This window comes from Dasypus novemcinctus, chromosome 5 (assembly GCF_030445035.2).
Source record: "Dasypus novemcinctus isolate mDasNov1 chromosome 5, mDasNov1.1.hap2, whole genome shotgun sequence".
Taxonomy (NCBI): Eukaryota; Metazoa; Chordata; class Mammalia; order Cingulata; family Dasypodidae; genus Dasypus; species Dasypus novemcinctus.
The window spans coordinates 88,513,456-88,582,327 of record NC_080677.1 but is presented as its reverse complement, the minus strand read 5'-3'; the positions used below and the strand labels follow the sequence as shown (position 1 = coordinate 88,582,327).

The 68,872-nt window shown below is 36.5% G+C and overlaps 1 protein-coding gene across 4 annotated transcripts; it reads left to right on the top strand.

Annotated features, from left to right (window-relative positions):
• The first annotated feature begins 8,201 nt into the window (after positions 1 to 8,201).
• Positions 8,202 to 60,061, top strand: TMEM168 (transmembrane protein 168). Of its 4 annotated transcripts, none has more exons than XM_071215235.1 (6): positions 8,202 to 8,316; positions 8,694 to 8,749; positions 10,392 to 11,647; positions 42,656 to 42,798; positions 45,068 to 45,342; positions 56,373 to 60,061. In XM_071215235.1, the coding sequence occupies exons 3-6, from the start codon at positions 10,520 to 10,522 to the stop codon at positions 56,918 to 56,920; spliced, it is 2,094 nt and encodes a 697-aa protein (XP_071071336.1). In that variant the 5' UTR covers positions 8,202 to 8,316; positions 8,694 to 8,749; positions 10,392 to 10,519; the 3' UTR covers positions 56,921 to 60,061. The 4 variants fall into 4 exon arrangements, with proteins under 4 accessions (XP_071071336.1, XP_071071337.1, XP_071071334.1 ...); XM_071215236.1 differs by having other exon boundaries at positions 8,202 to 8,461; XM_071215234.1 differs by lacking the exon at positions 8,202 to 8,316 and adding an exon at positions 8,511 to 8,604.
• The last annotated feature ends 8,811 nt before the right edge of the window (positions 60,062 to 68,872 follow it).

Below are 68,872 nucleotides of genomic sequence, written 5' to 3'. Positions count from 1 at the left end.
TTTCCCTGAACCAGAAAGGCAGAAGCTGTTATGAAATAACCATAAGCAAAGGCAAGGGGTGAGGCTAGGCTTGAACAAAAGTAAGGTCAGTTTAGAATTTAACCTTACAATAGTAGGTTTAGGCTAAATCTACCCAATTACAATTTCAGTTATTATCCTTCTGTTTCATTATATAAAGGCATCTATAAATTATCTTAGCTCTTAGTTACAGTTTCTAGGAAATATTTACTTTAAGGTGAATTGGGTACCTTTAATAACTAAACCATAAGAATTTTAATAGTAAAAACTGAGTGAAATTTTTCTGCTTTTCTAGCAATTAAATAAATTCCACTTGTGATTTATGCATTAAATTCACTAGCAAGACAGTATTGACATTTAAAGACTCATCTTTAGGTTACCTTTCACTGTTATCCAATTTTTAACAGGTGAACCCCAAATCTGATTTTCTAGGCACAAACAAACTGACAAAGTTAAACACAGATTTCAAAGTTGAACACAAAGTTAAGCACAGATTAAAACAGAAGAGAGAATTTTATACGTTTAGCATTTCTAGGAAGTGCTAATTGATGGCACATGGGGTTTCTTTATCTTGATCACTGTTCACAATGCAACTGAGTTTAAACTAACAGAATTTTGAGGTTTATTTCCTTATTTCTTTAAGGAGACATGACATGAGGTTTCTGGGCCTCAGATCTATCTGTTCTCTTTCTTACACTGGTTTAACTGGCATTCAGGGTTCTATACAGAGGCTGCTCTCAGTTATACTGTGGCCATGTGGACCAATAGGAGGCAGAATGTCCTGATTCCTAAGAGACTCCTATGCAGAGTTTGCTGGTATGCTAGAAACTGTACCCATTGCTTTAGGAAGATAGAAGAAGCACCTTTTAGTCAATTGTTCTGGTGTCCCAGAGTCCTGGTCTGTCTAAAACACTCATGGCTCCACAGTATTGGAGCTGAAGCTCTGTTTTAGCATCCTGAGAATTTCAATTTTCAGAATCTGGCCCACAAGCATCCTTGTGGGTGGCCTAGGTCCTGAGTGATATTTGATTCCAGATATCAAATCAATGCACACAAGCCGAATTGGTGGGAGACTGGGAAGTGGTTCCAAATCAAAGCACCTGAGATGTCCATCCCAGGGGATATTTGGCTGCTGTCTGAATCAATGGGCCCAAGGAATGGGGGCCATTCAGTTTACTGCTCTGGTTCTTGACACACCTATATTCCAGGGTCCAAGACCAACTGAATTGAAGAGCCTAAGCCTTCAAAAGTCTTGGGGGACATTCAGAGTTATTTCTCTGGTTCCTGCCATCCTGGGAATCAGAGACCCTGGCATCGGGCATTTCCAGGGCTGCCTGAACTTGAAAGACAGATCAAATAGATCAGATGCCCTCCAAGACAAAAAAAAGTTTCTTCCTCCTATCCTTCCAGAAGTCTTAGACCCAGTCCTAGTTTTATGACTTTACTGTCTGATAATTTCCCAGTTAAACCAGCCATCAAAAGGCCATTAAATGATTAGAGATTAATTGCTCTAGCTAACAGGCTTTGGGGACCTGAGGCAATAGCTTCCTTTCAAGACAAAGGCACTTTCCATTTTCACAGTTTTTAAAACATTCCAAAGCATTCTAACACAAATCTGTAAAGAGAATTTCAGTAGCAAGAAGTAGAAAGGTAAAACAGGGGTAAAGGTTAAATCAAGGGTATCCTGGTCTGTGACCCCCCTGGGAAAGGGAACTTCCATGGCATCCATTTTGGCTCTTCCTGCCACCACCTTCCTACTTCATCCCCCTGGTAGCTGGTGTGGTCAGATAGGAATGCGGCTTGCAAAACTGTGGACTCTCTGTGAGGGGCAAGCCCTTGGCTTGCCATGCAACTCTAGGGGAGAGGGCAGGAGAAGGCAATGGTAGGCAGGCCTGAGGACAAAGACTCTGGCTGCTAAAAGGGCTTGAAAAAGAAGCTTCACATGGCCTGGCACTCTGCCAGAGAACCTCTTTCTTGGCAGGGCCATGATTTAAGCCACTGCCCTACAACCCAGCAGTCTGGCTGGTGGCAGAGCTTACAAGCCTGGGCATGCAGTGTGGATGCATAGAATTCCCATGCCCCGGTCCCTTCCCTCCTGTGATTACATCCTGTGGGGGCTTGTAGGCAAACCCATTTAAAATATAGAACAAAAGGAAGGCATTAAACAAGCTGTAGGCCATAGTCTCACCAATAAACTCCTGACTGGCTCACCAAATATGCTACCAGATTTTTTTTAGGTTCTTGGCTATGCTGCAGAAATGAATTTCAAGAGAACACAGGTGAGTTAGGCCAGTAATTTATTCAGGCAGGGAGGGACAAGAAATGGGAGAGATTATAAATGCCCAGGTTTACTTGTGTGGCCACATGGCAGAGGAAAAACGGCGAGAGCAGTGTGCAGAGGGCAGGAACGGGTCCAGAGATGAGAGAGTGGGGAGACCGAGAGAGTTCAGGCCTCGCCATCTGCTTTTTGAACCATTATTTATTCCACCTTTTTGCTAATGGCAGGGGAGGGGTTTCAACTGTTTGCTGTTTTGATTGATTATCCCACCCATCAATCTTTCATGAGGGCCCAATGATAAAGTTCTTGGGGAATATCCAGGGCTTCTCTTTAGCTTCCAGAAGAAGTCTTTGTTCTGAATGGCAGGATCTTGGAGTGGAGTCTTTTAGCAACCATTTTGGAGGTTATTGATGTCCACATGGACTTTTTTTTTTTTAAGATTTATTTTTTACTTATTTCTCTTCCCTTCCCGTTCCCCCCCCCCCCACCCCCAGTTGTCTGCTCTTTGTGTCCATTCATTGTGTGTTCTTCTGTGATCACTTCCATCCTTATCAGCAGCACTGGGAATCTGTGTTTCTTTTGGTTGGATCATCTTGCTGTGTCAGCTCTCTGTGTATGTGGCACCATTCTTGGGCAGGCTGCACTTTCTTTCACGCTGTGTAGCTCTCCTTACAGGGCACACTCCTTGTGTGTGGGGCTCCCCTACACAGGGGACACCCGTGTGGCACAGCACTCCTTGCACGCATCAGCACTGCACATGGGCGAGCTCCAAGCAGGTCAAGGAGGCCCAGGGTTTGAACCGCGGACCTCCCATGTGGTAGGTGGACATTGGGCCAAGTCCGCTTCTCCACATGGGCTTCTTACCAGGTTCCAGATCCATCTATTAATTCCCCATCTTACTAGCCTGCTTCATTAGTACTCAAACTAGAGTTGTAGCTATGGAAGTTGAAAGGAAACGATAAATGCAAGAACTGTGGATGAAAATGAACACTTGGTCTTTCATAATTGTCAGCTTCTTTTGGTAAATAGTGGTAGTCTTCAACAACTAAAGATTGATGAGATATATGTCTCCTCCCTGGCTACTACCTGGGGTCCTATAATGAAAAAAGATGAAAGTCTCAGATGGAATGCTACTATACAAATATTTATCAGCAAGTAGGCACAAAAACAGTTACACAATTGTACCATAGATTTGTTACAGTCCCTGTGTTCTGCTGTTTTAGTCATCTGGAGTTAAAAGTTTACTATGAGACAAATGTGACAGTTGAATTATGTGGTAATCTTTTTTTTTTTTTTTTGCAGTGAAGGACTAGAGAGCAGCCTACAACAGGGAACCATTCTCAAGGTTCAGCTATACTCACCAGATACTTATACCAAATTTACCCAAGTACAGAGGTGCCTGGACAATGTTTCTAGCTAGCCATTTATTTCCATGCCTCTCAACTCCACAATGAAACATTATTTCTAATCCATTATGCTAAAGAACCTCTTGTGTAGATTTACACAGTGATATTTGAAGCAATTGTGCATCCAACTCTGTAGTAAAGATTCCTGATTAGTGTCTTTCATATGCTAATTAACCCCATGAAGTGTACAGATTAAAGTTAAGTTTCAAACACCTTCATATTTCACTGAAATATTCTAAAGTATACCAAGAGAAGAAGCATCAAAAATGGTTTCAAGGTCACCAGGCAGAGAAACATATTTGAAGAAGATGAAAAAGCACTGTTTCAATGTGGGGTCTTAGTAGTAAGCAAGAGAAAACAATTTTGGATGATTTAAGTGGAAAATAAATTTATTAAAGGATATTGTATAGCTCGGAGGATTGCTGGAAATTGAGGCTTAGACCCACATGGCCAGAGAATACATCCAATAACAGGCCATAGAACAGATCTCAAGAGGGCCCCAAGGTTGCCAAGACATCTTGCACCAGACACTGTTGAACCCAGGAAAGTGTTGGATTCCTCTAGGTTCTTGGCTATGTTGCACAAAAGAATTTAAGAACACACCAGTTTAGTGAGGCCAGTAAAATGAATTTATTGAGAAATGTGGGAAAAGTACAGAGCTTGCTGAGAAATGGGAGAGTAGGACAGAAATAAGCACCAAGATGGGATGTGGACTCCTCTAGGCAGAGAGAGCAATTTGGCTTGTGTGTTACCTTTATTAAACTACTGAATACTCCCCCTTGCTAATGCTAAGGGCAGGGGCCCCAGCTGTTATTGGTTACCCCACCAGTGGTGGGGACCAATGTGAGACTTTTTGTGTGGAGTTATCCGGGACCAATGGGAAGGCCTGTTTGCAATTATCCGGGGTCTCCCCTTGGCCACTCAAAGAGTCGCAAGTGGGACATCAAGGTCAAGGTCTCGAGGCGGGGTCTCGTGGCCATGTTGTCTGTTGGTCATGTCTGTTGGCCATTTTGTGGCTCATCTTCTTCTCATTTCTCTGTACTAACTTGCCTCATTTTTGCCCCAGAAATGTATTTTGCAACTTTTCTGCAGTTGTCCAGGAAGCATGGCTTTCTGTGCCTATTTGATTGAGTCACTAGTTTCCAGCTGGTGCACATGATTTGTTGAACAAATATTTGGCATTTCAGCTTCAGACACCAGTCTCTTAAAGGTAGAAAATTCCCCAGACACAGAATGGGAGTTCAGGGGGCAGAAATTCAAAAATTAAAATGTTAAATGCCCATTAAAGGCAAGTTAAATTGGAATTGATGGCAATATTGCTGAGTGTTGCTATTCCAAGTTAGCAACCCCTGCTGTGGGCTGCTACTCTAAGTTAGCAACCTACGAGGACCGGGCGGGCTTCCACGGCTCGGCGGTGAGCCCCTAGGCCAACGCGTAGGCCTAGGTTCTCCAGGCGTGGGGGACGCGCGGTAAAAACCACGGAGAGAGCCTGTGAGAATGAGCTAGTCCAATTTATTGCGGAAATACACTTGATTACATAAGGTCGGGTCAAGGGAGGGGTAGGAATTGGGGTGGGTAAAGTACGGGGCGGTAGTGGATAGGCGGAACTGTGCAGGCAGCTATGAAGTAGGCGGTGATTAAGAAAGGGGGCAGATTATGAGTTGGCTAAGTGGACGGGACTGGCGGGAAGGATAGCAACGGCTGGAAAAGGGAGATAACAAAGGCTAGGAGGAGGGGTGAAGGGAGGCAGCAACACAATATGTTCAAGTAGATATGTCTAGCAGGTAGTTGGAAATGTGATGCTGGTGTTCCCCAGAAAGCTAGAGTTAGATTTGGGAGGTGGGTAGTGAAATGTAAGGATCTTTATATGGATAATCTGGTTTTGCAAGGATGAGTGACACCAGATATGTAGGAAAGAAAAGTTTATTTCTACTCAGGTCCTAGAAGAGAGTGGAACAGCATGCCTTCTGGGGTCACATGGGAATTATGTCAGGAACATGGGATCAACCTGGAAGGTGGGGAGAAAAAAATTATAGTGGACCTGGGGACTATGCCTTTAAAGACTTATAACGGTAGTGGTTGGTTAGGCAAGAGTGGGGATTGGGGAGTTTGTATTTGATTTTCCCAGGGGCAAGAACCTGGGTAGGATGCAGGGAGGAGAGGAGAAGGTATTTACCTATATAAGCAGGTATCAGGGGTAGTCACTGAGGGACCTAAGTGTACTGGATTTTATATAGGCTTTTGACTATGCTGGAGAAATGAATTTCAAGAGCATGTCCGGTTAATTAGGCCAGTAATTTATTCAGGCAGGGAGGGAAGAGAAATGGGAGAAAAATAACAAATAAGGGAACCCAGGTAGAGAGGAAGGGGCTGAAAAATTATTAAAGAGGGCTGCTTTGCAGGCTACAATTTCCCATTATAGGTTATAAATACCCAGGTTTACTTGCATGGCCACATGGCGGAGGAAAATCGGCAAGAGTGGTGCACAGAGGGCAGGCACAGTTCCATAGGTGAGAGCGCATGAGAGACCTTAGGCCTGGTGCCTGCCTTTTTGAACTGCTGCTTATCCCACCCCTTTGCTAATAGCAGGGGAGGAGTTCCAGCTGTTTACCATTTTGATTGCTTATTTCTCTCTTCAATCTCCTATGAGGGTCCAATGATAAAATCCTTGGGGAATATCCAGGGCTTCTCCTGGCTTCTGGAGGAAGTCTTCTTCTGAGTGGCAGAATCTTGGGGAGGGTCTTCCAGCAGCCATCTTGGTGTTATTGATGTCCACGTGGACTTCTTGCCAGGTTCCAGATTCATTTATTGATTCTCTATTTTGCTAGCCTGCTTCATAAGGACAGGGTCTGAGATGCTGAGACATTTTGCTGGTTTGAGTTTTTTGTGGACACTAGAAAATTATGTTCTTAAATTGAACCTGTTGTGGACCTTTGATTAGATCAGTTAAGGGCCATTTGATTAGTTTGCTCCAGTAGGGTGTAGTTCAGGGTGGGTCTTAATCCTCTTACTGGAATTCTTTATAAACAGAGAAATAAATAGCTGTAGACACAGAAAAAAAGCTGCAGAGACAGAAAGGTGGCACCCACCAAGCAGAGAGAACACCAGAACAAGAAGCTGAAAGCAACGCCGATTGAAGAAGATAGAGACCAGCGAAACCCCTGTGTCTTACCACATGGCAGGAGTGCAGGATAACCATCAGTCAACTTTTGGGGACAGAGCTTCTCCTGATGCCTTGATATGGACATTTTTCTCAGCCTTGAACTACAAACTTTTAACCTAATAAATTCCTATTATAAAAGCTAGCATTTCTGGTATATTGCTCCCAGCAGCATTTAGCAAGTTAAACAGGCATCATGACAGGGAAAAAAAGCCCGTATTTTATTTTTAATTCACTACAGATAGTGATCACATTTAAACAGGAGTCTGGAGAGAATATAACTCAAACTATTCATCTACATTTGAGCAATCTGTGTCTGAGAGTGGTTCATCCCTATAGAATGTGCTAGCCACTCAATCCCCCAACATCTAAGTGGAAAGGAAGAAATTTACACTCTATTTGGGGGAGACATGAAATTATGTAGATAACTCTAATACAAGACAGGTAGGAGGAGAAAAGAGAACTAGTAATTGTTGAGGGCCTATTGTGTACTTCACAAATATTTAAGGTCCCATTAAGTATCGGGTGCCAAGATAGGCTAATTAAATGTGAGCAAAACCAGACAATGTTTTTGCATTTGAAAAAATCAAAGCAGGGTGGGGCGCAGAGAACCGGTGAAGGGTGATGGAAGGTCAAACTGGAGATAAAGCAGTGCCAGGCTATATAATTTGTCTACCTAGGTTAAGGATTTTGAGCATTATGCAAAGGTCAATGGAAAACCATCTCAGGGTTTTAAAGTGTTTTTGTTTTTCCATACAAATTTAATTCCTACAACCTCCCTGTAATTGCTAGGCTCCATTTCCACAAGGTAACTGGGGCTCTCAGAGGTTAACTGCCTTAAAAACTACAAGCAGTGGAGAAAATGATGGTGGGCATAGAAGGCAGACAGGAAGTAAGGGCACCGTGGAGAGGGAAAAGGAACTCATACTTGTTACCTGTCAGAAAAAAAAATACTGTTTCACTGAATATTCACTGCTTTGCAAGGAAGGTTTCAAGAGGCGGCACTCAGGAAAGGAAGGAGTCAGGATGCAAACTGCAAGATTATCTGTCTCCACAGTCGCGGTGAAATGCTGCCTCCTAATAGTACCTCCTTATGTGTACTGAGTGCATTAAGAGCACAAACGAGCTTGAGCCCTGGAGTTTGAAGGACCCTTGGCACAAGAAGATGATGTAAGAAAGAGGGTGGAGGGAACCTGTCCTCAGTGGAGTTAAGGCCCGAGTGGTAGATTAAAGGGAAACTTAGACAAGCAGGCCCCGGCTGGCTCTGAAGGCGAACCTGAGGTGCTTGGGCATTAGCTAGTCAGTGAACACAAAGCCATCTATTAAAGAGCTGCACTGCCTCTCGCATATTTACAGTCCACGTGTGACGGTCCCTCCTGTCTTGCCCCAGTTTCGACCCAGCCTGAGGAGACGCCCTAGGTGTTTGATGAACACCATCAGCCTGATTCTTGCAGGTCTTTTAGCCCCACGACTGACTCCAGGTCCCCGGAACTCAAGTAGACCAGGGTCACCCCACGCTGAGGGCGGGGCTGCTGGTGCCCGCAGAAGGCCGAGCGCACCTGGCTTCTCCTCCACGCGGCGGACGTGGGAGGGGGAGGGGTAAGAAGGACGGGCCTCCGAAGGGAAGAGCGCCGCGCGGTTTGGCCCCGGCGGCGATCCGTACCGCCGTGGAGTCGGCAGCGAAAATATGGCGGCCGTGGCCGGGCCGGTAACTGAGAAAGTTTCCGCTGAGACTGGTTTATGTTAGTGCTCGCGGCCCCGGCCCCCGACCCTCCTGGCGTGCCGCCTTTCTACCCTGAGCCGCAGGCTTAACCAAGATCTTCCTTTACAGGGCTGGCACCGAGGCAGACTCCGAGGGTTGGGAAAGGATTGGTGGCGGCGGCCAAGGTAGGGAGACCATGCGTTGAACGGCGGGGCGGCGGGAGTCAGGCACCGATACCGCGTCGCGTCGCGTCGCCCGTACACCAGGCTCCGCCCAGCAGATCCCGGGGCGGGTGTAGGGTCACCTGCCCCGAGAGGAGTTGACAGTGGAGCGTGGAATGGAAGGCTCTTCACTCATCTGGGCTCCTTGTTGTTGTCCCCTAAGTGCAGGGGTGGCCAGCCAAGTTCCAGCTCCGGCCTCCCGCCTCTCGCTAGAAGAAGGCAAAATGGGCGAAAAATTGCTATTGCTCCCTATTTTGCCCAGAGAATTATTATTCGAGGTGCTATACGCGTATGAAATGGGCCCAAAGAATAATCATGAACCCAAAGAGAACTGAAGTACCGGAATTCCCCTGGCTTCTCAGTATGGTTCTTTCAGCTCATGCCCCCTCCCCTAGATGGGACAGAAATAGTTTCTGAGTTGAAAGTTCATGCAAGTGAGAACACATTTTGAACTGCATAATGAGTCAGTCCCTGGAGGTGGGGCATGAAAAGAGAATTTACAGGTTTGGAGAAATTTGGGTGAAGCTTTAACTGTGAAAGCTGAATTAAGGCCGAGAGAGAAACAGAAACCTAATATTCACGGACTCTCTCCTAACTCTACTACTTATTAGCTGTGGGATACTAGACGAATTATTTATCCTCTTTGTGCGTTAATAAGTGTTCAATAACTGATTACCATTATTACTTAAATGTAGGTATTTACATATTAGCCTTTAGTCAACAAGTATTTGTTGACTGCTTTCTTGGAGCCAGATTTTCTGCTGGACACAGCATAAAGTATTGAAGACAAAACCCTCGACCTGGTGATCTTGTGGGGGAATGCAGACATTAAATAAGTAATGATGAATATTTTGCTATTATAGAGGAAGTATAGGGATCATAAAATAGGTCAGGGGAGACTTTTCTAAGAAAATGATTTAAGCAGAGATCTGAAGAGTAGAATAGGCCAAGTAAAAGGACTAGGGTGGGGCCAGGAGAAAGGAAAGGAGTGTAACTGGAGAAGGAATATTTTGTGTAGTTCTGAATTGAAATATCATTGTGGCTGGAGAACAGAGGATGAGAGGAAGAGTGGAAAGAGATAAAGCATGAGAGTTATTCAGGTCCTTATAAGACATAATAAAGAGTTGAGACTTTATTGCTTACAGTGATGGGAATCCATTGGAAAGTTTTACATAACAGTGTGATGGGACAAATTTTGGTTTTAAAAAAAATATACTTCTTAGAGAAAGCACAAGTGGCTACAAGGAGACATTCAAGTGTGAGACAGTGGTGGCCAAAACTGGATGGTGACCTTGGGATGGGGAGAAGCAGAAACATTTAAGAATTGTTCAGGAAATAGATGGACTGGACTTGATGAGGATCAAATGTAGATGGTGAAGGAGAGGAGTGTTAGAGTGTAGAGGGGATTTTATAAAACAGTTAGACTTTGACAATTGTTAGTTAACTTTTTCAATATGCAAATATATGCATATATAGATTTTAAAGTGTGTTTCAAAAGAAACTTTATTTTCCACTTATTCATTATTTTGTGTAAGAAAGAAGCATATGAGAGATAAATTATATAAAATTAACACAAGTATTTTTTCTGTGTTGTTTTTTTTTGTAGATTATTATAAACAAAAATTTCACCTGAGAAAATGTTGAACTAAGATTACGGATGCATTGGATTTGCTGGATGAAATACAAGCAGTTAATTTTCATAAAGTGGGGTAAAAGCCCAAATTGCCAGATTTCATGTGTAAATCACTGCGTTATTGCTTTAGTCATTGTCTCTATTTAGCAATGACAAGACTGGAAGAAGTAAATAGAGAAGTGAACATGCATTCTTCAGTGCGGTATCTTGGCTATTTAGCCCGGATCAACTTACTGGTTGCTATCTGCTTAGGTCTTTATGTAAGATGGGAAAAAACAGCAAATTCCTTAATTTTGGTAATTTTTATTCTTGGTCTTTTTGTTCTTGGAATTGCCAGCATACTCTATTATTATTTTTCAATGGAAGCAGCAAGTTTAAGTCTCTCCAATCTTTGGTTTGGATTCTTGCTTGGCCTCCTATGTTTTCTTGACAACTCATCATTTAAAAATGATGTGAAAGAAGAATCAACCAAATATTTGCTTCTGACTTCCATAGTATTAAGGATATTATGCTCTTTGGTAGAGAGAATTTCTGGTTATGTCCGTCATCGACCCACTTTATTAAACACAGTTGAATTTCTGGAACTTGTTGGATTTGCCATTGCCAGCACAACTATGTTGGTGGAGAAATCTCTGAGTGTCATTTTACTTGTTGTAGCTTTGGCCATGCTGATTATTGACCTGAGAATGAAGTCTTTTCTAGCTCTTCTAAACTTAGTTATTTTTGCAGTCTTGTTGTTTTTCTCATCTTTGGAAACTCCCCAAAATCCAGTTGCTTTTGCGTGTTTTTTTATTTGTTTGATAACTGATCCTTTCCTTGACATATATTTTAGTGGACTTTCAGTAACTGAAAGGTGGAAACCCTTTTTGTGTCGTGGAAGAATTTGCAGAAGACTATCAGTTGTTTCCACTGGATTGATTGAGCTTATATTTTTTATTCTTTCAGCATTTAAACTTAGAGATACTCATCTCTGGTATTTTGTAATACCAGGCTTTTCTGTTTTTGGAATTTTCTGGATGATTTGCCATATTATTTTTCTTTTAACTCTTTGGGGATTCCATACCAAATTAAATGACTGCCACAAAGTATATGCTACCCACAGGGCAGATAACAATAGCCTTGATAGAATCATGGCATCTAAAGGGATGCGTCATTTTTGCTTAATTTCAGAGCAGCTAGTTTTTTTTAGTCTTCTTGCAACAGCGATTTTGGGAGCAGTTTCCTGGCAGGTAAGTTCTCATGTTTATCTGTTATGTCATCTCCTGTGATGTGTGATAAAGTTCTGGCTTCAAGAGTTGAATTATTAGAATTTTAAGGTCAAGGTCCTGAATTCAAAAGGAGATTATTTTTTGGCACTTAAATTTAATTTTGGTAATGGAATAGAATACTGAGTAAATCTTGACAGGATAATATAGTTCAATCTTTAGCAAAGCAGAACCAAAATACTAGGAATGCTCAGTGTGTGAAGTGACCCCCACCTCCTGATTGTTCCTTAGTGAATCACTCATATATTAAAGATACTTAGAACATTGGCATTTGAAGGGCGCTTAGAGATTGCGCTCTGATCCTTTCATTTTATGGATAAGGAAACTGAAATCTAGAGAAAACATCTCCAGAATCAGTAGTTTAGCCAGAACCAGGTTACCCAGCTCCTATCTAGTCCACTGGTCTCCCTACTACACATTTCTTTTATGCAGCCATTTCCATGAAGGCTTTATTTTAAAGGTGATTATATATACAGGTTCTTAATTATAGATTAGGGACTCTCCTAAGGGGGGGAAACATTTTTTTTTTTAACACTAAATTTGCTTCCCACAATATGGAAGAAAGATATAATATAGATGAAGACATACAAATCATACAGTTGGAGTTTATATCTATAGTAATAAACTCAGTCTTCCATTCTTTGGACTGATTGACTATGTAGTATATGTCAGTTACTGTACTGGTGCTAAAGTTCTAAAGACGAATAAGTAATATCTCCATCCTTAAAGTACATTTCTCCAGTGGGAGGGGTAAGGGGTAGACATGTAAACAAAAAATTGTGATTATAGTGTGAGGAGTGCTATAATTTAAGCACATCAGGCTGGGATGTGTGGCAGTAAAGGAAGGCCAACTTCCCTTGATGCAGTTCTCTGCAGCAGAGTAATTTCTAGAAGTGTTTGAAGGAAGATGTGGGAGTTGCCTGGACATGGTGCTTTCCAGTCCATTTGAGTTGGGACAGGGAGCTTGTGTGATGATGAAAACCAAATGATGAAAACAGTGTGAGTGTTGACTAAGGGTATCTTAATAACTTTGTTCTTACAATTCACCAAATTCTTCTTTGTTTTTTCTACTAGTGGTCTTCAAATAGGGTCCCCGTATCACTGGAGGTATACAAATTTTCCAAGGAGGAATATCAGGAAAGATAGTTTAAAGTGATTCAACTTCCAGAGTCTTACCTTACAGTCTACTCTTTCCTGAAATTGATTTAGTTGATAATGTCCCTTACTTTAGATGGGAATAGAATTTCCCTGTGATTTTAATTTGTTTATCTCTAATGACTAATGATGTTGAGCATATTTTAATATGCATATTAGTCATTTACTTATCTTTGTTGTTAAAGTGTCTATTCAAATATTTTACCCATTAAAAATTTTGTGTTATTTGTTTTAGGATTGAGGTGTTTTATTAAAAAAGATTTATTTATATTTTCCCATCCCTCCTCCCTTTGTTTGTGCTTGCTGTCTGCTCTCTGTGCCCATTGGTCCTGTTCTCTCTTTGTCTGCTAGTCTTCTCTTTGGGAGGCACTGGGAACTGCACCTGGACCTCCCATGTGGGAGAGAGGTGCTCTATTGCTTGGGCCATCTCAGCTCCCTGCTTTTGTTGTGTCTCTCATTGTCTTTCCTCTTTGTGTCTCTGTTGTATCATCTTATTGTGTCAGCTCGCCATGCCTAGCTTTTGTACCACCTCACTGTCTTGCTTGTCTTCTCCAAGAGGCACTGGGAATCAAACCCAGGACCTCCCATGTGGTAGGCGGGAGCTCAGTCACTTGAGCCACATCCACTTCCCAGGATTGAGTTTTAAGAGTTTTTATATATTCTGGATACAAACTATCAGATACATGATTTAGAAATATTTTCCCCTGTGCATGGCTTATCTTTTATTTTCTTAATGATGCCTTTTAAAGAGTAAAAGTTTTTAATTTTATTAAGACCACTTTGTATGTTTTTCTTTCATGGAGCACGCTTTTAGCATTTCACTTAAAAAATCTTTGCTTAACCTTAGGTTTTCATCTAGAAGTTTTATCATTTTAAGGTCATATATTAAGGTATATGACCCATTTTCAGTTAATTTTTATGTATGATTTGAGGTAAGGGTCTGTTTTTGTTTTTGTTTTTTTAGCATATGTTCGTGCAAGTTTTCAGCATCATTTATTGAAAAGATTATCCTTTCCCCCATTGAACTACCTTGACATATTTGTCCAAAACAATTAAATAGCTCTTTATTCTGTACCACTGATCTTATATCTGTTTTTATGCCAATACCATGCTGTCTTGTTTACTGTAACATTATAGTAAGTCTTTTGTATAAAATTTTATTGATGCATATCATTCATACATGAACAGACATAAACAATAAGTATGTAATAAAAGTTGTGAACTTGTAAAACAAACCTGCATATCATCATACAGGTCTCCCATACATCACCCAACCACTAATACCTTACATTGTTGTGAAACACTTGTTAAAAACTATGAAAGAGGATGGTCAAAATACTACTAACTATAGTCCATATCTTACATTTGATGTATTTCCCCCCAACCCCCGTGATGATTAACACCCTATATTAGTATTATATATTTGTTAAAGTTCATGAGAGAATGTTTTTATATTTGTTCAGTATCAAAGGCCATCTTCTACCACTGGATTCCCTGTATTATACAGTCTGATACTTTGTACAGTCCATTCAGTGTGTACACTCAGAGGCTTTCGTTTTCCTCACAGAGTTGTGCTGTCATCACCTCAGTCAATTTTAGAACATTTTCATTACTCTAACAGGACAAATCCCGTACCCCCTTTTACCCCCCAATTATTATCCCTTAGAATTGATACAATGTTATATCTTCTTTGCCACTGCGGCAAAAATATTATTATATTACTGTTAACTGTCATTCATAAGTTACATTAGTTGTAATTTTCCCATGTACCACCGTTTTCTTGACACTTTGTAAAGTAAGAACATTTTAAAATTTGTACTATTAACCAGTCTTCACCACCAAAATCACTGTTTACAGTTCCTAGACTATTCTCTAGCTTCCTTTCAATAGATAGTTTTCTAGATAGAATAGATAGAAATAGATATCTATCTATCTATTGACTATGGTAGTCCATAGACTACCCCTTTTCAGCCACAATCACATTTATAATTTAGCAGTGTTAGGTATACTCACTGTAATGTGTTGTTATCACCTCTAGTCATTTCCACACTTTAAAAATAAATCTTATTAAAAATACTACATACTTTAAGCATCAGCTCCCATTCTCAACCCATATTCTATCTCCTAGTAACCTATACTCTATAGAGTTTACCTCCGTGAGTTTACTCATCATATTTAGTTCATTTTAGCAAGATCATACAATATTTGTCCTTTGTGTCTGGCTTATTTCACTCAACATAATATGCTCAAGGCTCATACATGTTGTCCTGTGCATCCCAATTTCATTTTTTCTTATTCCTGAATAGTATTCCACTGTGTGTAAATGCCACATTTTGCTTATCTATTCATCTGTTGATGGATACATGGGCTGGTTCCATATTTTAGCAATAGTGAATAATTCTGCTATGAACATTGGTATGCGAATGTTAGTTCACGTCCTTGCTTTAAGTTCTTCTGAATATATTCCTAGTAATGGGATTATTGGATCATATGGCAGTTGTATGCTCAATTTCTTGAGGTACCGTCAAACTGTCTTCCACAGAGGCTGTAACAGTCTACATTCCCATCAGCAGTGAAGGAGTGTTCCTATTTCTCCACATCCTTTCCAGCCTTGTAGTTTTCAGTTTTTTAATAATGGCCATTCTATAAGTTATGAGTAGTTTTATTTTTTTTTTGCTAGTTAATTTTTCCAAGTGTACAATCAATGGTATTTTGTATAATCACATAGTTATGCACTCATCACTTCAATCATCATTAGAGCATTTTCATTATTCTAATAATGATCAAACAATAAAAATTCATGACCTTTCAACCTCTTTATGCTTCCCCTGCTATACACATAGCTGCTATTCTCTTCTGTCTCTCTAGTTTATTTGTATTATATTTTGTAAAATCAGACTTATATATGCAATATTACCCATATTCATGTTTCACATGGGATCTCTATTATATTAATACAATCCCATGTTACATCTTTTAACTTTCCTTCTAGTAATATACATGTCCTTAGACTCCCTTTCAACCACTGTTATATCCATATAATAGCACTGCTAGTTGAGAACTCTATGCTATGCTTTGACCTATTCTGTTAATTTCCAAAGACTTACAAACAACCTTTTTACCAATTCTGCATAGATTAATCCTCAGCTTTCCATTCTCTACCCTCATTCTATTTTCTGGTGACCTCTATTCTAGTTATTAACCCCATGAGTTTACACAATATATTTAGTTCATAATAGCACAATCATACAGTATTTGTCCTTTTATGTCTGTCTTGCTTCACTCAGCGTAATGTCCTCCAGGTCGATCCATGTTGTCATATCCTTCATGATCTCATTTCTTCTTACTGCTGCATAATATTCCACTATGTGTATATACTGCACTTTGTTTATCCATTTATCAGTTGATGGACACCGGGGCTGTTTCTTTTTCTATCTTTGGGCAATTGTGAATAATGCTGCTGTGCAGATGTCTATTCAGTTCTTCTGGGTATATACCTAGTAGTGGAATTGCCTGGTCAGAGATGGCAGATCTGTGTAATTTCCTTAGGAACCGCTAAATAGACCTCCACAGTGGCTGTACCATTCTACATTCCCACCAGCAGTGAATAAGTGTTCCTTTCTCTCCACGTCCTCTCCAACACTTGTAGTTTTCTGATTTTTGAATAATGACTATTTTAATAGGTATGAAGCGTTATCTTGTAGTTTTGGTCTGCAGTTCCCTCATAGGTAAGGATGTTGAGCATATTTTTCATGTACATTTGGGACATTTTTATTTCTTCTTTGGTAAAATGTCTATTCAAGTCTTTTGCCCATTTTTAAATTGGGTTGCTTGTTGAGTTGTATGATCTCTTTATATAACATGGATATCAAATCCATAGGAATAGGAGGTTTCCAAATATTTTCTCCCATGATGTAGGCTTTCTTGCTAAACTGCTTTGAAGAACAAATTTGATGACATCACGTTTATGTATTTTTTCTCTCATTGCTTGTGCTTTGGGTATCAGGTTTAAGAAACTACCACCTAGCACAAGATCATGAAGATGTTTCCCTACATTTTCTCCCAGGAGTTTTGTGGTTGTAGCTTTTATATACAGTTCCTTGATCCATTTTGAGTTAATTTTTGTATGAGGTGTGAGATGGGGTCCTCTTTTCTTTCTTTTGGATATGGATATCCAGTTCTCCCAGCACCATTTTATGAATAGACTATTTTGTCCCAGCTGGGTGGGCTTGAAAGCCTTGTCCAAAATCATTTGACTGTAGATGTGAGGGTCTGTTTCTGAGTTCTAAATTCAGTTCATTCGATCAGTCTGTCTATCTTATGCCAGTACCATGCTGTTTTTACCAATGTAGCTAAGTAATATGCTGTAAAGTCAGAATGTGAGAGTCCTCTAACTTTGTTCTTTTTTTTGAAGACATTTTTGAATATTTGGGGTCCGTTGTGTTTCCAAATAAATTAGATAATTGGCTTTTCCATTTCCGCAAAAAAAGTCTTTTGGGATTTTGATTGGGATTCTGTTGAACCTATAAATCAGTTTGAATAGAATTTACATCTTAACAATATTTAGTCTTCCAATCCATGAACATGGAATGTCCTTCCGTTTATTTAAGTTGTCTTTGGTTTATTTTTACAATGTTTTGTAGTTTTCTGAATACAGGTCCTTTATGGTTAAGTTTATTCCTAAATAGTTGATTCTATTAGTGGCTATTCTAAATGAAAATTTTTTTCTGACTCTCTTCTCAGATGGTTTATTAGTAGTATAAGAAACACTACTTATTTTTGCATATTAATTTTGTATCCCACCACTTCGTTGAACTTGTCTTTTTTTCCCTCTCATTCTATTAATGTGTCATATTGCATCGATTGGTTTTGATAAGTTGAACCACCCTGCATTACTGGAATATGTTCCCCTTTCCTGTGGTGTGTAATCCTTTTAATACACTGTCAGAACTGTTTGGCAGTATTGATTGAGGATTTTTATGTCTTTATTTGTAAGGGATATTATTCTGTCATTTTCCTTTCTTGTGCTGTCTTTTTTTTTACTTGGTATCAGGGTAATGTGGTCTGAAATGTAAGTTAGGAAGTGTTCCCTCCTTTTCTCAATTTTGAAAGTATTTGAGAAGGATTGGTGTTAATTCTTCTTTAACTGGTAAAAATTCAGCACTGAAGAACCAGCAAGATGGTGGCGGAGTAAGATACTTCTAGAGTCAGCTCCTGCTTACAGAGCAGTTAGCAAACACCCAGAGCTCTCTGGAGCTATGTGAAGCACCTGTTTGGGGCCTCCAGGAGACCAGAAGAACGTTCTGCAATGTCCTTGAAGAAGTCGAAGGAGGAGACTGCCCATCTGCAGAGAAGACTCATAAGTACAGTGCTCCACATCCCAGAGGCCAGTGTCCATCCTCCACTGGAGGCACAAGCCGCCTCAGGAGCTGTTCTGTGGATGGAATTGAAAGTTCCACTTCCCAAAAATGGGGGAGGAAGAGACGGTTGGGCACCAATTTCAGCTACTGATGAGTAAATTCAGCAGGCTACAGTATAACCCTGAGAGCAGCTAAAGTTTGAGCCTGTCCAAGTCAGAAAGAGGCTGGAGGCTGTCATCTTAACTCGGCGCCTGGCACGAGGGGAAGCGGGGTGAACTGAGAATCCCAGTGCTGGTGGGGACCAGTTTCTTTCCATGCAAATCATATTGCAGGTCTAGCCTAGGCCCCAGTGCCACCTCCAGCAGGGAAGAAGCTGCGGGGACCTGCACCAGCCTCTCCGGGAAATTACCGGCCAAGCCACGGAGGCTGGTGATTGTCCTACGCGAGCTGCCCCAGGGGTTTTTCTGTGGCTGGAGATGGAGGTTCTAATTCCCAGAAATGGGGGAGGAGGAGAAAGTTGGCTGCCAATTTCAGCTGCTGATTGGTAGACTTGGCTGGCTGGGGTATAACCTTGGTAACAGCTGGGGTGTGAACCAGCCCAAGTCAGAAAGAGGCCAGTAGCCGCCATTCTGACTCCGCCCCCAGCCTTAGGGGAAGCCGGGCTGACTGAAACTTTCAGTGTCAGCAGGAACCAGTTTCTTTCACGCAGATCAGCCTGTATCCCTAGCCTAGGCTTCAGCCCCATCTCTGGTGGGGAGGAGCCCTGCACCAGCCTATACAGGTAACTGCAGGTAACTTTGGCTGGAATAGACTGAAAATCAGAAGTCTACCAGGGCAACCGTGATCATTTTGGACGTGTACTGCATAGATTGCTGCCCACACCTGCAGCTCCATCTCTGCCCCAGGCAGAGGAGAAAGGAATGTGAAGCTTCATCAGTCTCTCTGGGAAACTACAGTCTAGGCCTGCACTTGGATTATTTTACATAGCTGTGACTCTCTCCCTACCCTTGGCAAAGGAGAGAGTTGGAAGAAGCTTCAAGGTGCAATGAGGGCAGCTTGAGCCTTATAGTGCCAAACACATGCTTGGCTCCTACTGCACAACCAGCAAGGGAGAAACAATAGGAAGCCCTAAACTAAAGAGAAAAACTGCACCCAGAAAAAATACTCTAGGAAGCCAGATGCGAAGACACCAACAAAAAATTACAATCCACACCAAGAAACAGGAAGCTATGGCCCAGTTAAAGGAACAAGATAAGCCTCCAGATGACATAAAGGAGTTGAGACAACTAATTATAGATGTTCAAACAAATCTCCTTAATAAATGCAATGAGATGGCTAAAGAGATTAAGGATATTAAGAAGATATTGGATGAGCACAAAGAGGAATTTGAAAGCATACATAGAAAAATAGCAGATTTTGTGGGAATGAAAGGCGCAATAAATTAAAAAAACATTGGAATCATGATAGCAGATTTGAGGAGGCAGAAGAAAGGATTGGTAAGCTTGAGGAAATAGCCTCTGAAAATGAGCATACAAAAGAACATATGAAGAAAAGAATGAAAAAAATTGAATAAGGTCTCAGGGAACTCAATGACAGCAAAAGGCATGTAAACATACATGAAGGAGAAGAGAAGGGAAAGGGGCAGAAGGAATATTTGAAGAAGTAATGTTAGAAAATTTCCCAAGCCTATTGAAGGACATAGATATCCATGTCCAAGAAACACAACTTACTCCTATCCAAAAAAATCCAAATAGACCAACTCCAAGACACATACTCATCAGGATGTCAAAGGCCAAAGATAGAGAATTCTGAGAGCAGCAAGAGAAAAACAATGCATAACATAGAAGGGATAGCCAATAAGATAAAGTGCTGATTTCTCACCAGAAACCATGGAGGCAAGAAGACAGTGGTCTGATATATTTAATAAACTATAAGAGAAAAACTTCCAGCCAAGAATCTTATATCCAGCAAGCCTGTCTTTCAAAAATGAGGGTGAAATTAGAATACTCACAGATAAACAGAAACTAAGAGAATTTCTAAGCAAGAGACCAGATTTTCAGGAAATACTAAAGGGTGTGCTAGAGCCTGAAAAGAAAAGACAGGAGAGAGGGACCTGGAAGAGAGTCTAAAAAGGAAGATTATATCAATAAAAGTAACTAAAAGTGTCAAAAGAGTGGTGAAAATAAAATATGACAGATAAAACTCAAATAGTTAGGAATAAACTTAACCAATGATGTAAAGCACTTATATTCAGAAAACTGCAACTCAATGTTAAAACAAATAAAAAAAGTCCTAAATAATTGGAAGAACATTCCATGCTCATGGATTGGAAGACTAAATATCATCAAGATGTCAATTCTACTCAAACTGATGTACAGATTTAATGCAATCCTGATAAAAATCCACCAGCATTAAAGAAAAAATTGAAAACATGATCATTAAATTTATTTGGAAGGGTAAAGAGTCCTGAGTAGCCAGAAACATCATAAAAAGGAAAAGTGAACCCTCATCTCCAGACTTTAAATCATAATACCTACCTATAGTGGTAAAAACAAAATGGTGCTGGCCTAAATACAGACCCAATAGACCAATGGAACCAAATTCATGGTTCAGAAACAAACCCTCACGGGTATGGTCAAGTAATTTTTGACTAGCCTGTCAAACTCACACAGCTCAGGCAGAACAATCCATTCAACAAATGGTGCTGAAAGAATTGCACATTCATGGCTGAAAGAAGGAAAGAGAACCCCTATCGCACACCTTATCCAAAAATTAACTCAAAATGAGTAAAAAACAAAAACAAATATAAAAGCAAGAACCATAAACCTTCTAGAAGAAATTGTAGGAAAATACCCTCAAGACCTGGTGATAGATGGTAGATTCTTAAAGGAGATAAGAGGAGGAGTGAGTGGACTACTGATGTTTAATGTATGTAGAAGTTTTAATTGGGTTTACAGTGGAGGTGTGGAAATGTATAGAGTGGATGGTAACACACTGAGTAACAGCTAGTTTATAAAAATGGGTATGTGACTGAAAATGGTAGTCTAGTTATGTAAATGCCAATTGACAGAATGCTAGAAAATAATCCAGGAAGTGGATAGCACAGTAAACAAAGAGGTGGATGAGAATTGTGGTTGATGGTACAGATGCAAGAGTGTCTTTTGTTAGCTAGAGCAAATGTATATCACTACTGCAGGGTATTGGGAATGTGGAGAAGCATGGGAAAAATACAGCCGGAGTGACCTATGGACTGTGATTGGTAGTAATAATATTCTTGCATTTATGCAAAAGATGTACTATGTTGATATTGAGGCAGTATGGAAAATGTGAGCCAAATATACACTATGGACATGGTAACAATCAGATGATATTATTTTATCTGTAGCAAATGGCACACCACATTGTGGTGTGTTGATGGAGGGGTGTTGTTTGGGAATTCTGCACATATGTATGATTGTTTTATAAGTTTACAACTTCGGTCATAAGAAAATATGTATTTAAAAAATAATAATAGGGTTGGTTGGGGGAAAAACACACCAAATGTAAGATAAGGACTATGATTAGTAGTAAGATTTTGACAATATTCTTTCATAATTTATAACAAACATCTCATGACAATGCGAGGTGTTGGTGGAGGGTTGGTGGATGGGACCCCTGTATGGTGTTATGCATGTTTGCTTTGTAAGTTCACAACTTTTACTGTACACTTGTTTATGTATGTTCATATATAAGTGATATAAAGAAAATAATAGGATTGGTTAGGGGAAAATACTTTGTTTAGCAGTAATATTTTGACAGTGCTCTTTAATTATTAAAAAGGTTTAAAAACAGTGCAAGTTATTGGTGGTAGGGTGAGATGTTATGTATGTTTGTTTGATGTTATATATGTTTGTTTTGTAAGTTCACAACTATTATATACTTATTGTTTATGTATGTTCATGTATGAATGATATATTTAAATAAATTTTTTAAAAAATGCTTATCACCGCAAAAGAAAAAGAATATTCAGCAATGAAGCCATCCAGTTCCACTTCTTTTGTTCTTTGGGAGGTTTTTATTTACTGACACAATCTCTACTTGTTCTGTTGAGATTTTTTGCTTTTTGTGTTAGATTAGGTAATTTGTATGTTTTTAGGAATTTTCCATTTCATCTTGTTTTCTAATTTGTTGACAATTAATTATTCATAGAATCATCTCCTAATCCCTTTTTTCTGTAAGATTGATAGTAATGTCCCCACTTTTGTTCCTGACTTGATCTTATTTTTGTATTCTCTCTTTTATTCCTTGTCAGTCTGGCTAATGGCATATTGATTTTATTGGTCTTTTCTAAAAACAATCCTTTGGTTTCATTCATTCTCTCTTTTTCTTCTATTTTAATTATCTCTGCTGTAATCTTTCTTCTAACTTTGGGTTTAGCTTTTCTTTTTCAGTTTGTTTTGGTTATAAAGTTAGGTTATTGATTTTTCATTTTTTTTCTTTTTAATGTAGGTATTACAGCTATAAATTTCCCTCTGAATACTGCCTTTGCTGTATCCCATAAATTTTTGTATGTTGTATTTTCCTTTTGATTCATCTTTTAAGTTTTTCTAGTTTCCCTTGCAATTTCTTCTTTGAACTAGTTGTTTGACAGTTTTTTTTAATGATTTATTTTTAAAATTTATTCCATCCCCCTGTTCCTCCTGTTGTCTGCTCTCTGTGTCCATTCACTGTGTGTTCTTCTCTGTCTGCTTGTATTCTTATTAGGTAGGTCCGGGAACCGATCCTGGGGCCTTCCAGAGTGGGAGAAAGGCATTTATTCTCTTGTGCCACCTCAACTCCCTGTTCTGCTGTGTCTTCTTATTTTCTCTTTTCTGTTTCTCTTGTTTTGTCATCTTGCTGCGCCAGCTCCGCATTGGCCGTCACTCCTGCGTGGGGCAACTTTCCCACCCTGGGTGGTATTCCCCTGCAGAGTGGCACTCCTGTGCCAGACGACATTCCTGCATGGGCCGGCACTCTGCGTGGGCCAGCTTGCTGCATTGGCCAGGTTGCCCTCACCAGGAAGCCCTAGGCTTCAAACTCTGGACCTCCTGTATGGTAGATAGGAGCCCATTGAGTCACATCCATTTCCTTGTTTGACAGTTTTTTAAACTTCCACATATATAAAAATTTTCCCTTTTTCCTTCTGTTGTTGCTTACTTAGCTTCATTCCGTTTGGGTTGGAGAAGATACTTTGTATGATTCCAATACTTAAAATTTATTAAGATTTGATTTGTGACCTAACATACAGTTTATCCTGGAAAATGATCCATGTGCTCTTGAGAAAAACGCGTATTCTCCTGTTGTATATCTTTTGTGTATCTACAGTTGCTTTAAATTACTCCTTCATTACCCTTTCATTGAAGGGTAATTTTGCTGGATACAGAATTATTGGTAGTTTTTGTTTTTTTTCTCTAATGACATAAAATTTCTCATCCCACTGTCTTCTAGCATCAATTGTTTCTGTGAGAAATCTGCTGGTAATCTTACTGAGGCTTGCTTGTACATGGCAAGTCATTTTTTTCTTACTGCTTTCAAAAGTCTTCCTTTGTCTTTGGATCTTGGCAATTTTAATATATATCTGTGTTTAGATATCTTTGAGTCTCTCCTCCTTGTAGTTCATTTAGTTTCCTGGATGTGTATATTCTTACCTTTCAACTGATTTGGAAGGATTTGGCCATTATTTCTTCAAATACTTTTTCTGCTCCTTTTTCTCACTTTCATTCTCCTGGGACTCCTGTGATACTTATATTGGTATGCTTGATTGTGTTCCACACATTCCTCACACTCTATTCACTTTTATTCTTTCTGCTCTGCTCCTTGAATAATTTCAATTGTCTTTTTCAAGTTTGCTGATCCTTTCTTCTGCCTACTCATATCTGCTGTTGAATCCCTCTATTGAATTTTTCACTTCAATTATTGTTCTTTTCATCTCCAGAATTCCTGTTTGGTTTCTTTTATAATTTCTCTTTATTTTGTTCAGACATTTTCCTTTTGTGTGTGTGTGTATGGAATCCTTTAGCTCATTGAACATATTTTAGACAGTTGACATAACATTTGACTAAAATTTCCAGTGTATGAGTTTCCTCAGGAATGGTTTCTGTCAAATTCTTTTTTTCCTGTAAATGGACCTGTTTGTGTGTGTTGTAATCTTTTGTTGAGTACTGGTCATACTGGGTATTATGTTGTTGTAACTCTGGAAAACTAGTTCTCCCACTTTTCTGAGATTACTGGTGTTTTTTCTTGTCGAAAGCTGGAGCCATGAGTTTGTGACTTTCCCAAACTATTTTTGCTCCCACAGGGAATAAACAGAGAAAAAAGAAATAGGTACTGCTTCTCGAAGGCTCTGTACTGCTTTTGCCTGAGGAGGGTTGTAACAATGTCTGCCCTCAGTGCCAGTCTCTTAGTGATCTAAAGTAGCTGATCAAAAACCACGATTAACAATCAAACCACACGCCCCTAGATGTTGGAAATTAGACCCTTTTAGCCCACCCTGACACCAGCAAGTTGCTCTAGAAACCTAGGTTGCAGTTCCCACCATTGCTTGCTATGTGATTGGGGGATGAGAGATGTTAACCACAATTTATTAGCTTTTTCATCCAGCCTTTCCCTGCATGCTGCAAGTGTTCCATGAGATGCCATAGTTCCAAAAATAGTTGATTTTACAGTTCCTAATGGTTTTGATGGAGGGACTGATTCCTGGAGCTTCCTATTCCACAATCTCCTTAGCATAATGCCAATAATTCTTGGCATCCCATAAATTTTTATATTTTGTGTTTTATTTTCTTTCGGCTCAAGATATTTCCTGATTTCTCTTGTAATTTTTTCTTTGACCAGTGGGTATTTTAAAGTATGTTGCAGAATTTCCCAAATTGCTTTCTATTGTTGATTTCTAATTCTGTGTTTTTGGAGAATATAGTTTGAAAGATTTCAGACATCTGTTGAGACATGTTTCGTGGCCTGTGTTTTATTCTGAATAATACACCATATTCATTTAAATGGAGTGAGTATTTTGCTGTTGTCCCATGGATTGACTAGGTCAGGTTGTTTGATAGTGGTGTTCATGTGTCTATATTCTTACACATTTTCTCTCTAGTTCTATTACTACTGAGAAAGGACCATTAAAATATCTATTACAATTATTAAATTCTCTATTTCTTCTTTCAGTTTTGCCATTTTTTATGTTATGTATTTTAGGGCTCTGTTCCTAGGTGAATGCACACTTAAAATTGTTATATGTTCCAAATATAGTGAGCCTTTTATCATTATTAAATCTCTACCTTTGTCTCTAGTGTTATTTCTTCTTAAAGTTGGTTTTTCTTGATATTGATGTAGCCAATCCAGCTCTCTTATGATTACAATTTGCATCGTATTTCTTATTTATGTTTTTCCTTTTACTTTCAACTTATTTGTTTTTGGTTTTTTTTACTCTAAAGTGTATCTCTGTTCATATAGTTTGATGTTGCTTTTTTATCTAGTTTGTCCATTTCTGTCTCTTCACATTGAATGCCATTAATTATTTGGTTGGATTTAAATGTGACATCTTGATAGTTGTTTTCTACCATATAAGACTTTCTGTTACTGTGTCTTATCTACTGCCTTCTTTTTTATTAAATATTTATGAGAATGCCATTTTTGGGATCCTTTATTTTTAGATATCTGTGTGTTATTTTCTTAGGTGTTCCTCTAGAGATTACAATATACATACTAATTTATTACATATTTCTTCATGTTAATGCTGACTTAGTTCTGGTAAAATATAGCAAATTTGCTCTAGTATAAATCCATTTCCTTCCCCAGTCTCTTTTGTACTATCAATGTCATATATATAGCACTATACATAATATGTTATGAATCTACAATAATTGTACTGTAATTCTTTGTTTATACAAACATGTTCTTTTAGAGGACTGGACGGAAAAGAAAAAAATTTATATTTTTATATAAATCTTTTATATTTATTTACCTTTACCATTTTTGATGCTGTTCCTTTTTCTTGTGGATTCAACTCACCTTCTACTGTCATTTCCATTTAGCCTACAGGACTTCCTAAGTATTTCTTATAGTGCATGTCTGTTAGCAACAAATTCTCTCAGTTTTTGTTTATCTATGAATGTCTTTATTTTGGTTTCATTTAATTTTTTAAAATTGTAGTAACATAAAATTTCCAATTTTTAAAAAAACATTTATTTTATTTATTTCTCCCCCATCCCATTATTTGTTCTCCCTGTATGCTCCCTTTATCCATTCGTTGTGTGCTTTCTTTGTCTGCTTGTCTTCCCTTTAGGATGCACTGGGAACCGAACCTGGGAACTTCCATGTGAGAGAGAGGCACTCAATTGCTTGAGCCATCTCCACTCCCTACTTTGTTGTGTCTCTCATTGTGTTTCCTCTTTGTTTCTTCTTGTTGTGTCATCTTGTTGCATCAGCTTGCTGCTCTAGCCCGTTGTGCCAGCTTGTCAGACCAGCTTGCTGTCTTGCTTGTTTTCTCTAGGAGGCAACAGGAACCAAAATCAGGACTTCCCATGTCATAGGTGCACACCCAAATGCTTAAGCACATCTGCTTCCCAAAATTTCCAATTTTAACAACTTTCAAGTGTATAATATTGTGATATTAATTACATTCACAATGTTGTACTACCACATTCATTACAATCCATTAACAAAACTTTTCCATCATTCCAAGCAGAAACTCTGTACCCATTAAGCATTAACTCCCCATTCCCCCTCCCCTCTTGCCATTGGTAACTTGTAATCTACTTTATATTAGCATATTATAGTTATTTTATGTAAGTGAAATTAACAGTATCTATCCTTTTTTGTCTGGTTCACTTCACTCGGCATCATAGTTTCAAGGTTTCATCCACATTATTTTATATATAAATAATATATATATTATTATATTCATTGTTACAGTTGAATAATATTCCATTTTATGGAATTTTTTTTAATATTCCACATTTTTTTAATCTGTTCATCTGGTGGACACTTGCATTGCTTCTACTTTTTAGCTATTGTGAATAATGTTTCATGAACATTGGCTTGCAGATATCTATTTGAGTCCTTGCTTTCAAGTCTTTTGCATATATACTTAGAAGTAGGGTTCCCAGGTCATGGGGCCACTCTATATATAATGTTTTTTAAATATAAAACATAAGTTTACTGTTTAAAACAACACACAAATGACATAAAGAGGTCTGTGCCATGTATTTTTACAATTCACTGAATTGACCATTTTAACACTTATTATTAAACAAAACTGATGACTTGAAGACAAGAAAGGTTGTATTTGAATCAGTTAAGCTTAAATTACAGAAACACTTTCTTTTTAAAGAATATTAGCTTGGTTTTCTTAATGTTATGCCTGTATTGTCAATATCAACAGCAAAGTGATGAAAAACTCTGGATTCACAACAGGTACCAATCATAGTCCTGACTTATACCAAAATGTATGAGCTTGTCTGGGAATTAATGAAGTCTTGAATGTACAAGTGTTTTTTTGGTTGATTTGTTTTTTTAATTAGAGTACTTGTAGGTTTACAGAAACATCATGTAAAAAGTACAGAGTTCCCATATGCCTCACTCTCACATGCAACTTTCCATATTATTAACGTTTTATATTAGAGTGGTGTCTTTGTTATAATTCATGAAGTAATATTATTATAATTATGTTATTAACTTTAGCTAATGTAATGTACATTAGGGTTTATTCTTTGTGTTATACAGTTCTGTGGGTTTGTATGTGTATGTGTGTGATTACATACACAACCTAAAATTTCCCTTTTTATCCCTTTTCAATTATACAATTCCATGGTGTTAATTACATACACAGAGTTGTGCCTCCATCCTCATCATCCATTGCTAAAACTTTGCATCACCCCAAGCGGAAACTGCAAATTAATTAAACATTGATGCCCCATTCCCATCCCCCAGTCAGCTGCTGGTAATCTAAATTCTGGTTTCTGGCTTTATGAATATTCATATTTTGTTTATTTTAAATCGTACAATATTTGTTCTTTTGAGTCAACTTATTTCACTCAATGTAATGTGTTCAGGGTTCATCCATATTGTACTAGGCATCAGAACTTCATTTTTTAGTGCCAAATAGTATTCCTTTATATTCATATACCACATTTTATTTATCCATTTGTTTATTGGTAGATACTTGGGTTGCTTCCACCTTTTGGTAATTTTGAATAATGCTCTTAGGAGCATCATCGTGCAGATGTCTGTGTAGCAGTTTGATATTATTGATGAATTCCAAAAAATATTGGGTTATGTTTGTGAACTGGTCTTTTCCTCTGGGTATATTATAGTGTATTGGATTCAGAGGTGTTACTTTTACTTGGTTAAATAATGATTAAGGCTTTGATTGGGCCATGTCAGTAGGATGTTGAGTCCCTACCCCTTCGTGAATGGGGACTCATAGAGAAACTACACTGCAGAAAAGACAGATTGGAGTCTTTGAGCTGGAGCCCCGGGACATAAGCACACAGACGAGCTTGTTCTTGAGGAAAGAGGAAAGGTCCCGGGAAGAGGAACAAGCTGTTTGCCTAGTAGTCTACAGCTGGCTTTGTGGAGATAACAGAGCAGCTGAGCCCAGGGAGAGACAAGCCCTAGGAAGAGAGGAACCCAGGAAGCCTGAACTCTTACAGAAGTCAGCATGCCACCTTGCTCCAACATGTGGCAGTAAACTTTGGTGAGGAAATTAACTTGTGCTTTATGGCCTGGAAACTGTAAGCTTCTACCCCAAATAAATACCCTTTATAAAAACTAACCAATTTTTGGTATTTTGCATCAACACCCCTTTGGCTGACTAATACAGTCTGAGTCTCTGCTTTCAATTCTTTTGGGTATTCACCCAGAAGTGGAATTGCCAGGTCATATGATAATTCTATATACTTAACTTTCTGAGGTACAACCAAACTGTTTTCCACAGCACCTTTATCATTTTACATTCCTACAAGGTTTGTACCCAAGATTTCCTATTTCTCCATATCCTTACCAACACTTATTTTCTGTTTTTTAATAACAACCATCATAGGGGATGTGAAGAGTATTTGATTGTGGCTTTACTTGCCTTTCCTTAATGGCTCATGATGTTGAGCATCTTTGCATGTACTTATTGGCTATATGTGTATCTTCTTTGAAGAATGCCTTTCAAGTCCTTTGCCCATTTTAAAGTAAGTTGTTTATCTTTTTCTTTGTTGAATTGTAGAAGTTCTTTATATGTTTTGAACATTGAAATCTTTATCAGATCGAGATTTTTTTACCATTCCATAGCTTGTTTTTACTTTCTTGATAAAGTCTTTTGCACAGTTTTAAATTTTGATGAAGTCCCATTCATCTGTTTTTTTTATTTTTTTGCTTTTGCTTTTATTTTAAAGTCTGAGAAACAACCAACAAACACATGGTCTTGAAGGTGTTTCCCTATGTTTTCTTTTGGTAGTTTTATAGTTAATTTCTTACATTTAGTTTTTTATCCATTTTGAGTTAATCTTTATATATGATGTGTGGTAGGGGACCACCTTCATTCCTATGCATTTGTTGAAGAGACTATTCTTCCCCATTAAGTGGACTTGGCACGTTTGTCAAAGATAAGTTGGCCAAAGATTTGAGGGTTTATTTCTGAACTCTCAATTTAATTCTATATGTGTGTCCTCGTGTCTCATACCATGCTGATTTGATTACTATAGCTTTGTAATAAGTTTTAAAACCAGAAAGTGTGAGTCCTACAACTTTGTTCTTTTTCAAGATGGTTTTAGCTATTCAGGGCTGTTTACCCTTCCATATGAATTTTATAATTGGCTTTTCCATTTCTGCAATGATATCTGTTGAGATTTTGATTGGAATTTTGTTAAATTTATAGATCAATAGGGGTAGAATTGAGATCTTAAAATTTAGCGTTGTAATCCATGAGCATGTAATGTCTTTTCATTCTTTTCAGTATCTTTTAACTTCTTTTAAGTAATATTTTATAGTTTTCCATGTACAAATCCTTTATATCCATGGTTAAATTTATTTCTAGGTATCTGATGCTTTTCTTATCTGTTGTAAATGGAAACTTTTTCTCTGTGTTCTTCAGATTGTTTACTTTTTAATTGATCTATCTTTAAGTTCACTGATTTTTTTTTTTTTCACTATCACATCTACTGTGAGCCTATCCTATAAATTTTTCACTTCAGTTGTTACACTTCTTAACTCTAGAATGCTTATTTGGTTCTTTCTTATAGTTTTCTATTTTTCTATTGACATTCTCAATTCTTTGAGTTATTGTCATATTTTCATTTACTTCTTTGGTAATATTTATAATAGCTCTTTTGAAATCTTTTTCTTCAAAATCCAACTTCTGAGCCCACTCAAAGACAGTTCTTACTGTTTTCTATTTTTTGTATGTTTTTAAAATTTTCTTGAAAACTGGGTATTTTAGATAATATACTGGCACAATTATGGATACTGAATCCCCCTCCAAGAGATGATTTTTCATACTTTGTTTTTTGTGTTTTTTTTTTTTCAATTTTACTGATCTTAAACTGTGGATAGATTCAGTGCAGCCACTGATCTCTATGCTCAGTTTTTAAAAAATTCATTTTCTTATTTTTTAGCTTGACTTCCCCAGGATATCCATTGTGTCCTCAAAGCTTAGTGATCATCCAATGATTTAGGCAGATATTGTTCTCAAACACTGTGCTTGTAAGGGCTTTACCTTCTGCTGGTCCATCTGTGTTTGAGTTAGAAAGCACATTCAAAGTGTAGCAACTTCTCAAATATTCTTTAGTTTTTGTTTTCAGTTCAACTTTTTTCAAGTCTCCTTTCATATGTGCATAGTTTCCTAGCCAGCCAGGGTAGCAGAAATGCAGGTTTTTTCCTTTGATTTCTTACCAGAAAACCACAACTTTTATTGAGAGTACCACTGCAAGTTTTTACCCTTAACCTGAAATTGAGCCTTCCCTATCAGGCAGAAAAGTAGCTGTTCTTTTCAGCCAGTCCCACACTGGTAAAACTGCTGTTCTCACACACTTAGCTAGGAGAGTGATCATGGATGTGGTCTGGGCAAGATTTCCAAAATTCTAGCAGTTTTTCATGAACAGACTTTCTCCTTTTGTTGTTTGCCTGTCATCAATTCTAGAATCTTGAAATAGTTTTTTTAACAATTTTTCCCAGTTTTATATTTGTTTTTTGGGGAGAAGATTTGCCCCTTTTCACTTATAACTTGAAGTGCTTTGTGCATTTTAAAATTTTAATATAACCAAATTTTCTTCCAATGTGGCTGTATCAAATTACTTCCCTACCAGTTGTTTATCAGTATCCACATTTCCTTACACGTTTTCCAACACTTGAAATTATCTTTAAGATTTTAACCTCACTTTTGGATAGAAATATGCCTCTAATTTTCACTTACTTTTTTTTCTGATATCCAGTGATGTTGTGTCTCTTTTCATTTGTTTATTTGTTCTTGTGTAGCCAGCCTCAAAAATGGTCCCTAGTGATTCCCATGACCTGGGATTTTACACTTGTCAGTTATAAAGAGAAACACCTATTACTCCCTCTCTAGGGGAGGGTTTCACCACATGAAAGATAGCAAGAGTATAACAGTGCTTGCCACCAGGAACAGCAGTCTTTACAGGTTTTGGGATTGACTCACATAGTGCTGCATGGAACCATGTATGTTTATATGGAAAAGAGATGGAGTAAGGTCAACTTTACCTAGTAGGCATTTGGTTCCCCATGAATCAGGAGGTCTCAATTCATGGCCAATACAGGGAGCTGGTGTAGGCATACACTTCTTGTGTTGTCATGGCAGGTGTCACTCCCTCACTGCCAGGAAAAAACCCAGTGTTTATTGACCTGGGTGCCATAAAATGTACATACTTTAGCCTGACTATCTCCAGTGGATGTTTACATATGCTCAAGGCAAAGGGGAAGAAATATCCTCACAGACTGCTAATCTGCTAGGATATGTATTTTACCTCAAAGCACTACTGAGAGGGAATCAACCTACATCCTAGACACCAGGCTAAGACAGCTAACCCTAAGCATAGGATTTATTTGTAAACAGGAAAAGGTGGCAAGCTATGCTTGGACCATTCCTTCCTACATTATAACAAAATTGGTCTGTGTAAACAATGCCATATGGCAGATATGATGGGTTGTCACTTCTGATAATTATAAAAAAGATTATGGCTCTCTCTCTCATACCACTGTGGGGGAAGCCAGATGCCATGGCATGTGAGCACTCTGGTAGCCTGTGGAGAGGTCATCTTTGTGAGAAATGGATGGTTCCAGCAAGTAACCAGTAAAGAACAATGATTTATTAACAACCCACAAGTGCATCACCTCGAAAGTAGATTCTCTAGACTCATTGAAGCTATGAGAGACCTGCAGCCTTGGCTGATAGCTTGTCTAGTCTCCATAAGATATCTTGAGCTAGATGTACCCAGCAATGCCATATCTGGAGATATGTGTGAGATAATGAATTGAATGATGTTTATTTTAATTTACTAATTTCTGGGATAATTTATAACCCAGTGGTAGATATCTACTCTTTTGTTTAAAAACAAAGTTAAAAGACTGTTGTAGACCAGAGGTCCACAAATTATAACTTGCAGGCCAAATCTGGCCCATTGGCTATTTTTATAAAAGTTTTTTAAACGTTTATTTTTGAAACGTAGAGTTGAGTGTTCTGACCTGGTTGGGTGGATAATCTAAAAGAAAATATTAAAAAGATGTTGGGGAAACAGAAAAGAGCTGATAGAAATAAAGGATGAGAAAACATAATGGATTTCATTGAGTTTATATCCTAACTGGCATTTGTAACTAATAAAACACTTTATAGTAACCTATTTAATTTTTAAAGATTATTTTTATCTCTCTCATTTTAGAGTGGTAAAACTTAACCAAACAAAATCTTGAGATTAATCTTTGTCTTATGGAACACAACTGTAACTTAGACCTTAATTCCCCAAAGTGAGTTTAGCCACTTTTTCTTAAACTTCTTTTAAATATAGTTTTGTTTATCTTTTTGTTAGTTTTACTTAGTTTCATAGCATTTTTTGTTGTTGTTAAGGTAAAACTGACAGTAAAATTCATCCTTTTTAGTGTATGATGCTGTGGTTTTGACAACTGCATTGACTACCACTGCCACAGTCAAGATGTAGAGCAGTTCCATTACCCCCCAAAATTGCCTCTTACCCTTTTGTAGTTAATCCCTCTCCACACCTCTAGCACTTGACCGTCACTGATCTGTTTCCTGTCCTCAGAGATTTTGTTTTTCCAGGATGTCATATACATAAAATCATATGGTATGGAGCTTTTTGAGTCTGGCTTCTTTTGCTCAATGTAACACATTTGAGATTCATCTGTGTTGTTGTTCATATCGGTAGTTTATTACTTATTACAAAGTGGTATTCCATTGTATAGATGTACCACAGTTTATCTTATACTCAACTGAGGGACACTGAGGTTGTTTAGTTTTAGGCAGTTATGAATAAAGCTGCTATAAACATTTATAGACAGGGTTTTGTTGAACATTTTATTTTACTTGGTGTCTACCTACCAGGTCATAGGGGAAACACATTTAACTTTGTAAGAAACTGCCAAATTGTTTTCCAAAGGAGCTGTGCAACATTTTGTGTTTTCACCAGCTGTATATGGGAGTTCCAGTTGTTCCACATACCCACCAGTGCTTGGTATTGTCTGTTTGTGTTTTCACTATTCTAATAGGTATGCAGTGGTAACTCATTGTGGTTTTATATTGTATTTCCCTAATGAATAATGAGTTAAGCATCTTTTCATGTGCTTATTTGCCAGTCTTATTTTCATGTCTTTCTTTGGTGATGTGCCTGTTCAAATCTTTTGGCCTTTTTAAAAAATTGGGTTGTTTTCTTAATATTGAGTTCTGAGCTTTCTTTATATATTCTAGATGTAAAACCTTTATCAGGTATATGACTTCCAAAGATTTTCTCCCAGTGTGTGGTTTGTCTCTTCATCCTCTTATTGTATAATTTTGGTATTGTAAAATTTTTCCATTATTTAAATGAGTCATCTTTTTATGTCATCTCTAAGAAATCTTTACCTGACATCTTTTGAATAGAAACTTTGCCCAACCCCATATGAATAGCTTTGTTTTGTTAGTTTTACTGAGTTCAGTAACATTTTCAGAATGAGTCAATAGTATTCCAAGTCATTTACATTTAAAAGCTGAAATTTTACCATTAAGTTCTGTTGTGTTTTGTTCATAATCTCTTTCCAGCTTTAAAATGCACCATTACAGCTGTTGAAGTCTTCATTGACTGTGCTGTTGCTTTCTTCTTTTATATTTTTTCCTGAAATAAATCAGAAAGGCTTACACAGTACTATAGTATTTCATGCTAGTCTTATTGCTTAGCCATAGACTTTTCTGAAAGTATGATAATTGGTAATTTACCAAATGATAAAAGGTGGGAAATTGACCAGATACCTAAGGAAACATACCATTTCTTATGTTTAGGGATATTCCCTGAAATCTTTCAAATGAGTTTTTGTATGCATTTTATTGGCAATCATTGTCATTTGTAGATTCCATGGGGGTTTGTAGCTTTCTGTAGAAGTGTTTATGACTCAAATCAGAAAAACTGTAATCACAGTCAGTGCCTCTATAGGGGAAGTAATAGTAATCACTAGGTGAGACTGATGTGTTAACAATATCAGTCTCACATACAAGGAAGGAATGGAAGCCACAGATAAGACGGAACAGCCATAATATATACTTCACTTACCATGGGGAGGAGGGATGTTTTAAATCCACTGTCAAGTCTAAAGTGTACAGTTTTCATTATTTTTTGTTTTGTTTCTCTTCCTAAAAATTTTTTTCCTTCCTTTTTCCTCTCTCTCTTCTCCTAAAGTTTTAAGTTGTTTTAGTCTAGATGACAAAGGGGACAGAAGGGGATACTGGTTTATTTTTTTATTTTTTTATTTGAATGTATAGAGAACCACTTCTAATTTGGATATTTATCCCTTCTGCTAGAACACAATGAAACAGGATATGATGCTTTTCAAAATACAATTTTCTGAATATTAATTCCTTTATGAAGTAAGGACATATTTCCTCTTCGCCCCGCTGATTTTCCACCTTTAAAAAACTTTAAAAACATTTGACTGAAAATTTCAATTTTTCTTATTTTAATAGTAGTTTCCATTTATTAACCATTTCCCACATGTTAGACACTATTCTCTGCACTTTATATGTACTAACACAGTTTATTTCTTGTAACACCAAGATAGTTACTATTATTGTTCCCTTTTATAGGGGAGAAGCTAGTTTGAGTAGTTAGGAAACTTGCTCAAGTCTATATAGCTGGTAAGTCTGAGTCCAAGCAGTCTGCCTTCATAACCTACACTCTTAATCACTTCACATGTAATTCACATGTAATTTTCATGTAATTTTATATGTAAAATTCATGTAATTTTAGAGTTTAGAGATTATTTAATCTAACCTCTTTGTTTTGCCCATGGGGAAAGTAAGATTCAGTAGACAATCTAAGGTCACACAATGAGAACTAGACCCTAAGTTTGATTGCCATACCAGCCTTCTTTTAGCTTTTTTAGGATTATGGTCTTAAAAAAATTCTTTTTATCTCCTCGGAGGCTACCCAGCCAGAGAATAGATTTCTTTTTTTTTTTTTTTTTAATTGAAACCTTGAGGTTTTTATTTATTTTTTTATTTTATTTCTCTCCCCTTCCACCTCTCCCACCCCCCAGTTGTCTGTTCTCTTTGTCCATTTGCTGTGTGTTTTGTCCGTTTCTGTTGTTATCAGCAGCATGGGAATCTGTGTTTCTTTTTTGTTGCATCATCTTGCTGCGTTAACTCTCCATGTGTGCGGTGCCATTCCTGGGCAGGTTGCACTTTCTTTCGTGCTGGGTGGCTCTCCTTAACAGGGCGCACTCCTTGTGCTTGGGGCTCCCCTACGTGGGGGACACCCTTGCTAGATTTCTAATACAGCTACTAAGACTACCAATTCTACACCAAGGTTTCCAAAATAGTAATAGTCATTTAGATTTACATTGTTGCTCATCATTACCTCATTTCAGTTTTAAAATGCTTCATTGCAAACTATAGCTACCATCTATTGTGTTAGACATATTTCACAAATTTCTAAGCATAATATGCTCATAGATTGAATCCTTTCCACTACTCCCTACTGCATTTAAATAAAGTCATCACTTGACTTTTATATTGTAAAGTGACTTTCCTAATGTTCTTAAATTTCTTAAATGAAAGTTGTCTATTGTTTTTTTTCCCCTTCCCCCTCCTCTTCCCCTCTCCTCCTCCTTTTGCTGTCTGTGTCCATTTGCTGTGTGTGATCTGTGTCTATTTCTCTTTTTATCTTCTCATTTTTCTCCTCAAGGATTTACAGGAATTCAATCCAGGGGACCTCCAATGTGGAGAAATGTTCCTTGTCACTTGTACCACCTCACTTCCTGGTTTCTGTTGCATCTCACCTTGACTCTACCCTTTGTCTCTCTTTTTTGTTGCATCATCATCTTGCTGTGTGGCTCGCTGTTCGGGCACACCTTTACCAGGAGGCCCCAGGTTGAACCCAGATTCTCCCATATGGTAGACAGAAGTCCAGTCTCTTGAACCACATCCTCTTCCCTCTATGTTTCTTAAGTCTAGGTTTTTCACGTTGAAGACTTGATTTGCCAGAGGGCTCAAAGTACCAGAAATGTGTTGGCTTTTATTAAGGGTATTTATTTTGGCTAAAAGCTTAAAATCCAACTCTAGGCACCATAAGAGGTGCTTTCTCACCAAAGTCAGCTACTGTTGACCCTGGTGTTGTTTCCACATAGTGAAGCAAGATGACCGCCCATCCCTGGGGAGGTCTCTGCCTTCCCCTCCAGAATCTACTGTCTCTTGGAGCTTAGCTTTGAGCGACCAGGCTTCAGCTTGTATCTTTCTGGACCTCCTGTATCAGTCTCAGCTGTTCTGCTCTCTTCCCAAGTTCAGCTGTAAACTATCAGGCAGATAACAGGGCTGGTCTCCTCTTGAGCTACTTCGTGGGCCCAGCCTCTTGGGGGCCTTGTACTTAGCCAAACTTCTCACATTGCAGAATCAAATATACTGGCTCCCTTTTTCCTCTGTCTGGCTAAGTGTCTGTATCTCTCTTTATATCAGTCTGAGCAAGAGGGTGGAAACTCAATGTGAATCATGTTCCACTCATAAAATCCTGTCAAATGGGTCTCACATCCACAGGAATAGATTAATTTAAAGCATAATAATATTTTTCTTTTTGGGATTCATAAAATAATTTCAAACTGCCACAAAGACCAAAATATCTCCATTTATATATTGCTTTGTAACATATGCTGTTTCTTAGTTGACCTTCACTTTCTTTAGACTTCTGTTTATATTTTCCAAATCTGACTTACATAGGTGACATCCCAAAATACTAATAAACAAACAAAAAAGAACTATATGTCTCTAATGTAAATGCTATTTTTTTAAAATGACATTCTGACATTGGTGTCTGTAAGGTGCAGAAAGAGATTTAGTTCCTATTATTTGAAAACTTATAGGAATTGAAAGTGCTTGAATACTTTAGCTATGACTTGAAAGCCTAGCTGAAAAGATAATTAATAGCTAGTAACTACTTTTATGCAAAGGACATTACTTACAAATTGTTTATTGGTCTGCTGGTATGTTCACTGTATAGCCACTCTGGAATTTAAGCCATGTCTTACAGTTTGCTAGATGAGGATAATTTAGAGACACAAAGAAAGCAAAGTACCTATATTTATTTGGTCAAAACAAGTAAGTTCATCTTATTTATTACAGGGTATTTTTTATAATGGCTACTCAAAATCACAAATGACTTAAAAATTTTTTATTTTTAAAGAAGCTTTAGATTACATAAATATCAAAAAATATAGGGGGTTCCCATATACCCCACTCTTATTCCCTCCCACACTTTCCTTCCCACGTTAGCAACATCTTTCATTAGTGTGATACATTTGTTACAATTGATGAACACATATTGAAGCATTGCTATTACCCATGGTCTATAATTTACATTATAGTTTATATTTTGTTCTGCAAAATATATAATGGGCTATATCTGTCATTGCAGTGTCATACAGGACAATACCATTGTTCCAAAAATGCCCCCATGTTGCACCTATTCTTCCCTCTCCCTCCCCTCAGAACCTCTGGTGGCCACTGCCTTTATATCAATGATACAAGTTCCTCCATTGCTAGAGTAATAATAAGTCTACTTTAATCTATAGTTACTTTCCCCCCTTATGTTTGTTCATTCTTCATTCTTGAGGATTTGGGGATGGTGATGCTCACCCTGCCTCTGATTGAGAGGGGACTTAGATCTCATGGGGCGGATAGATGAAATTGTATTGCTTACATTGCAGTTGCAGACACTCTCCACTTCCTGGGATGGGCATTGTCTATCATCATCCTTTATAACAAACAACTTTTAGGTTGAAGCTATAGAATAAAGGCTTTTTAAAAATTTTTTTTGAGGCCGGGGATTGTACCTGGACCTTGTATGCAGGAAGCTGGTGCTCAACCACCTGACACATTGGCTTCCCTGAATTGGTTTTTTCATCTGTTTGGCTTATTGTTGTTTTTGTTTTTTTTTAGAAGGCACTGGGAACCAAATCTGGGACCTCCCATGATCCCATCAACCACTTGAGCCACATCTGCTCCCCAGTACAGTTATTTGTTATTCAGTTTTGTTTTTTTAAAGAGGGTACTCTTTCCTTGTAATTGTTTGTTTAAAAGTCCTGTAATTATGTTCTTTGTAGCTACACACACACACGCACACACACATACTTTATTTAGCCAGAATATTTTTTTAAGAGTATGCCTTCAGATGGCAGTGTGCCTTCCTTTAGAATCCCCAACATTGTTTATTATAATACTTTATGGCTGCATCACAAATCTGCTTGTCTGTAGATTTGAATTTGTGACCATTGCTGTAAGGGATAAGATAATGAATTCTTTAGTTCCTTATATTGCTCTCTTGATCAGAGAATTCCTTGTTACATAATATTAAAGGTAGAAATAATGAAGTCATCATAATATTGTTCATGTTACTGGCTATTTAATAATTGTATATGAATGCCAGACATAATTTGAAAGTAATACTTTTATGGGGGAATTTAATTGATCAAAGTATTTTCTGTTGTTATGGAGCAATATATACAGTAGAAGTTACAGAAATTGATAAGTAATAAAATTATCAATATTTTCAGATAAGATTATCTGGAAAATCTGAGTTAAATGAAAAACCAGTTTTAAAATGTTATAGTAATGTATATAAGGATGTTTGTTGTAGAAAATTGTGTTCCTTTAAAGTTGTAAACTATGTTTGTCATAAAGGATTGATTTTCCTTACCAATCTAATTATTGTCAACCCATCCAGTATAAAAACTTTGTAAATTCTCTTCAATTTAGGAAAAACATTTTTTTCTTTTATATGTTTTATAACAAGATGTTTATAGTGGAAATATATATTTATTTTAAATACCTCTAATTTAGCAAAGGATAATATGTAAATATATAAAGATCAATAGCCTAGAAATCAGTAATTAGAAAACATAATGCAAACAGTCCCATTCATAAAAACAGTGGACATAAAATGCCTACAATTAAGTTTTAAAACTTATGAAAATTTTTATAAAGAAATACTATAAAATTCTATTGAAGTTTATAAAAGAAGACTTGAAAAATGGGAAAATATACTATTCCTTCCAGGATAGGAAGATTCAACACTGTGACATTTGGTTGTATAGAGGAAATGGTTTTCAAAGCTGAGCTGCTTTTTTGGTACTTTCAAGAGGAGCAAAAATCAAAGTTCAGGGCTCCAGGGATAGAAATCTCTGGTAAATTGTCTTTCATTTGAAGGAGAGACCATGAAGGAAAAGGGTGGAGCCATGTGTGTTACAGTCTTCTCGTGAACTTGCATCCTGGCCTAGGGTCCATTTAGTGGTCCAAACCTGAATTAAGTGGTCAGATTTGGAAGAGAAAAACAAAAATCTTCTGTTGAAGATATCATTATACCAAGTCTGAAATTATCATATATAATTTTTACAGTGTTCAGCTCATTAATAGAACCAGGAATACACATACACGTAGATTCAAAACCAAGAGCAACAGAACAAACAGATAGACATAAAAGTCTTGAGATTGGAATTAAACACAGAGAGAAAACTGCCATTCTTAAAGCAAAAGGTAATAAATAATGGTGGAGGACTAGAAACTATAAAAAGTGACAAGGCAGATTTGAAAAAGAACCAAATAGTTCTAGAATCAAGAAATAAAATATATTAGTCCAATGTGCAAGTTTAACAGTAGATTAGACACAACTGAGTGAAAATTAGTGAACTGAAAGATATAGTTCAGAAGAAGCTCTGCAGAAAAGATACCAAAAAAGGGAAAAAATATGAAAATATAGTACAGAAGAAAAGTTAAGAATCATAGAGGATACACTGAGAAGATGTCGTTTGTGTTTGATTGGCATCCCAGAAGGAAATGGGAGAAATAAAGTCCATGAACACAGGATTCGTGACAAAGGCAGCACTGTGGTGTAATGTGGAACAGGTGATATTTTCAGTAATTGGTATTTGGACAATTAGGTGTTTATGAAGGGGGGAAAAAACTAAATTCAGCCCTTATTATAAACAAAAATCAATCACATTTAGTTTATGGACCTAAATGAGAAGGGCAAAACTTTTTGTTACATTTAGAATATAATGTAAAACAAAACAAAACAAAAAGATTATAATGTAAAATACTATATTGGCCTTTGGGTAGAGAAAGATTAATAAGGAACAAAATGACTGCATTATAATTAAGAACTTATATTAAGCAAAAAAGGGCATTAAGGCAGTAACAGAGAGGAGAAGGTATTTGCAGCACAACCAGCAAAAGATTTTTATCTAAAATATATTGAAAACTAAACAAAACTATAAATTAATAAGAAAAAGGCAGCCCCATGGAAAAGTGGGCTTAATTTATTTAACACTTTACAGAAGATGAAACCCAGATGGTCAGAAGTATTTACCTTATTAATAACTAAAGAACTTGATATTTATTATGACTTTGTTTATAATAATGGAAAATCACAAGCAATCAAAATACCAATAATAGGGTTCAACTAATTAAAATTTCACACATGATAGGAATGCCATTTATTTTTTACAAATGATTTTAGAATTATGTAAGTAGACTCAACAATATATTAAAGTTTCTAGAACTTAGATTATCCCATTTTTGTAAAACTATACATATAAATATATATGCATACACATTGCATAAATATATATTCATGAATATTGTGTGAAGTCTAGAACTATTTCAGCAAAATGTTAGTGGTAACTGGATGGTGATACTTGGAATAATTTTAATCTTTTTACTTATTTATATTTTCTCATGTTTCTAAATTGAACATATACTCTATTATTTGTACAAGTGATAGAATATACCAAAATAGGACAGTATATCCATTTTTCTGTTACGGGAATGAGCTTCTATGTTTTATTAAAATTTCGAATAGATGACCCATTCCCCCAAGTGTTAAATGTTAAAAATGTGTGTCCGTGTATTGTATGTTTGTGCAGTAGCAACATAGAAAAAATATGGAATGGTGTCACTATTCTAAAGATCTCTTTCAGGACTGAGTGACATCCTTCCATTTCCATTTCACTTAAATAGACCCTTTAACTCTGCTTTTTATTACAATTACTACCTAATCTGATTTCCTTTTAATATTTTTTCTACCTCTCTACTTTCTGTTCTTAGGATATTTAAGTGTACTTAATATTTTCTCTTTTTTCTTTCTATTACACTTTTGAATTTAAACATAGAGATACTAGAGATTTTCAAGGGAAAACTATATATAAGCTAAATTAAGCATAGGAATGGAAATAATTTGACAGCTTTAGGATCATAAATTTTCTTAAGATTTTATTCTTGTAATTTCTGGATTTCTCTTTTCATGGGGAAAAAAAGCCCTTTGTAAAAATAACCTTTCTGAAAAGTGAATAAATGTGTTATTTGAAAAATGATTTGGGGCATGTGGATTTTATCAGGAGAGGATGTTTTCTGGTTTTTTCTTTGTCATATGAAGAATGATGATCTTTTGTTTTTTTTAGTTTGGGTGGGATGTTATTTGACAGACTAAAATATATGATGTACTATGTTTTGTCCTGACTTCTAAGAATCTTGGAGATAAATTCAGGGCTCATTATGCTAGTTAACTCTTTCATATATACTTGTCTATTTCAGCTCATAATTTTTTTTTAAGATAGTTAATTATCTTTTATCCTTTTTGGAAGTATGGGTAAAAATCATAAATATTTATATGTACATTGTATATACTAATACACATAAGTGCATGTACACACACAACCATACAAACTGTATAAACATGTCATTTTAAATTTCTTTTAGCCAACAAATGGAATCTTCTTGAGTATGTTTCTAATCGTTTTGCCATTGGAATCTATGGCTCACGGGCTATTTCATGAATTGGGTAACTGTTTAGGAGGAACGTCTATTGGATATGCTATTGTGATTCCCACCAACTTCTGCAGGTACAGTAATCTAGCCTAGTTAGTAATAATTTGACTCAGCATTTTAAAAATACTTGCATCAATATGAATATATAATAGTTCATTTTTCAAACTATAATATTTTCAAAATAAAAGTCTATTGGATTTCTTCATTTATTCCAAATTTTTTAAAAAAACAACTTTATTCCAAGTAATAACATAATCTTCAGGGTTCAATCTAAGTATTTTAAAATAAATGTGATCAGCTTATATTTTAGCTAGAAATGAGCAAATGCAAATGAATTTTCTAAGGAAAGGTCCTAACCTAAAAGGAATATATTGTTTGGAAATTTTCTGTATAACAACCTGGTGAAATATATTAGAATGTACAGAGGATCTGAGAGTCCTGAATCCTAGTCCTGTGTTACCTTGGGCAAATCATAGCTTCTCTTAATCTTGGTGTTTTTATCCAAAATGCCAGCAATAATATCTGTTATGCCCATATCATAGGAGTGTTATGAAAAGCTAATGAGAACATAAATGTAAAAATTACCCTGCACACTGAAAAATGTCACAGAGATAACAGATTAAGAATTGGTAATGAAATTTAATAAATATTTGTTTGAAGTTTTATTAGAAAATAATTCTTGCCCCCAAATGTGTGGGAGATCTGTGTAAATCTAAATATTTCTGTATTTTAATTTTCCTTATACATAAGTACTTTGCAATAGAAAAAAATAATTGTCATTAATGAATTCTTTTTTTTTTTTAAAGATTTATTTATTTATTTAATTTCCCCCCCTCCCCTGGTTGTCTGTTCTTGGTGTCTATTTGCTGCGTCTTGTTTCTTTGTCCGCTTCTGTTGTCGTCAGCGGCACGGAAAGTGTGGGCGGCGCCATTCCTGGGCAGGCTGCTCTTTCTTTTCACGCTGGGCGGCTTTCCTCATGGGCGCACTCCTCGCGCGTGGGGCTCCCCCACGCGGGAGACACCCTTGCGTGGCACGGCACTCCTTGCGCGCATCAGCACTGCGCATGGCCAGCTCCACACGGGTCAAGGAGGTCCGGGGTTTGAACCGCGGACCTCCCATATGGTAGACGGACGCCCTAACCACTGGGCCAAAGTCCGTTTCCCATTAATGAATTCTGATGACCAAGCTTTCATCACACTTTCCCTTGGGAAAACAAAAACTTTAAAAAGTTTTTATTTAATTTCAAATAATTCAACATGAAAACCCAAAATAGACTATTTGCAGTAAATATTTTGCTCCATGTTAAAAGCTTGATAGAAAGTTGAAGGCTCTCACAAGGTATGAAATAAACAAATTTTGAAGGGTACCAATATATATTACTTTGTCTTTTATTATAAATGATGACTGGATACTAAAGTGATAGTGAAATATTTTGCTAATACATGAAACAAAATGTAAAGTTTTCAAAATTCCTGATAGAAATTCCTTTTCTGGAAATGAGCGATGATTTTCCCTCTTTTTCTATTTTAATCCTGCTACTTACAACTTGATTTATCATCTTTACTGGAGTCACATTTTACATTTGATCTAGGATCAGATCTAAATACTCCATGTCCAATAGTACAAACCAGTGACTTAAATTTTAATAATTTCTTAAAAATGCAATTTATTAGTAGATCATGTCTTCTGTCATTTCTGTATCCCAACTTAGGAAAACTTGAACACAACTTTATAAAGATTGTATTTTTCAGTATAGAAATTAAACATACTCTAAAATATTTTTTCCACATTTTATGTTAAAATTTTTTTCTCAACTTAGGAAAACTTGAACACAACTTTATAAAGATTGTATTTTTCAGTATAGAAATTAAACATACTCTAAAATATTTTTTCCACATTTTATGTTAAAATTTTTTTCTCAAGGGAAAATCTTTCTTCATAGTTCCTGCTCAATGTTCCTGAAACATTTTGGGGATCATATTGGTATAATAACCTTGCTTTTTAAAGTCTTATCCAGTATCTGTCATTTGGTGAGAAGGTATGAATAATGTGCAAAGAGTAGTTATATCTATATTTAGAGATATTATTCCCCTAGCTTTTATTTTGGTTATTGTTTTATTGCTAGGAAATATAATTTTTAGAAACCACATTTTTATTTTCCAAGCTTAATTCTTAGCTGTGTAGGAATTTTAGAAAAGATGATTTAGATTTAAAAAGAAAACTGCCATTTAGTTAGCAGCAACTCTTAAGATTCCTGGAGAATGGCATATAATGATGCATAAAAGGTGACATAGAATGAACACTTCTTGAATACCAAAGTAATCTTTCTCTCTTCTCTTTCAGTCCTGATGGTCAGCCAATGCTTCTTCCACCAGAACATGTTCAGGAGTTAAATTTAAGGTCTACTGGCATGCTCAATGCTATCCAAAGATTTTTTGCATATCATATGATTGAGACCTATGGATGTGACTATTCCACAAGTGGACTGTCTTTTGATACTCTGCATTCCAAACTGAAAGCTTTCCTTGAACTTCGAACTGTGGATGGACCTAGACATGATACATATATTTTATATTACAGTGGGCACACCCATGGCACAGGAGAGTGGGCTCTAGCAGGTAAATCCACCTTTGGCAATTTTACTATTATGAAGCTATAAATGTTCAGGATTGTCAATTTTGCACTAGACAGTTTACCAAGGATAAATATTTTGGCTCTATTTTTTTTCTTTCTTTTTTCAAGCATGTCTTCATAGCATATTTTTAAAAATCTCTAAAGATAAGGTTTTTTAAAACAAACCAGTTTATTTATACATATTAATAAAATATACAGTCCATCCAAAGTGTACAGTGGTATTTGATATCGTTATATAGCTGTACATTCAATTCAGTCATTATTAGAGCATTTTTATTATTCCAATAATAATGATAAAATACAAAAAAAGACAAAAACCCATCACCTCTCACTCTCTTTATACTTCCCCTGCTGTACATACTGCTATTATATTTGTTTCTCTAGTTTGTGTGTGTGTGTATATATGTGTGTATATATACATACATACATATATGTATAGTAAAAATGGAGTAGAGCAGTATGTAGTTCTTTCTGTCTAGTTTCTTTCTGTTAGTATATTTCCTTTTTTTTTTTTAACCCTAACTGGAAGATCATTAATATATCATTATATACACTGTCCATAGGTTGCTTTGGTTGTACTTTTTGCCTGATATTAACATCTTGTACCATTAACATCTTATATATGCAATATTACCCATATTTGTATTTCACATGAGGTTTCATTATGCTATATAGCCCCATGTTGCATTTTTTAAAATATATTTTTTATTTATTTTTAAAAGATACATAGATCACACAAAATGTTACATTAAAAAATATAGATTTTCATATCACCCCACTCCCCACATTCCCCACTTCCATGTTGCATTTTGAACTTTCCTTCTTCTAATATACATTTCGACAACTATCATACCCATATAATAGCACTGCTAGTTACAAACAGTATGATGTGCTTTCACCTTTTCCATTCATTTCCGAAGATTTATAAACAGCCTTTTCACCAGTTCTGCACAGATTAACCCTCAGCTTCCCATTTATCTACCCTCTGTTTTTTTGGTATTTGTCATATCAGAAGGGAAAATATACAGTATTTGTCCTCTTGTGTCTGGCTTGCTTCACTCAACATAATGTCCTCCAGGTTCATCCATGTTGTCATATGCTTCACAACTTAATTTCTTCTTGCTGCTGTATAATATTCATTATGTATGTACAGCAAAGTTCTTTATGCATTTATCAGTTGATGGACACCTGGGTTATTCCATCTTTTGGCCATTGTGAATACTATGGATATTGGTGTGCAGATGTACCATTCTACCTTCTTATCAACAGTGAATAAGCATTCCTATCTCTCCACATCCTCTCCAACCCTTGTAGTTTTCTGACATTTTAATAGTGGCCATTCTAATAGGTGTGAAATTATAACTCATTGTAGCTTTGATTTGCATTTCCCTGGTTGCTAGTGATGAACCTGTTTTCATGTGTTTTTTTGCCATTTGTAATTCTTTCGGATAAATGTCTATTCAAGTCTTTTGCCTATTTTAAAATTGGTTTGTCTTTTTTATTTTTGAGTTGTAGCATCTCTTTATAATCATGGATATTAAACCCTTATCAGATATGAGATTTCCAAATATTTTCTCCTATTGAGTCAGCTGTCATTTCAACCTTTTGAACAAGGTCCTTTGAGGTAAAAAAAAATGTTTAATTTTAAAGAGGTCCCATTTATCTGTTTTTTCTTTTGTTGCTTCTATTTTAGGAGTAAAATTCAAGAAACCACCACCTACCACAAAATCTTGAAGATATTTCGCCCACATTTTCTTCTAGTAGTTTTATGGTCCTGGCTTTTATATTTAAGTCTTTCATCCATTTTGAGTTGATTCTTGTATAGGGAGTGAGATATGGGTCCTCTTTCATTCTTTTGGTTATGGATATCCAGTTCTCCCAGCACCATTTGTTGAAAAGTCTGTTTTGTCCCAATAACATGGCCTTGGTAGGTTTGTGAAAAGTCAGTTGGCTATAGAGGTGAGGGTCAGTTCTGGACTCCCAGTTCTATTCCAGTGATCAGTGTGTCTACCAGTATCATGGTGTTTTGACCAATAAATATTTGGAGTATGTTTCAAGGTCAGGCAGTGAAAGTATTCCCATATTGCTCCTCTTTTTTAGGATACCTTTGGCGATTTGGGTACACTTTCCCTTCTAAATAAATTTGGAGTAATTACCTTTTCTATTTTTGTAAAGTAGGCTGTTGGAATGGAAGAAATTTTATCATTGATGTGGTGACGGTGGACATGGTAGTTGCTGAGGGCAGAGAGGGGGAAGAAGTGATGTGGTGTAGGGGCATTTTCGGGACTTGAAGTTGTCCTAAATGATACTGATGTAGGGACAGATGCTGGAAATCATATATCCTGCCATAACCTACTAAATGTACTGGGGGAGAGTGTAAACTGCAATATAAACTATAATCCATGCAGTGCAGCTGTGCTCCAAAATATATTCACCAAATGCAGTGAATGTGCCACAGTGATGAGAGAGGTTGTTGATGTGGGAGGAGTGGGGGTGGCGTGTGGGGTATATGAGAAACTCTTATATTTTTTAATGTAACATTTTTTGTGATCTGTATATCTTTAAAAAACAAAATTTTTTTAAAGTTAAAAAATATAAAGTAGACTGTTGGAATTTTGATTGTTATTACATTGAATCTATACTGATATCTTCATGATATTTAGTCTTCCAATCCATGAACACAGAATGTCTTTCTATTTCTTGGAGACCTTCCTGGATTTCTTTTAGCAGTGTTTTGTAGTTTTCTGAATATAGGACCTGTACGTCTTTGGCTAAATTGATTTCTAGGTATTTGAGTCTTTTTGTTGCCATTATAAATGGAGTTTTTCCCTGCTTTCCTCCTCAGATTGTTCCATATTAGTATACAGAAATAATTCTGATTTTTGCTTGTTGATCTTGTATCCTCCCACTTTGCTGAACTCATTTTTTAGCTCAAATGGTTAGTCGTAGACATTTCTAACTATAGGATCATGTCATCTGCGAATAGAGAGAATTTTACTTCCTATTTTCATATTTGGATGCATTTTATTTTTTCTTATCTAATTGCTTTAGCTAGAACTTCTAGCACAATATTAAATAACAGTGGTGACAGTGGGCATCCTTGTCTTGTTCACAATCTTAAAAGATAAGTTTTCAACCTTTCCTCATTGAGTAAGATGATAGCTATCGATTTTTTTCTATGCGGTTTATCATAATGAGGAATTTTCCTTTTTTTCCTATCTTTTGAAGTGTTTTTATCAAGAAAGGAAGCTGAATTTTGTCAAATGCCTTTCCTACTTCTATCGAGATGATTTTGTGGTTTGTTTCCTTCAGTTTGTTAATGTGGTTTTTTATATTAATTGATTTTCTTGTGTTGAATCACTCTTGCGTAGCAGGAATAAATCCCATTTGGTCATGGTCTATATTTCTTTTGATATGCTGTTGGACTGTATTTGTGAGTATTTTGTTGAGCATTTTTGCATCTATATTCAGTAGAGAGATTGGTCTGTAATTTTCTTTTCTTGTATTATTTTTATAGGCTTTGGTATTAGAGTGATGTTGGCTTCATAAAATATGTTCGGTAATTTTCCCTTCTCTTCAATTTTTTGGAAGAGTTTAAACAGGATTGGTGTTAATTCCTCTCAAAATGTTTGGTAGAAGAAGCCATCTGGTTCTGGACTTTTCTTTGTTGGGAGATTTTTGATGATGGATTCAATTTCCTTCATTGTGATTGATTTTTTGAGTTCTTGTATATCTTGTAGAGTCGATGTAGGTTGTGTGTTTCTAGGAATTTGTCCATTTCATCTATGTCGTCTGGTTTGTTGGCATACAGTTTCTCATAATATCTTCTTACGATCCTTTTTATTTCTGTGGGGTCAGTCATAACTTCCCACCTTTCATTTCTGATTTTATTTATTTGTATCTTCTATCCTATCTAAGGGTTTGTCATTATTATTGACCTTCTCAAAGAGCCAACTTTTGGTGTTGTTGATTTTCTTTATTGTTTTTTGCTCTCAATTTCATTTATTTCTTCTTTAATCTTTATTATTTCTTCCCCTCTGCCAGCTTTCTTACCAGTTTGCTGCTTCTTTTCTAGTTCCTCCAGGTGTTTAGTTCTTTGATTTTAGCTTTCTTCTTTTTTACCAGAGACATTTAGAGCTATACATTTTCTCTCAGCACTGCCTTTACTGTATCCCATAAGTTTTGATAGGTTCGGTTCTTGTTTTCATCATTTCTCAATGTATTTACTAATTTCTCTTACTGTTTCTTTTTTGACTCCCTGATTGTTTAGGAGTATGTTGTTTAACTGCCACACATTTGTGAATTTTCCCCTTTATCATCTATTATTTATTTCCAGTTTCATTCCATTATGATCTTAGAAGGTGCTTTGTGACCCATTCTGTGGTCTACCTTGGAGAAAGAACCGTGCATGATCACTTGAATGTATAACCTACTGATTTGGGGTGCAGTGTTCCTTATATGTCTGTTAGGTCAAACTTGCTCAAGTTCTCTGTTTCCTTGTTGATTTTCTGTCTAGTTGTCCTATTAATTGATGTGAGTGGCATGTTGAAGTCTCCAACTATTATTGTAGAGATGTCTATTTCTTCCTTCTATTTTGCCAGTTTGCCTCATGTATTTTGGGGCACTCTGTTTAAGTGCATAGATATTTATGAAAGTTCTTTCTTCCTAGTGGATTGTCCCTTTTATTAATATATAATGTTCTTCTGTACCTCATCACTTTTTTTGCATTTAAAGCCTGTTTTTTCTGTTACTGTTTGCATGAGGTATCTTTTTCCAATCTTCATTTTTAGCTGGTTTGTATCTTGGGTCTAAGGTAAGTCTCTTGTAAGTAGCATATGGATGGCTCATAGTTTGTTTTTTTTTTCCATTTTGTCAGTCTATACCTTTTGTTTGGGGAGTTTAATCCATTCACATTCAGTGATATTCCTGTAAGTGCATTATTTACTTCCACTGTTTTATTCTTTAGCTTCCATATGTCACATCTTGTTTTCATCTGTCTTTTTAACTCTTTTGATTATCCTTTCTGATAGTCTTCCCTTCTGCTATCTTCTGCAAGTTTTTCTCTCCTGTCTTCTGTTTCAAACTCTAAGGTTCTCTTTAATGCTCCCTGCAAAGATGGATTCTATTTTCTGAACTCTTCTTGGTTTCTCTTTTTTTGTATTTTAAACTCACCTTCATATTTAAAGAACATTTTTGCCTGACAAAGAATTCTTGACTGGCAGTTTTTCATTTCAGTATCCTCATTATCTCAAACCACCATCTTCTTGCCTCTGTGTTTTCTGATGAGAAGTCTGCAGTATGTCTCACTGGGCATCCTTTGTATATGATGGTTTGTTTCTCTCTTGCTGCTCTCAGAATTTTCTCTTTATTTTTGGCATTTGACATTCTGAGTAGTATGTATCTTGGAGTAGGCTACTTGGATTTATTTTTATTGGGGTACACCACACTTGGGCATGTAAGTTCATTTCTTTCATGAGAGTTGGGGGATTATCAGCTATTATTTCCTCAAATATTCTTTCTGCCCCTTTTCCCTTCTCTTCTGGAATTCCCATAACACGCATGTTGTTGCACTTTGTGTTATCTTTCAATTCCTTAAGTCCCTGTTCAGTTTTTTCTGTTTTTTTCTCTCTTCTCTTTTCAATTTCAGCTGTTCTATCTTCTGCATTATTTATTCTTCAATCATTTTGAGTCTGCTGTTGTATGCCTCTCATAAGTTTTTTTTTTTTTAAAGATTTATTTATTTATTTATTCCTCCCCCCCCCCCCCGGTTGTCTGCTCTCTGTGTCTATTTGCGGTATCTTCTTTGTCTGCTTCTATTGTTTTGAGCGGCACGGGAATCTGTGTTTCTTTTTGTTGCATCATCTTGTTGTGTCAGCCCTCTGTGTGTGTGGCATCTTTCTTGGGCAGGCTGCACTTTCTTTCGCGCTGGGTGGCTCTCCTTACGGGGCGCACTCCTTGCGTGTGGGGTTCCCCTACGTGGGGACACCCCTGCGTGGCTTGGCACTCCTTGTGCGCATCAGCACTGTGCATGGGCCAGCTCCACACGGGTCAAGGAGGCCCCAGGTTTGAACCGCGGACCTCCCATGTGGTAGACGGACGCCTAACCACTGGGCCAAGTCCACTGCCCTTTCATATGTTTTTGATCTCACCTATCCTGTCTTTCATTCCTATAGCTCTTTTAGGTTTCTATTCAGGTTTTCAGATTCTACTTTATGTTTGTCCAGTGTCTTCTTAATGTCTTTATCTCATTAGCCTCATTGTTTTTCAGGTTGTTGATTTGATTCAGGAGATTTGTATGACTCTCATTGATTGGTTGTCTCAATCCTGTTTTCTATCTGCAGCTTTGATAAATGCCTTTGCTTGGGGCATTCCTTCCATTTTCTTAGTATGGCTTGTGATTTTTTGCTGCTGTCTAGGCATCTGATTATGATGGTGAGTTTACACTGATGCTCAATCTCTCTCTCTCTTGCATAGGGATTTAGTTGTGGAAGGCTGTGTGTTACTGCTGTTTTTTAATTCTTGGTTCAGCCTGTTCTAGGTCTCTAGTATTGTCCTTGTTAGCTGCTCAAATCTGGACCACAGGCCCAGTAATGAAACGCAGACCCACTTCCATGAGTCTTGGGGAGGGAGGCTGTAAAGGCCAAAAAAACCTTACTTATTTACTTCTTACTTCCTCCCATGTATGTCTTTAATCCTCCAGCAAAGAGCACTCTTTGACAGTGCTCTCAGTTCACACCCTAGACAGAATGTTTTTGCTGTAACATTGAGGGCAACAATGTGTTGGAGGATCCAGCCTCAAGGCTCTTCAGAGCTTTGCAAATCAAACTTCCTCAGAGGCTATTCTCCAACATTTCCTGGCAGCCTCCTCCGTTTTCCTGAGTAGGAAATAATTCCATTTCTATTTGTGTCTTCAACAAGCAGTCATGGTAAGTAGAGAGGGTGATTGAGAGGGTTGGATCTCTTTAGTCCCATGCCTGCTCCCAGGACAGTGTACAGCCCCACCTGGCCTGGAAGTGCTCATGGGAGACAGAAGACTAAATTTGTTGATCAAAAGCTGAATGAGGAAGCGGAATTAGCCCAATGGATAGGTCGTCTGCCTACCACATGGGAGATCCAAGGTTCAAACCCTGGGGCTCCTTGACCCATCTGGAGCTGGCCCATGCGCAGTGCTGATGTGTGCAAGGAGTGCTGTGCCACGCAGGGGTGTTCCCCGTGTAGGAGAGCCCCATGCTCAAGGAGTGTGCCCCATGAGGAGAGCCTCCCAGTGCGAAAGAAAGTGCAGTCTGCCCAAGAATGGCACCACACACACACAATGCTGACGCAGCAAGATAACTCAACAAAAAGAAACACAGATTCCCAGTGCCGCTGATAAGGATAGAAGCGGTCACAGAGGAACACACAGCAAATGGACACAGAGAGCAGACAACCAGGGGTGGGAATAAATAAGTAAATCTTAAAAAAATAAAAAAGCTGACTCAGCCTTAGGTTGCATCCTTCTCTCTCCCCTTTCCTAGGGAGGTGTACCCCTATGACCCCCTCTGTCCATAGCCACTGGCCAGAGGTTGGCTAATTCAGAGTTGTCTGCTCCAAGGGTAGAGGAAAAGGCACCAGCAGCTATAGTTGGAGCTTTTACTCACAGTCTTCCCATTGAAGACTTTTCCTGTGCCCCTCTCTTTTCTGAGTAGTGTCCAGCCTTTCCCTGGTGTCCTAAACCATAGGACAATTTTTTCCAGGCTGTTTCTGCCTGTTCTCTAGCTATTTTTCTGGGAAAGAAGTGAGTCCTGTCTCTCTCATCCACCATCTTGCCAGAAGTCAACATGATTTTGAGAAATATGTCTTGCAATGAAGAGGGGGGAAAAATCTGAATGCTTAATCAGAGACTTCTAATTAGTTTTCCTTTAAGGTAATTTTGGTATTATTAAATATGACATTTTTCACAAGCTGATAAACTTCTTTGACCAGTAGTTCCAAGTTTTTAAATGTTATAGATGCAGAGTTTCAGTAATTCTTCATATGTGAAGATTTATTTATGTTAGAATGTTCACTGAAATTTTCATTGCAAACAATTTGATATGGTAGACAGTTAACTCAGGAACCCTTGCTTCTGTTCTTGATGTGCAAAAAACAGTGTTGTTTTAGGCAATTTACTTCCCCAGTCTTTGGTTTTCTAATCTATAAAATGAAAAGGTTATAATAAGTAGTAATCGAGTTTCATTCTAAGGTTTAAAATTTTAGTGCTTTTTTTCCCCCTTTCTGTACACTTTAAGGCAATAGGAAAAAAAGTATAAAGTAACTTTGACTTATATGAATCATCAGAGCCTAGAAAATGTTGTCTTTCTCAAGAGTTACTGCCAAAAGAGAAATCAGAAGATCTCTTTATATTATATGTAAATTTATTTGTCAGTCTTCTCAACTAGAATAGAATATCCATAAACCAAGGACTTTGTTTTGTAAACTGCTATATTCTCAGTTCCTGGAACAAAGCTTGACACACAGTAGGGAACGGATAAATAATTGATAGATGGATGAAGTCATTACATGAATCATCAAAAAAGAAAGATAATTTTCTTATTTTAGATTACAAATAGTTCTTTTAGATTTAATTATATCCTATTTTTTTCATAAAATATTTGAGATGTTTTAAACCAAGAACACATACAATAATGAAATAGTCATAAAATATTTAATTGAAACAGATATTTGGGCCCATGCAGAATATAAGCAGATAGAGTATAGAAAGACAGAGCTGCTAGTGCAAGGACTCAAGAAGAAAGGAAACATATTTATGGTTAAAACAGACATAATTTTAAATCAGAGTGATCTCATTTCTTAGATCTATAGTTGGGGCTTTTATTCTAAAGAAAATAATTGTTTAATTGTAAATAAATATTGAGTAATTCGCTGGCTGCCTAGAAAGAGTAAAGGCAAACTAACATTTATTGGGCACATTTTAAGCATGAGTTACTTCTATGCTGGGTACATTATTAGATGTAATCTTAACATGAACCTCTGAATTGGATACCATTACCCCTCTTGTCCTTATTTTTTAAATGATGAAATGGATTCTGAAAGTGATTATATAACTTATCTGCAGTCATATCACTGGTATGTGATGTATCTCAAGCCCAGGTCTTCCTGGCTGCTAAAATGTATTTTATTTTTACTACTATGTTGCTGCCAAGGGTGAAAGCCATGTTGGTAGGGAAGTGGCATGTTCTGGTTAAGTAAATAGTTTATTTTAGCCTGGATCATCAGTTTTCAAAAACTTGGAATGTGGAAGAAGGTACTCAACACTCAAACTACTTGAATGTAGTTTATCAAAAAGTTTACTTGACCTGTAATTTCCTAACAACTGAATGTAGGAAACATTTTTTTAAAGTCTATGGCTAGCAGAGTGGGTATAGCTCAGTGGTTGAGCTCCTGCTTTGAACATATGAGGTCCCCGGTACCTCCTAAAAAATAAATATATAAAAATTTAAAAGCTTATGGCTACTTCAATTCCAGGTAAATTAAAGTATAACATTCTTTATATCTGTGTACTGTGCCTCAGAACACAAGAGAAAATAGTTCACTGAAAAATCTTTATAGAAATATAACTTCAGACCTAAAGCATTGATTATTGAAAACTTACTGCAATGCTGATAATAAACTCTCTTCAACTCAGACCAGATGGAAAAAATGACATAATTTTGGGCAGTATCCATATACTAATTATTTTTAAGTCTTATAAGATTATTTTAAAATAAGCTTTTTCATATTTATATGAAGGATTTATTACCTAATATTTTAAAATATTTTTAATGTTTGTATTTTTCTTGTTAAGTCTTTTAAAATTTATTTCAAGTATTTTTTTAAAGATACTCTTGGAAATAAATTTTCAAAGTGCAGCTTGTTATTTATATAGGCTTCCTCTTTTCCTAGGAAAAGTATTAGACACAAAGATAAATTTATTTCTATTCCACCTGATTGTTCAGAGTTTACAGTATCTTAGATAGTGTGGGAAGAAGATCTTTATATTTAATTTTTAAAATACATTTCTGATCTTTCCTTAGGATAAATTCCTAGAATTTGAATGATTGGGTCAGTATACCATTGAAGCAGGGCTGGGACTAGAGTAAGGTGAGGGCAGGTGCTAAAAAATTCAGTATTCAAGAAATATTATTTTAATGCAATATTTTAATAAATAAAAATTAATGCAAAAATTGACAGTGAACCAGGTTTTGCTAGCTATAAAGGTAGGTTTCTTGTTCAGAATTTCATTTACTTTAGACCTTTCTGAGTATATTATTTTTAACCTCTTATTGTTCTTCAGATATAAAACTGATTTAAAAATAAATCCATTTTAAAACTCCTTGGTTCAGGAAGAAAGAGTGTTTCTTTTCATTTAATAGGTACCTACATATGAGGATAAAGGTAAGGTTGATTTATCAGTTTGTAGAACAGTGGTTTGCCAACTTTTTCTGAAAGGACTAGATAAATTTTGGGGGCTTTATGGACCAGAAGGTCTCTGTTTCAACTACTCCACTCTACCATTTTAGAGCAAAAGCAGCCATAGACATTATGTGAATGAATGTGGTTGTGTTCCAATAAAATGTTATTTATGGAAAGAAATAATTATCTGAAATCTGAATTTTATCTAATTTTCACATCACGAGATAGTATTTTTTTAAGTATTTTTTTCAACCAGGTAAAAATTTAAGTCAGTTCACAGTTTGTAGGTTATACAGAAACAGGAGGCAGGCTAGATTTGGTCCATGGGTCTGAGTTTGCTGATACTTACGTTTCTTATATAAAACCAAATTTTTAAACTAAATTTAACTTTATAATACAATTTATCATAGAATATTCCTTTATTATGTGAGTAACAAGGATGATTGGTTTGTTTTTTGAAGTTTAAAGTCTGTTTTAAAAGTCTTCTGAAAAGATACTTTGAAAGGAAGGTTCCATCTATTCTTTTGTTTACATATTTAAATCCAAGGATTTGAAGAAAATAACACTTTTCTTTTGTTCACAGGTGGAGACATATTACGCCTGGACACACTTTTAGAATGGTGGAGAGAAAAGAATGGTTCTTTCTGTTCCCGGCTTATTATCATATTAGACAGTGAAAATTCAACCCCTTGGGTGAAAGAAGTGAGAAAAATTAATGACCAGTACATTGCCGTGCAAGGAGCAGAGATGACAAAGACCGTAGATATTGAAGAAGGTGACCCACCACAGCTGGGTGACTTTACAAAAGACTGGGTAGAGTATAACTGCAACACCAGTAATAACATCTGCTGGACTGAAAAGGGACGCACAGTGAAAGCAATATATGGTGTATCCAAACAGTGGAGTGACTACACTCTGCATTTGCCAACAGGAAGTGATGTGGCCAAGCACTGGATGTTACACTTTCCTCGTATTACATATCCACTAGTGCATTTAGCAAATTGGTTGTGTGGGCTGAACCTTTTTTGGGTCTGCAAAACTTGTTTCAGGTGCTTGAAAAGATTAAAAATGAGTTGGTTTCTTCCTACTGTGCTGGACACAGGACAAGGTTTCAAACTTGTCAAATCTTAACTTGGAACCCAAAGTGGAATATTTCTGAGAGTTCGTACTATTATCACTAACTTGACATTTTTTGTATGCTGTATTTTTATTTGTGGAAAAATATCTTGCTACTTCTGTAGCTGTTCTCACTTTGTCTTTTTTTCAACTAATTATGATATATGTAAGGTATTGGGAGTAAGCATCATTTTATACAAAAAGTATGTAAGGAGTTATAAATGCTGATTCTATATAAATGCATAAGAGATGTTAAAAATAACATTGCACTTTGAAGAATGTTTGCATATGCCTCTTATTAGAAAGAAAACAGTTGTCTATGCTCTGCAAATGGCCAGTGAAGAATTACTAATGCCTTATTTTCCAGGCATGCATTAGAGAATGTAGACCAATTTGTTTACTAATATGGGAAAACTACCAGTCTATTTACTGAAAATTTTTTTATGTGAACAGTAGGTTTGAGTCTAAGACCATGTGTAGAACTATAAAGTCAACCACATTCAGATGTTTTGGTTGTGACTTGTTAGCAGTATAGCAGAGAAATCCAAATTACTTTTGTAAATCAAAACAGTCTTCACGTGTAAGTAACTGTAAGAAGCAACAACCTTTCAGTTGCTTCTTCATTCATTATTGAAGGCCTCTGAAAACACTGGTAATTTTAAGAGTCTATCTCAGGGTAACTTAATGTTTTCTTAATGAAAAACATTTCCAGCTATAATTCCTTTCAAATAAATTTTCTTCCCTTTCAAAAAGAACTCTTATTTTTTTAAAAATTAGCAATTTCTCATTGACTGATTTAGGCCAAGTGTTCAGAAAGGATTTTTAAAATATATTTTTAGATAATTTTTTTTTTCAGCACAGAAGAAAATAATTACCTTTAATTCCATCATCTAAAGACAGACAGGATTTTGATCTCTATAGAGTTCATGCTCATCCATGAGAATTATTTTTCAAATCCCTGTTAGTGATAACATTTATTCTACCTAAGGTCAAAGGATAGGAAAAAGGTCATTTTTTTCCTTTGTATACATGTAAATGTATTATGTGAAGAAGTATTTGGTATTGGCAATTTTGGTTAAGCATAATGGTGTGGTTGTAATTTTTAAAATGTAACTCAGTGTTTTGTCTGCTTAAAGCAGGCACTGGTCAGCGTATCTCCTCATTCACCTCCTATTCCCTTCCAATAATCCTTATATTCTAGATTTTCATCTCTGAAAAATAACAAGAGGAGAATAGAATTAAATTGGGGGATATTCTAATCTTTGTTGTATAAATGCTGTAACTTCTCACCATTGAAGCCATTTTTCCACCTCAGAGGGAGAATATAATGCCTCTATCATTTTCTCCTCGGTGACTTGAAAATTGAAGTTTTAATTAGAAGTCACTTAGTGTCAGGTAACTTGTATACCACTATCTATGCAGCATTGTTACAGTGTGATTATTCCTAAGTTTTGAATACAGTTTTCCTAATACTTTGAATAAAATTTTGGTAAAAATTAATTCTTCATTTAATTTGCAAATAAGTTATTGAATATTTTGGTATGTTAAGTGATAGTTACTAAAAAATGCCCATGTTTTAGAGTTCTTGCTTGGTGGCAGGTTGATGTGAAGTTTTTCAGTATTTGGTTAAGTATTTTTATCAACATCATCCAAATAAATGAAATAGTATACTATAAAATCCAAGTATTAAAATTATGAGCTTATAGCTTCAAAAAGTTAAATTTATGTTAAGTAAAATCTTTTAAATTTCTCTATGAGCCACTATTGAGCAAATTAGCTTTAAAGCATATCCCTTTGCCTGAAAAAGCCAAATATAAATATATAGGTATATTTCGCACTCTTCATAAAGTAGTATAAGGATGGTACCAAAAAAAAAATCACATTTTAAAATACTATTTTAGAGCCACAAAACTAACTTTGTGTTATTTTCTATAAAAGCTCAACCAAAAGGGACCTTTGAGCTAAAAATGTTTTATGAGCCAATTTATTAACCAAAATGTCATAAAATATCAATTTTGATGAATACTCCTGGGGGAAAATTACTATAAATGACTCTTGGAGATGGGGAAGCTCAGTGGAAGAATGTATTCTAAATTAAATCTGTTGGGTTTTAAAACATTAGCTAAAGTAAACTGATAATACAGAGAAGGAAAATTATAAAGAGGCTAAAGTGATTACTTTCATCTAGTGATTAAAAAATAAATCTGACCATTAATGAGACTACTTTTCCTATGCTTCATTTTACATGTGATATGTTTAAGGAAGGAGTTATTTGTGTGGAGAGGAATTATTTTAGGGCAAAACTTTACCATTCCTCTTTTCAGAGGTGATAACATGGAGATAACTTTTCAACATGCTTAATTTCCTAAATAATACCATGCTAAAGCCAGAAAAGCACTAACCCTAAAAACATTTTTTTAAGTGTACACTATTATGTGATAAATTAAGGAACTAAGTTATTTCTCCATCACTTTTCAGTTATGCTATTATTTCATTCAAAAATTTTGTTTTTGTCTTGCTCTGATTTAAACTCTTCCTTCCTGGGGATACTTGGATTTAACTTTCTATAGCTTTCTCTGTTGTTGTTCTTAATAAATACAGAATTTTCTGGAAAGGATATTTCTTAGAAGACCATTTTTTTATTAATAGGTTTTCATAAGTTGTATGCTTTTAAAAAATTACATTGTTAATTAAAATGCATTTATATAGAATGCATTAGTGAACAGATTTTTGCCTTGAGTAAAATCTTCATTAGAATCTATTTGTAACTGAATATTTTCTTTCTAATTTTTTGCTTAAATGTGTTTGCTGTTTTGGTTACTACCTTTTTATATGTATGCTTTAAACATGTAGAGAGGTTGGTGGTTCTTTTTAAAGTAATGTTCTAGATTGCCTTTCAGCAGGTGATGTTATAGTTAATATTTATATATACCAGAAGAAAATGGTTTAATTTTAATAATGTAAATAAGTATGTTGATGCTGAATGCTCAAAGGACTTAGAGCCTATTAGAAAATCTTTCCAGTTGAAAGCTACTAGACTGTCATTTCTTTCTAGGAAGAGGCTTACAAATCTTGTTTTTTCTGATATACAATTACCTATAAGAATACCTTGCCCATAATAGGCATTTAATAAATATTTTTGACTGTGTGATTGAATTTAGACTCTTAAGGAGAAATTGGACTAACTTGATTGTAAATTACTACATTATTTTTATAACTTTATTTAAATATATATTTTAAAATTCTCATTAAGCATTTAAAAAGTATATTATATAATCAGCAAAAGGAAAACAACACATCTCATATTTGTAGTTAAAAGAGTAATATGTGTCAAGATGGAAAGAGACATTAAATTTCAGACTAGTTTGAATGAAAATGCAGGAAAGTCTCACTCATGAACAAAGAAGGATTTGGCTATGCATATTAATGACAACTAAATTGTAGTCAGAAAAATAGGTTCCAAAACATAAACAGGTTAAGGGTAAGCTAATGAAAAACCCACTATCTAATTTTTGGGGTATCTTCCCTATTCAATAGTTGCAATAGGTAGAAATAAAATATAAAACAATGAAATTTAAGCTGTAGTGTTGTCCTAAGAACCACTTTTGTTGATGAATTAGGAAATATTATTACTTAGTCCAAAGATGATTAGAAATTGAAAACTAGGAAAACCACTAAGTTTTCTTATATATCTTAATACATAAAAGCCATTTTGGTTGGAGAAATGAAATTTATCAAATTGACCATCTTGTGCTGCCCACACAGTGTTTAGTACTTAAAGATAATTAGGAGGGAACAATTTTCATAAACTTTAAATTGTTTTCTGGTCTGGACCTGGACCTAGTTATCCCAAGTCAAAGATTTTTAACAGTGTGCCAGGAATATGAGGAACATGTTATATCTTCCTATTCCAGCAATATTTACTCCATGTTAAGGAGAAACACTTTTATATTAAAATACACCAGTGTATTGGTGAGAACTGTGCAAAATTTGCGTCCATTTTTAATATAAAGCATGGGACTCTAAAGCTGTTTTAATCTTGTAAATGTCATTTCTTTTTTATCCTTCTCTACCAAGAAAACTGAAGATTCTTTGGATTGAATATTAGATGTTAATGACACTCAATGCAGGATATTTTCTTTAAAATCCTTTCTTTTGTGACTTGGAATGCAATAACAATTTTTTTTGTCCACATACATGGAATTTTATATGGATGCCATTTTAGTGCAATTTTATAATAACTGTTTCTAGGTTTTGAGTCCTTACATATACTGATTTTATTTTAAAGATTTATTTACTTATTCCCACCCCCTTGCTGCTTGTGCTCGCTGTCTGCTCTCTGTGTCCATTCGCAGTTCATTCTTCTCTGTCTGCTTGTCTCCCTTTGTTGCATCTGCTTGCTGTGCCAGCTGTCTGTGGCATGGGCCTCCAGCTTTTTGCGGTATAGGCCAGCTTGTCTTCACCAGGAGACCCCAGGAATTGAACCCATGGTCTCCCATATGGTAAATGGGAGCTCAATCCTTTGAGCCACATCTGCTTTCCCCTGATTTTTTAAATTCTGCATACCTACATATTCCTAAGGAAAATGGGGTGGGGATTTTAATTCGTAATCCCATATTCACAGGCATTGATAACCACTCTCTCCTATTTCATCTTTGTATCCAACACTAAACCTTTGGATTCTTTTCTCTCTTCCACTTAAAACAATTCATCAATAATAATAAAAATGACAATAGCTGTTGAGTGTTTACTTGTTCTGCACACTGTGCTAAGCACATATATATGATTTCATTAAATACTAATAACAAACTTTTATGGTGAGTATACTTATTTTATGAATGAGGAAACTGCCAATGGTTTTGAGTAACTCCTGAATGCACACATTATGTTCAAGAAATTGGTTTTCAAACTCAGCTTTGTCTCCAAACTCTCTTAATTATTACCTTCTAATTCCCTCAATTTTGTATCTTTAATATCTCTACTAGCATTTCCCTCTCAAAATACAGTATAAACGTTCTCAAGGCTTTTGGGGAGCAATGAAATTTTCCCTGAATCCCACATCAGTTCTTTTTATTTAATATTATTATCTAAGTTACTTGAAGGAATGAGTATTCTACATTTAGTCTGCAATTTCTTGGCTTCCATCATATCTTGTCCCCATAGCACTCTGTGTTCCACCCATAGCACTTCATTGGCAATGATATTAGGTCACCAATGACCTCTGTATTTTCAAATAAATAGGTGCTACATGATCTCTAGGGCTTTTTTTTTTTTTTTTTACTACTTTTCTCCCTCTTGGACCTCTAAAATGCTACTCTTGGTTTTCTTGCTATTTCTCTGGACACTCCTTAATTTGCTTGGCCAGCCCTTCTTTCTCTACTTGTTGAATTTGTTTTTTTCCCATATCACACAATTCCCAAACTCCTTCTCTGCTCATTCCATCATCTGCTTTCAGTAACCTCTTTGACACCAGGGATTTGAACTACATTCATGAATTACTCTCAAATATCTATCTCCAGCCCAGGCAACTCTGGCACACCAGGTACATGTAATCAGTTTACACTGAACATCTCTACTTAGATGTTTCACAGGCTCCTCAAATTCGACAAATCCAAATTAGAGCCTCACCATCTTACCTGCCAAATTACTTTTTACCACTATTCATGTACACGTGAATGGTACCACTCCCACTTTTATTACTCAAACCAAAAAGGTGGGCTGTATCCTTGATCTTCTCTCATTCTCATTAACCACATACCATTAATCCCCAAGTCCTACCAATGCTATTTTCTAGTATTTTGTATGGCTATCCTCTCATCTCCATTCCCACCACCTCTGCCTTCTAGAGTTCTTCACCATTTCTTCCAGTAGTTATTGTTATAGCCTTTTAACTGGTCTGGTTTTGTTTCTATAAAACCCATATTTTTGCCAGAACAATCTGTTCTCTATGGCTTTCAACATAAAATATAAATTCCTTGCCTTAGTATATTAGGCCTACCTTTGTGATCCAGCAGTTTTTGGTATCTCTAATTTCATCTCCTTTTGTGCCGCATCCCAACCACCCTCTCCCCTGCTTAGAACCATTTGCATATCTCTAAAAATGTCATTTTTTCAAAACAGTTCCACATGGTTTAAAAACATGCTGGTCTTTAAGCACATCAGTCACAGTTGAAGCAGTGTTTGGCAGTGTGAATAGGCAGTGCTGGTAGTATAAATCTGGCACAAAGAAGGGAATGTGTGTATACTCCTGTTATATGTAGGCCACATGCTTGCATCCAGGAGAGGTACACAGAGTGAAGGAGAAGCATGCACAGTGATTAATAGATAAAAACAACTTGACAAAATTGACTGCCATTGGTCTCCACAACACCGTGTTGGAGATGGGAAGGTCATATCTGGTAGAAGGAAGAGCATTAGATCTAGGGAGAGCTAAATCTAGAGGACTAGGGCTTGGTCCACAAAGTCATGCAATGTTGCCAAGTCTCTTGTCACTTTAACCCAGTGGCAGGAGCATTTCTACTCTGGGCTTTACTATAACAGAATAGTGCTTCTTGTCCACACTGAGGTACAAAATAGGATGGGAACTATTAAGTCCTGGGGTAAAGTAAGCAGTTCCCTTGCAGACTGCATAGAATGCACCGTCTTACCTGGTAATTTTTCTTTTTGACCACTTGTAGGTAGTGTTGGAAGGAGAGAGTCATGGTCAACAGCTGGAGACACTAAGAGCAGTTGCCACATGGACTTTTGTCTAAGTGAAATTTATCAACTAAGAGAGACTAGGGATTCAGAGGCTATAGCCAGTTCATCATAAGTACCCTTCCCACTCCATGTCATCTAGTTACTGGACCCAGAAGACTAGGTAATTCTGCTTAATTAGGAATGACCTTGAATTCCATTGTGGAGGGGCCATCTCCAAGCCCTACTCGTGAGCCTTTTAAGAGCTGCCTCCACAGGACTGGATCATTCCACTCAAAGTCTTGGGAAATAACCCAAACAACACAGTGAAGGGAACCCTCCCTACTCCTACCATACTCATCAGATGGGTCATTGGCCAGCTCATTAGGCAGACCCACCAGACCCAAAGCTTGGTCCTGCCAGGTATCTCAGGAGTTCTTTGTGTCAGAGCCCACCTCTCTGCATCTCCTACTAGACTTAAGACTGGAAATACCTGTGTTCTACTCCCCCATGAATTTTCCAGAAATGGAAAAGCCAATTATCAAATTTATTTAGCAAGTGAGGGGCCCTGAACAGCTAAAAAGTATTTAAAAAGAGAAATGAAGTTGGAGGTCTCTCACTTCCTGCCTTTAAATTATATTACTTAGCTACAGTGGTAAAAACAGCATGATACTAGCATAAAGATAGACATATTGACTAAATATGGAACCAAACCAAGAACTCAGATACAGACCCTCATATCTAAGGTCAGGTGATTATTGACAAAGCTGTCAAGCCCACTGAGCTGGACCAGAACAGTCTATTCAACAAATGGTGCTGGGAGAACTGGATATCCATATCCAAAAGAAAGGAAGAGGGCCTGTATCTCAAATCTTATACAAAAACTAACTAAAAAATGGATCAAAGATTTAAGGTACTGAAAGAGAAAAACTGCCAGCCAAGGATTCTATATCCAGCAAAACTGTCCTTCAAAACTGAGGATGGATTTAGTCTTCACAGACAAACAAAAACAGTTTGTTACCAAAAAACCAAGAACTACAAGAGATACTAAAGGGAGTGCTGCAGTCTGAAAAGAAGGGTAAGTGAATTGGAGAAAGGTGTACAATAAAGATTATTAGGGGGAAGCAGACTTGGCCCAGTGGATAGGACATCCATCTACCACATGGGAGGTCCGCGGTTCAAACCCTGAGCCTCCTTGACCCATATGGAACTGGCCCACACACAGTGCTGATGCACGCAAGGAGTGCCGTGCCACACGGGTGTCCCCTGCATAGGGGAGCCCCATGCGCAAGGAGTGTGCCCCGTAAGGAGAGCCGCCGAGCACGAAAGAAAGTTCAGTCTGCCCAAGAATGGCGGTGCACACATGAGAGCTGACACAGCAAAATGACACAACAAAAAGAAACACAGATTCCCGTGCCGCTGACAACAACAGAAGCAGACAAAGAAGAACAGGCAGCAAATGGACACAGCAGACAAGAGGGGGGTTGGGGGCGGGAAGGGGAGAGAAATAAAAAATAAAAATCTTTAAAAAAAAAAGATTATTAGGGAGGCGAAATTAAAGGGTGAAAAGATAGAAAGATAGATGATAGTAAGATATGACAATGGCAAGCCAAAGGATAATATGGATGAAGTAGATGAAGTAATTAATGCCTTTATAGTAATATTGAATGCTAATGACTTGATCTCCCCAATCAAAAGACATAGACTAATAGAATGGATAAAAACATGACAACATAGATGAGATGGACAAATATCTAGAAACACATGAACAACCCACACTGACCCTAGAAGAAATAAAAGGTCTCAACAAACCAATCACAAGTAAAGAGATTGAAACGGTCTTCAAAAACCTTCCCAAAATGAAAGTCCAGGACCAGATGGCTTCACAGGTGAATTCTACCAATCACTCAGAGATGATCTAATAATAATCTTACTCAAGTTCTTCAAAAAAATTGAATAGGAAAGAACACTACTAAAGGCATTCTATGAAGTCAACATCACCCTAACACCAAAATCATATAAAGATACTACAAAAAAAGAAATTTGCAAACCAATACCTCTAATGAATATAGGTGCAAAAATCCTCAATAAAATACTTGCAAACCAAATCCAAAAGCACATTAAAAGAATTACACATCACAATCAAGTGGCTTATATTCCAGATATCAGGGTGGTTCAACACAAGAAAATCAATTAGTGTGATAAGCCACTTTAATAAATTGAAGAAGAAAATCCACACGATCCTCTCCATTGATGCAGAAATGGCATTTGACAAAATACAGCATCCTTTCTTGATAAAACACCTAAAAATAGGAATAGAAGGAAGCTTTCTCAACATGGTAAAGTGCATATATATGGAAAACCTACAGCTAGCATTATACTCAACAGTGAAAGACTGAAAACTTTCCCACTGAGGTCAGGAACAAGATAAGGATGCCCACTGCAACCACTGTGTTTTGGTCAAATGATTTTTGACAAGGCTGTTGGGCCCACACAACTAGGCCAGAACAGTCTATTCAGATATTGGTGCTGGGAGAACTGGATGTCCATATCCAAAATAAAGAAAAAAGACCCCTATCTCATACCTTATATGAAAAGTAACTAAAATGGATCTAGGAACTGAATATAAAAGCAACAACCATAAAACTCCTAAGAGAAAATATAGGGAAACATCTCCAAGATCTTGTGGTAGGCAATAGCTTCTTAAACCTTAAACCTATAGCATCAGCAATGAAAGAAAAAGAACAGATAAATGGGACCTCCTCAAAATTAAACTCTTTTGTTCTTCAAAAAAGACTTCATCAAGAAAGTAAAAAAGGCAGCTTACTCAATGTGAGAAAATATGTGGAAATCACATATCCAATAAGGGTTTTATATCCATATTATATAAAGTGATAAAAAGACAATCAATCCACCTGAAAAACAGCCAAAGAACTTGAATAGACATTTTTCCAAAGAGGAAATACAAATGGCTGAAAAACACATGAAGAAAATGTTCAACATCACCAACTATTAGGGAAATGCAGATCGAAACTTCAGTAAGATGCCATTTTGCACCTTATAGTATGGCCATTATCTTAAAAAAAATGCCCCAGAAAACTACAAGAAATTAAATTGGGATCCACATGACAACACAGATGAGCCTTGAGCATATTATGTTGAGTGAAATAAGCCAGACACAAAAGGACAATATTGTATGGCCTCACTAATATGAACTAAATATGATGAGTAAACTCACAGAGGTAAACTCTAGAGCATAGGTTACTACGAAATAGAAGGTGGGTTAAGAATGGGAGATGATGCTTAATGTATGTAGCATTTTTAATAAGGTTTATTTTGAAAGTGTGGAAATGAAAAGAATTGTTGGTAACATTATTGTTAGTATACCTAACACTACTGAATTATAAATGTGATTGTGGCTGAAAGGGGTATCTGTGGACCTAAGTGTCAATTGAAAGGAAGCTAGAGAATAATCTAGGGAGTGTAAAACAGTGATTTCGGTGGTAGATAAAGATTATGGTTAATAGTATAAATATAAGAATGTTCTTTAACAAAGTGTAAAGAATATGGTGATACATGAGAAAAGTACAGCTCATGTAATTTATGGATGATTCTTAACAGTAATATTGTAATATTTTTGCAACAATAGCAAAGAAATTAATTCTAAGGGACAACAGTAAGAGGTATAAGGGGATATGGAATTCATTTGTATTAATGAAAACATTCTAAAATTGACTGAGGTGATGACAGCACAATCTGTGATGAAAATGAGCACCACTGACTGTACACTATGACTGGATTGTACAAAGCATGGGGCTGTGTAATACAGGGAATCCAGTGATGGAAGATGGATTGCAATTAACAGAATATACGAACATTTCTCATGAAGTATAACAAATATGTAATACTAATTACAGGGTGTTAATAATTGGGTAGATTGGGGAAAAATACAACAAATGTAAGGTATTGTCTATAGTTAATACTAATTTTTGACTACTCTCTTTCATATTTTATAACAATTGTTTCACAATTATGCAATGTGTTGGTATTGGGGTACTGTACGGGAACCCTCTGTGATGATCTGCATGTTTGTTTTAAAAGTTCACAACTTTTACTATATACTTATTGTTAAGCATATCATGTATGAATGATATACTTCAATAAATTTTTTAGTGGAAAAAAAAAGACATCTAGGCAGAACTACTGAATGAGAATATTTTCCAGAGCCCCAAGTTCCCTGGCATATTGTTTTGAGAGGCAGCCCCAGTAACTTGGGGAAAACAAGAGCCTTTGCACCAGATGAGAATTTATATCCAAGATCTGGAAGATCTCAGCACTGGAGCTCAGTTTCAAACCAAGTCTTTGGAAGTCACTTTTCTTGGCACTTACTTTTAAGTCTTGAGGAACAATCAAGGGGTGTGGTTCTGGCATTCTGTTGCAGGCATTGATCCATACTTATGTTTGGCAGTAAATCCTGAAGGTGGAAGTGCTGCCAAACTCTAGGATGGGCTAGGGAGTGAGGGTTCTAGCTGAATGGAATGGATCACAAATGGAGGGTAATGCTCAGTTGTATAACCCTTAGATATATTAGGACTAATACTCCAACGAACAAGAGGGCTAGATAATTATGCCTTTCCCCTACTCTTGGTCAGAGAGTGTGGGTCTGACATTGGGATATGGTGTCCCAAGAGCCTAGCTGATTAAAGTTTGTGGAACCAAAAGGGGTGATAGGCCAAGGCTCAGTCTCTTGGAAAAAAAACAGAAATGAAAACCAAGCATGCTATTAAATTGAGTGTCACTCACAAATTAGGCAGAGTGAGAGATTCACTTCTAGGACAATAGGACAAAAACTGTGGAAACCAGATAAGAACAATAGGAATTTGGATATGACAAGGAAAGAAAGAACACGGAGATGTTGCAAGAGCAGAAAAGACAAGTGGGAGGCACTTTTTATAAAGGTGCTCAAAGTACTGCAACCAGTATGCTGAATAATCAGAAACAGCAACTTTATTTTGTTTCCGTCTGTTTCTTTAAATTTATTTGGTAGGTTTGTTTTATGCAGTCTGACAAAATTCAAACTGTTTCATTCTTTTTTTCTGGGTAAACTTAGAAGATACATTTTCAATGTAGTAATGAGAATGACCATTTCCATATAATAGGCAAAGTTTCCAACTTCATCAAAATTATAGCAAGTACACATAAGGGCAAATACTATATGATTTCACTTCTGTGAAATTTCTTGAAATAGCAAATTCATAGGGACAAAGTCAAAAGGTTGCCAGGGAATTGTTG

Bases quoted from the DNA above. Each gene is read 5' to 3' on its own strand.
- TMEM168 (XM_071215235.1), top strand. From the start codon at position 10,520: ATGTGTAAATCACTGCGTTATTGCTTTAGTCATTGTCTCTATTTAGCA. The intron at 11,648-42,655 runs GTAAGTTCTCAT...AATTTCTTTTAG, and splicing joins TGGGAGCAGTTTCCTGGCAG to CCAACAAATGGAATCTTCTT. The intron at 45,343-56,372 runs GTAAATCCACCT...TTTTGTTCACAG, and splicing joins AGGAGAGTGGGCTCTAGCAG to GTGGAGACATATTACGCCTG.